We start from the raw sequence: 60,948 nt of genomic DNA, 5'->3' as shown, positions 1-60,948 counted from the left end.
GCAGTGTACGATAGCTGGTTCATTAGCAAAAGGGAAGAGGTGAGATGTTGGTGACCCGATGGTGCGAGTTATGCGAGGCAGAAGTAAAGTGCTATGTCCGTTTCAGTATTGAAATTTTGGGGGGGAAATAGCTTCAGTGTATCTCCCTGAGAAAATCTGTTTACCAAAACAGGCAAAATTCATAGACAGCTACCTGACTGTCAGTTGCCAATGCTGTGTAGTTTTCAGCTTATTAGCAACAGAATGAACAACAGATATTTCGGGAAGTCCAATTATTTGCTTTTTTGCTGACAGTTAGATGAGAAGATTGATACCGCTCTCGTTTCTGGCCAGTTCACCGAGCACAAAGCCTGGAAACAGGGTAAAAGGCTAGCATGGCTCTGTCCAAAGCTAACAAAATCAGCCTACCTGCACCTGTAAAACCACAACTTGTTGCTTTTACACTTCAGTTTTCATACAGAATAAACAAATTAGATATATCTTGTTAATTAGAGCGCTTTACAGGGGCTGGCAGGCACATTTTATTAGCAGGGCTAGCTTAGCCGGCCACAGTAGTGTGCTCTTTTTCCAGTGTTTGTGCTTAGCTAATTAAGCTAACCAGCCTTTGGTAGTATAGCTTTGTATTTAGCATACAGATAATACCTTAGATGAGAAGATTAATACCACTTGGCTCTGTCCAAAACTAACTAAATCTGCCTACCTGCGCCTGTAAAACCACAACTTGTTGCTTTTACACTTCAGTTTTTGTACAGAATAAACAAATGAGATATATCTTGTTTAATTAGTGAGCTTTCTAGGTGCTGGGCTAGCTTAGCTTGTTTTCCCCTTTTCCAGTGTTTGTGCCTAGTTAATTAAGCTAACCAGCTGTTGGTGGTAGCTTCATATTTATCATACCGTCATCGAGAGTGGTCTCAATCTTCTCATTTAACTCTAAAGAAAACAAAAAGAAAGTATTGCAATTGAAAACACATAATTTGACCCAGTAGCCTGACAGCTACCTTATTACTGCCAGTTTCCAAGCCTTGTTTTCTGTTTATTAGCAACAGTATGAACCAGAAAGAGACAATTTGGGAAATCCATTTATTTGCTTTCTTGCCAAGAGTTAGAGAGAAGATTGATACCAGTCTCATGTCTGTGCAAAAATATGACCCTACTGCCAGCAGTGAGCTTAGCGCTAATCCTGGAAACAGGGTAAACAGCTAGCTTAGCTCTGTCAAAAAAAAAAGTATATATATATATATATATATATACAGTACATATATATTTATATCATACGGACATGAATGGTATCAATATTCTTATCTAAACAAAAAGGCGTATATCCAACAGAACCACGACAGTTAAAAACACATACTTTCTGACCCAGTAGCCTGAAAACGACCTTATTTTCCGTGTCAGTCACCAACGCTGTCTTGTTTTCCATTCTTTAGCGACCGTATGAACGATAGAGAACTCATGTTAGAGGCCATTCGCGATCACCAGAAAACTACTTTAGTAAATCTTTTCTGTAGCATGTGAGTTTTTTGAAACGTGTCACTCAGTACACGACAGCTGTGGCGATAACGTCCTCCTCGAGTAAGAAGTGCCTTCCGACACAGACCGCAGAGTGTGAGACCTCACCAGAGCGTCGTCTTCGGGCTTTGAGTTTACCGTTGTGGATAGAATTTAGCTCTGTACCTCTGTAAAAAATATAGAAGAAGTCTTACGTTTTCTCTTAAATACTGCAGACACAGCTGTGAAAGGCCCGTGTCACATTAAAAATACTCATGACCCGAACTGAACCAGAGCCAGCTGAGAATAACATGTGTTACCTGTTGGTAGGCGGGTGTTAGCAGACACTTATCATCTCTTTGGTCCTCTTTTTGTTACACGTTGAGGAAAAGACACGATTTTCTTATATACAGGACAATCAGTTTAAGGCAGCAAAGCACCTGTTTTGTTCAGAAATCAAGTACAAGCACTGATTTTGTGTTGAAGTTATGTCAGTCACTTTATTTTGTATTTAAAGAACTCACATTTTATATTAATTTGAGCATCAAACGCCTATCTACCAACGCGCCTGCACACAGAGGTCATAGCGACAGTAGACAGTCGTTGACATCTGGCCACATTTCTGCCGTAGTCGTCTTGAGTCTCAGCTCAAGTGTGTTCGATACATATATGTATAATAGATCCACCACATCTGGACCGTTACAGCCGTACTGAGAAGACCGGAGGATGTTCTAGTTGACCGTGTTTATCATTTGCAGTTTCTGTTGTTTACCGTAGCAGCTCACTTGTTTTAGGTACGACGTGTCGTCATGATCTCTTCCGTTGTTAACTCTGACCGTGTTTGTATCCGCCATGTTTTGTGTTCCGTTACTGTCAGATTATGTGTTGATAGCACTTTGAATACATTGAGTGTAGGACTACAGTTTTCACTAAATGTACATATGTAATGTTTTTGATGATAAAAAAAAGTAATAAATTGAATGTTCTATCATGTACCAGCATCGTTTTGCTGCCGACAGGAACGCTGAATGCGAGGTAAGAAGGTTAATGTTCGGTTAAAGGAGTTGTTCCACATTTTGGGGAAATACGCTGGATCACTTTTTGCCAGGAGTTACAGAAGAAGACACGACAGTAGAGACAGTTTCTATGTCTCGTGACCATTGACAGTTAATTATGGCTCTCCCCATTCACTGTTAGTCCACGGGCATTGCCAAGATGGCTGCCCAGTAATTAGACTTGGCTTAAAGGGTGTGAAGCCAGACCAGTCGCAACTTAGCTTAGCTTGAGCACAAAGTCTGAATCGGGGAGAAAGCTGTGAGCCTCGCTCCTTCCAAAGGTAACAAAACCCACCGACCAACACCTTGAAAATTACGTGCAAAAAAACATGTCAGTGTTATGGGGAGTCATGGGCCGGACTAATTGTAGCGTGACTACCTCACGGTGTCGAGATGATTCCAGGAAGTGACTGCCGTTAGCCAAAATAACCCCTATAAAACCACAAATAGTCATTTTCACACTTTGGTTTTTGTGCAGATGAAACAAACAAGAAGTATTAATAGGTGAGCCACAGTGGTGTAACCTTCAGACAGTTACTCTGTTTCCAGCCTTCGCGTTAAGCTTAGCAAGCTAGCAATAGCTTCAATAGTATAGGGAGAACTTTGACCGACTGTCAAAGTTCTCCCTTAAAAATTAAATCACGCACTCGATGATACACGTTTTTTAAAATTTCACAGCAAATGATCCGTTTCCTAGAAAAGGTTTTTGGCCGGTGATGCTTTCTCTTTCCCCGTCATCACACTCCCACATCACAGGAAATCAACGAGGTAGTGGTTATGACACATTTTTTATTTATACCACATTTGCAGTCACACACATCAGTTTCAGTATCGCTGGTCACCCACACAGCATCACAGTCAAACGTACAAGTCGCAGCTTCTACTGTTTCGCCGGCAACAGCGAGACGAGAGAATGAAAACTTCCAAACTATATATTGTCCCTTTTAACGTTCCACATTTCTAGCTCGTCCACATTTGTCTCGTTTCTCAGCAGGATAGCCTGCTGCATATCCGTTACGGCCTCTGCCACTGCCTCCATTTCTATGGAGAAATGAATCAGATTACACATAAACAAACACACAAACCTTAAATATTGTTTTACAAAAAGCACGTAGGCAAGCTTGGACATTAAAGGGAAAAAAATGACAAGTGGAGAAAAAAAAAAATCAAACATCCATCAATAAACAGTAGACAGACGAAGTATGAGGAGCTAAAGCACAGGATTAGTTAATTAGAGTTTAGCTTTCATAATAAGAGCGTGCTGTAACTAGAACGAAGCCATCCTAGATAGAGAGCCCGCTGGGGGGGAGCAACAGTCTCAAGTGATGGTACAGTTCTGACTGGCTGCTTTTCTTTTCCGTTAGATGATTAGACACCATTGTCGAGCTTTGAATGGAAACCAGGAGGGATGAAAGTAAAAGGAGAGCAATTACACAGGCTTTTGTCAATCGTTTTACTCGGGGGTTAGGGGAGTGAAAAGAGCGATTATACAGGCCTTTGTCTGCTCTTCGTGCATGACGGTTACTGTCAAATATTGTTTTGCCCAAAACAAATATTTCCTCAACAGTAATTACGAAGAACATACTACATTTAATTAGCAGGAGCGGTGCTTGACTCGGAACAGCTTCCCGAGACTTTACACGAGCACCAGCCTGTCAACTCTTTTCCAAACACAGTATGAATATTAATGGGTGTCAGTGTGATCCCCGCTCGAATAAATAATCATCGTTCATTTTTGCTCGCATGTACACTAATCGGAGAAAAGCTGAGGGCAAGCAGACGGCTGTGACAGATAGAAATCCACATGAATCACATCTTATTTATGTCTGCTCATTTACGACGAAGCTGACGCTGGGGTTTCTGTGACCGCACGCTCTGCAGGTTGGCATAGACCGGGCAGTTTCTGATCGGCCTGGACTTCTTCCTGGGATACATGAAGAGGTTCTCGTAGAAGTTTGGCTGTGAATGTGTGGCAGATTTTGTTAGTAAATGAGGTGTTAGACAGGGAGGTGACAGACGATAATGGCATGACTGATAGCGAGGAGCAGCTCGGCAAAAAGTATTCAAATGTCCCTCTGAACAGGCTGAATATGAAATGGGCTTTTTTATGATGATATAAAATTACATTTTTACATCACACAGCTGATATTACAGCAAAGAGGGTGTTATATTGTATTCAATAAAGTTATATTAAGTAAAACTGTTAAAGGAGACGTATTATGCTCATTTTCAGGTTCATAACTTTATTTCAAATGCTCTGTTTTAGCTCCTGTCTCTTTAAGGCCCCCCCCCCTCCTGAATATCCAGACTGCTCTGATTGGTCAGCTCGCACATGCCTGAGCCAGCACAGCTAACAACAACAGAGCAGCTGTGCTAAATTAATGCTTGGGTGCCAAACTAGCCGCGTTAGGCGTTAAGTCACAGAATTTAAAGCGAGACTGTTGACGAGGCGTTTCAGGAGCAGCGTCTTCTGTGGGAAAAAGGAGCGTCTGTCGGTGCAGACTTTGACCTTTTATAAAACACTAAAGGAAAGCGGAAAGAATATGAAAAAACATAATAGGTCTCCTTTAAAACCGATGAGATAAAATGTATTTTCAGCCAATTTGTGGACATTTTGACAAGCTGCTCTCGCACATGATCCAAAAGCCGTGACACTGTCAGTCCTTGTGAAGCAGCATTAGTGAAGTCAGCAAGTATACATACAAAGTATCAGGGTACATGGTGAGAGATGAGCTGTACCAAACAAGATTAAGAGTAAAGTGTAACGGGTTTATAATGAAGTGCCTGTCTGAAGAGAAGGTAAGGGAGTGCCGTAAAAGTGTCAAGTGTAAAGACAAGAGTGGATATGATGAATGATGTGAGGCTCACCTGTCTCTGAGATGGGTGCAGTTTGACTCTGTACTCCTCTCTCTTGGTCTTCTTCCTGTGGTGATTATTGGACAAAAGAAACAAAACAACAAAAGAAATGTAAGTTTTTTTTTAAATCCGTGGACGACCTTGTACTTTTCAGATCATTTCTTATTTGTAAATTTCTTCTGGAAGCGCCAATAATCGAAGAAAAGAGTCACTTTTTTAGCCACCGCTATGTGCCTGTTGGTCAATACACCACTTTGGTCCAGACTGAAATGTCTCAACAACTGTTGGGTGGATTACAGTGACACACAAGCATGTAGATAATGTTTCCTTTAAAGGGCTCACAGGCTAAAAAGACCACCGCTCTAGCACCACCGTGAGGTTAAAACCTTTGTCTTTTTTGAGTGAAACATCCGTAACTATCTAACTATTGGACAGCTTGCCATCACATTTGGTACAGACATCCTAATGACACTAATAACGTCCTCACTTTTGATCTAGAGCCACCGGCAGGTCAACTTTTTCCCTTATCCATTGAAATATCTCAACATTTACCTCATGGAGTGTCCTGGTGCCCATGCTAACATGCTAAATTAAGATGGTGAACACCAGCAGAGCCACTCAAGTGACTGCAGGCTTTTGTTGATATTAAAGTGCTCAAAGATTTGAGCATTTTGTGTCAATAAACAGAGAGACCCATAATTCTCAATCAGGATTAGTTTTAGACTTTTGTTTGTTGAGTGAAAACACTGTGGGATCTTACCTGTGAATCACTACCAGTACGATGATGACTACGAGCAGAATAAGCCCGGCAGCTCCGGCCCCGGTGTAAATATACATCATGTACATGGACAGGCTGAATCCGCCTGAATACAAAATGAGGGAAAATATTTTTTTAAAAATAAACGGAAACAGCTGGAAAGAAAATGGTTTTCATTTCAGCTAAACAGCACACCGGTGCGGTTTTACTTGTGTTAGTGGTGAGTGACCGCTTGTTTCAGAGTGACTGTTAGTTCCTGACTCACACGTGAAACATCCCATCAAAGCACGCACACACCTACACACACAGCCTCCTAACAGCAAGCAGAGAGCTGCTGCAGGATGTGGTTGTTTTCAGCAGATGTCTGCTGAATTGTTTGAGAATAACGGATACAGCATTGTTTTATTGTATTCATTAGTTTTCATCAATCACTGTACCTCTCAGACATGTGTACATTCATAAATCATTTTTAGAAGGAGAGACACTTTATCACCTTGTCATAGACACTGTATACATGTGTATGTTCCCTACTGCGTGCTGTGTGTCTGTGTACCTGGAGGGGGCACGGTGAACAGCACCGTGGTGGTCCGCGCCCCTGCGTCCGTGCTGAAGGTGCAGCGGTAGAAGCCGCCATCTTCCCGCACCACGCCTGTCAGGTGCAGACTGACGTCCAGGCTGTCCGTGCAGCTGACCCTGCCCCTGTCGCTGTAGTCCTCCGCCACCAGGCCCCCTTCCACCTTCTTGCACACTCCGATGATGCCCCAGGGGTGGCCGTGCGGCATCTTCTCCAAAATGACCTGGTACACGGTGCCGTTGTGCTCGTGGTTACAGCTGATGGTGAAGTTGTTGTCCTCCTCCGCTACCAGCTCTGTGTCCGGCTGGATCGGCTCTGGGGTGGGGGGCTCTGTGCCGTTGTCTTCTTCCGGGGGCTCATCTGCAAACACAGGAAACGTCTCGTCAGAGGAAGAAAGAAATCTGAATGCGTGGTGGAAATTAAAGGCTGGTAATGTAAATCTCATGAGTTTCACTTTCTAACATCGATACTTTTCTTAGTCATTCAGCGGGGGCGCAGCAATCTAATAGCTCAAACTTTCCCACTCGTATCTTTTACCCAGATCTTCCACTTGAATGTTTCTCGTCCAGGGGCCTTGAGGGAAGGTCTGAACAGAGCAGTGGTAGAGCCCGATATCCTGGTGAGTGACGTTCCTCATGGAAATACTCCCATCCATAGGCGAGGTCCTGAGGAACTCTATCCTCTCCCGGTAATGGTGCGAAAAGGCCACTCCGTACTCTGGATGGAAAACAGCTACCGGATCCTTGTCTGGTATTTTGGTCCAGGACACCATGCTGAGGTTGCCGTTCCAGGGGCACAAACAGTCCAGAACCATTCCTTCCTCCAGGCGGACCGTGACAGCATCTTTCTGGACAGCAACTGGATAAAGTGCATTTTTTTAATCAGAATTTTGCCAAACAAATCAAACAAACCTAAGTTAGACACAAAAATAACCAGTTGTTTGTAGGATTAGAGTGGATCATTAATAGAATCATAAACTTCTGACTTCCGGTGAGGCACGAGGCAGGATGGCCACTAGGAATTCAGCTCTATAGGAATACACGACCAAGAGACAAGATTTGGGCCGACGGCACCAAGCTACCGACGCTGCTAACGAGGACATGGCTATGCTAATTAAGCAAGTTATGGCCGCGGAGATGGAAAACTTGCAAGAAACGGTAGCTAACAAGCTTAAAGAGTTGACCCGATAGAAAAACATATGGCAGAGGATGGAAAGATCTTGCGGTCACTTAAAGAACAAGCTGAAAACCACGCCAGAAAGTTCAACACGGTGTTCAACAAAATAGATACTATCAAAACCAGCCTGCGCAAGACCGAGAAAGACACAAATTCATGGATCACAGAGGTGAATATCCTACGAAGGAAGATACATGAACTTGAGGACAGGTCGAGGAGGAACAATGTGCGGCCAGTCAACTTATCGACTGGCACTGAAGGCGATGATCATAGAGGCTTGCTCCAGAGATGCATCCTAGATGGATTCCCTCTCTCAAGAATCTACATGACACACCGCTGGAGACTGATAGAGCACATCGGATATATTCTAACAACACCTCCCGACCGCGGACAATGATTTTCAGGCTCCAGGCCCAATCTTTACTCATACTCTCCAGGTGTTTAAATCAATGGAAATTGGAATGTAATTTGGAGAAATGTTTCTAATGCGTCAAAAAACCCAAACCATCGAGCATAAATTACACCAAGAATTAGACACCAAATGAAAACTGACACAGGACCCATTTTGCTCATTCTGCCCTCATGGAAGCTCTTTTGTGCATGTTGTGTGGGAGTGTCCTGGTATTTTGGTATTTTGGGGGAACGTCGTTGGGAATCTGCAAATACTGACTGAAGCCAAACTACCAATGGACCCCTTTGTACATGTGCTAAATGATGACGCTGACCTGGATATTGGTAGAAACTCTAGGAAGATTTGGCTTGCCGGCTTGACTGCAGCTAAGAAGATGGTAGCACAACACTGGAAATGTGAACTATCCTCCGCACGAATCAACAAGGCAAGACTAAATACTATCTCAGTGTGGAAAAACCTGATCAAGCATTGTTGGATGGAGCAGATGGGGAAGAAGGGAGAAATTATAAAAAATGTAGTTGCGACAAAGTATTTGTCATTGCATGTCTTGTATATAATATGCTGCCGTCGTAATAAAAAAAGAAATGACAAAAAAAAAAAAGAATCATAAACGTCTAAGATATTATATGTACACCTATGCGAAGAGGCAAAAAAGGCAATGTTTTCCCCCCCTTAATCTTCTCCACTTGAAGATTACCTCAGCTATTCACAGCTTTGAGGCCATCCCTCGGGTAATGGTAATTAGGCTAATTTGAGCCAGTACACAAAAACACAACTGACAATAGTTGGTGATCAAGCTTCCAAGTTTTCAAAGCCTTTTATCCGAGCTGAATGACAACTGATTTCGAGTCCGCTGATGCCTCCGGGAGAGCTCTGGCAGGTTTAGAATAATAATGTCTCGCAAAACTAACAAAAACAAGCTCTTCTACCATTTTTACCAAAAGTGAAGAAACTGAGAAATGAGTTTAAGATCATAAACTGATGAAGCTAGAGCAAAAATGCATACAGACAACAGAGAATTCAACTGTGAACAGTCTATATAAGTATTGTTATTTGACACACTTCCATTCATGACAAATAACTCTTCTAAAAACTTTAGAAATAAGTCTCAAGTCCATACCTTTAAGAAAAGGAAGAAAGATGAGTACCACGAAGTACCAGTGGTCCTTTTGTACAGCTTCCATCTTGCCCCACTGAGGGAGAATGAAAGCTGCATTGATGAGACGAGTGGAGAGGCACCCGAGCTGCACTTCCTGCTAGCTCTCTGGCTACAGACGCACTTGAGCTACTGGGGCCACACTTCATGGTAGCCCACTGTTAGCTCATTCCACACAGAGGGGCACTTTATCACCAGGGCTGGGAATGGGAGACAAGCTTATGGCATGATGCTGCATGGTGGGAGCCATACTGAAGTTTTCCAAATTGTACCGACGCTGCCCCTCAGCTGTCATAAATGGTTTTAATCTCTCATACAAGCATTTTTAAACTTCAGTTAGAGCTTTAGATAAATAACTAACTTTTGGATGGTTTCCATGGAGATATGTTGTAGATATTTATGGTACCCAGGGGATGAATCCTACTGACTTTGGTGATCACCTGACTCTCTCTCTAGCGCCAGAGATATTTTTTAATTAAAATATCTCAACTATAGATTCCCATTAAATTTGTTACTGACCTTCCTGGTCCCCAAATGTTGCTTTGAAACTATTATTGGTTCAAAATTCCTGTTTATCCATTGTGACCTCCATTAGTCAGCAGTGGTGGACTCAGGATATTTGAGGGGCAAGGGCGGAAAAAATCTAAAGGGCACCAGCTGTGTGTGGTGGGGTACCAACTGTCGGCGCATTCGTTTATTTGCTTCAAGAGAATCCAGAGAATCAGTGTCTTCTTAGTTCAATTATATATTTAAGCATTGGAGAATCAAAAGGCATGTACATGGATCTCTTCTGTTCAGAAAACCGCAGTCTGAAGACAGCTGTCTGTCAACAGGTGCTGCAGCCAACGTCCCAAAAGAGAATACCTGATCTTAGCATTACACAGAATAATATAGAAAATTATGCATCTATCTGATTGGTCAAAACTGATGGGGAGGTGCCATGGTTTAAACTTAGCTCTCCCTTCGTTGGTGCACAGGCTTAGTCCCAGCCTCTCGGCACACGAATCCACCAGTCACAGGAGACATCGCCCTGAGGAGGAGGAAGACCCTACTCTATCATGTTTTCTACATGTGTCTGCTGCACTTCCTCATATTTGTCATGACCTTTAAGTGTGCTTAGGAAATTACCTATTTAGGGATAAATTCCTCCCTGTACTGTCGTAGAGTTATCAATTTTAGGGATTGGTTCCTATATCTACTTCTGTTTTATCTTCACAAAACATGTTTTTGTGACCTGTGGATAACCCCTATGTGTGGGTGTTATTAATTGTCAAATGGAGCAAATAGACATCCTGTTATTGCATACAGATCAGCTTGATCTCTAGGACAGTTCATTTAATAATTTAATCACACTTCTCTTATTCGTTCACAGTAAGCAAATACTGATTAATAACACATAGCATGTTAATACTGATTCTTTAAAATATAAAAAACCCAACACAACCTGCAAAAAAGGCACTGGAAGGGCACCTTAGAGGGTACTTTATCATGTTTTATCGACCACAGTGGCATCCAAGAGGGCACATTCGCAGCGTTTTTTCGGCACCAAACCACCCTCTCACCCTTTGAGTCCACCAGTTTTAATGAGCACGTTAGCACGATAGCTTCTGGCTAAACTAGGATGCTGAACATTGATAACATTACACCTGCTATGTATCAACATCCTAGCTTTTGTTGAGCATGTTAGTATGCTGATGTTAGCCATATGATTTAGGTAGCTCAGGGGCACGGGGCACTCGCTCACCCAGGAAAAGGAAGATTAACTGGCTATCTATCTCTATTATAGACAAAATGATTGAATAAACTCACGTTTTTGTCCTGAGGTGTTATTTGCAACTCTGAGGAAAACGTAAACGCTCCAGTTGTCTTTGCAACAGTGACGCCAACAATAATAAAACTTGGAAATGCTAGTGGGGGGGAAGTTGTCTGATGCCACTTTAATTAAAGCCTCACATAGCTGCTAGCATGACTCTAGACTTGTTAGCAGTTGCACTTTTTCTTTTTACTTTTAGCACGTACCGTTGCATGCCATATGCATACAATTGCGACATTCTACCTCCTCATAAACTTCGACCCTCTGGCTCATACATCTGTCACAGTCCACTGCATGAAAATTAAAGTAAAAAGAAAAAGTATGTGCTTGGGAAGGCAGCTTCAATGAGCTGAGGATTGTGTGTCAGAACAGCCAGAAAAGCATGCAAATCTGGTATTTCTGGCATACAATTGACAAATCTTGTTTCCCATAAACACTTGGTTTTCAGTATCTGTGAGCAAGTTGTGTTGGTTATCACCAAGTAACCCACAGTGGTATAGGGTGGAATAGCAGTTTCTCACAACCTAACCACAATTGCGGTGTTTAAAGCCACAGGTGTTCACCCCCTGAGCAATTACATTGTTTAAAAAAGAAACAAAAAGAAAGGGAAAGTATGATTAGAATTGGTTTTAGTTTGGGTAAAATCAGACAATACAAGACCGAGCTAAAATTGCCACTTGGCACTTTAATATCAAAATAACTTCAAGTATAAAACATGATACAAAACAAACAAATAAAATAAATACAATCAGTTTTTTAGCAGCTGGGAGAGGTTTTCTAGGCACTTCAACAGGTAGGCACTCGTAGGCTCCTGTTTCTTCTCTGCATCTGTGGTTTATATGAAAAGAAAAAGCACAATTGTAAACAACGGGACATGAAAATCCTAATGATCAGATGTTCGGCGCCGTGACAGGTGCCGACGCACGCTCGTCATCAAAGTGAATAAATGCATACCCTTCTTAGAGATGGTATGTGCCTCCTCAATTTTCAATCGAACAGAGGGACACTTCAAAGTAGTCTTGGCCTTTGAGGGGAAATGAGAAAGACAGATTAGGAAGAAACCAGGAGGGTTTTCTTTTTTTTTCAATTCATTTAGGAGATAAAAAGGCTGATCATCTCCTCTGTGTGTGAGAGGACAATGAAGCTTTCAAACAGACTTATACGAGACAGAGTGAAGACACCCTGCGATTTAATTTGACATTTATCACCAGTGAACTCAAATACTAGCCGGTAAATTTACTGTCGCTGAAATAAAGTTTTAATGCGTGGATGCATGCGTGCGTGTTTGTACCCTTTGGTTGTTATGGAGCAACGCCCAAAGCGCAGAGGCTCCCATACACCGGCTCTCCGTGTCTTTACTGTCCAGACAGCATAGCAGCACCTTCATGGCATTGCCTGGAAGAAAGATATGCAGATAAACATCAGAGGTGTTCGGAAACTGTAAAAAAGCAATCAGTTATTTTTTTAAATTCAAAATGACAAGAAGGATTCTAGTTATCGAAACACAGATAATATATAAGCAAAGAAAAAAACTCTGAATAACACAAGACACTGATAGTTTCTGGTGCAAATAACCGATGAACCAAATCCGGAAAAACAGGTTTGCCAATGTTTTACCACACTGTAAATATCTGGGTCATTTCCTCATACCTCAACAACAACATCTGTTTTGCATTTTCACCTATTCTTGCAGACCTGAGACAGTGGCAATGCAATCACATTTCCCATGATCGCTCATTGAGATCGCACTGTATGCAAAACGCACAGGAAGCTTGATCTTTCCACAGGAAACAAGAGTAATGTCACAAGACAGGTTTCACCCACCTGGGCCCACCACTCTCCCACCTACAGCTCGCTCGGGTGGGTGAGGGGTCGTCTGAGACTTCCTCTGCTTTCATCATCTATGCGACTCAGAGCTAGCACTCTCTGTACACCTGCTGTATTTTCCTACCTTCTTACATTTTAAATTTAACTTTCTCTGAAGCTTAGTAGATACTAAACTTAAAGGTGAAATATGTTAAAAAAAAATTGTTGACCTTTCAACAGAATGTGAAGAAATAACAGTTATGACATTATGAGGCAAATGTATTGTGTTGCACCCAGTCTGGACCACTAGATGCACGGCTAACGGCAGCTACAGGAGTTACTCTTGTGATTTGCTGCCCCGAGAATGAATTCTACAGGTGACCAATTCCTACATATTGTACCTTTAAGCAGTACGCAGCCTCTCTATCATGAATAGTTTTTATTGTGTTAGCAAGAATTTGCACATTATCTTTAGCAGATGCAGAACAACATGGGCATCCCATTGCATTTTCTTTTTTTTTGGCCATCTGATGAATTTTAGTCCAATACTCACTCCTTGTTTGTCTCAAGTTTAGAGCTCCTGACAGAACATATCTGGGACTCTCAGCTTCCCAGATGACTGCCTTCACCAACCACTTTATTTTTACTCGCCTACCTCTGCTGTTTCATGCTCAGCAGACACAGACAGAGTACAGTCGGCTTGTCTGAGTTTGTAAGCAAGAAAAGGCTACAGTCTAATATGGAAGGATTTTCTGCTGGTCAGACAGTACTGGCAACACTTTAAGTTAAAGGAACAGTTCAACATTTTAGAAAATACTCTTATTTACTGGCGCACAGAGTTGTTAAATAGGAAGAGTGATACCACTCTCACATCTGGGCGTTAAGTGTGCAGCTGAAGAATGAAGGTGACCTGTTAGCTTAGCATAGAGACTAGATGCAAGCAGAAACAGCGAGCCTGCCTCTCTCCCTGCTTCCAGTCTTTATGCTAAGCTAACCAATGACCTCCTGGCCCCAGCTCCATATTCTTCTTTTATAACGGACAGCAAGAAAGCAAATGCATTTCACAAAATGTTGGAACTATTCCTTTAATATCAAACGCTTTATATATCTATAAACTATTTCATATTTAGGTGATTTTTGAAAAAAGACACCCAAACAGCCGTTCTTTTAAATGCAGTTTTTTACAGGCCTATAAACAGATCGAGCTCTTGGTAAAAGGAATAGCAGTTTGCAAGAGCTAACATGAGTTTTAGATGTATTTTAAAGCCATATTCTTACATTTTTGTTGATAAACATTGGAGCAAAACAAGCTTGCATTTTGAGTTATGGTGGGGTGAGAACAAGAAGATCATAGTCCCACAGTTCAAGAATATAGGACTATATAACCAACACAAAGTTACACAGTGCACCTTTAACTGCTCCCGTTTTTCCTTTCATACCGTTGGCAATGACGTGCGGCTTGTTGGCAGGGCAGAAGCAGAGGTTGTGGAGGGTGAGCAGAGCGTGGCGCCGGTGCTGTGCCAAGTCTGCCAGCAGCTCCAGAGCCCCGGCCACCCTAAGGATACTCTGCTGGCCGTCCTCCGCGAACGACAGATTGACCAGCAGCCTCAGCCACAGGCCCAGAAGACTCCCACCGCCGCTACCTGCAGACATGGCCTTAACGCCACCCGCTTTGGGCATCGGCACTGACGGGAAGGCTTGCAGGAAATTATTCTGAGAAGGAAGCAGACGAGAGTTTTAATCCAAAACTTTTACAGTCGTGAAGAGATCATTAAGAGCTGCTCCCCAGTTTAGCAGCGTGGTGTAAGTGTTAAGTGTGAGAGAAGCATGTCATTTATAGCCAGTGCTATGAATTTCTTTTTTAAACTGTAACACTGCATATCTTACAAAGTTTATTTATTTAACTTGTAAATTTGTTTTTCACAGCCAGTTAAAATGAACTCAAGAAAAGTATTGAACTGGCTCCTCTGGATAGGTTTATTTTAAAATATTCTTATTCAGGGAAAACACGATTCAAGATAAAATTCTTCATATCTAATTTTGATTAAACAAATCATCGCTAAGTCGCATATTAATGTCTTCAAGTGTTTGTTGTCCACATGTACATTGTGTACCAGGTTTGTACCTTTTGCAGGAGGCCTCTGCACTCGCGGGACATGGCGAGGTTAGCCAAGAGAGAGAAGGCGAGCTTCTGGATAGGGCTGTTGTCAGGGGCAACCCCTGAGGCCAGCTTCATGATAGAGTGCATCAGGGAGTTGCTAACGGCGCATTTCGATCCTGGTGCAACAGCAAGGCCTCCGCCACAAAGAGAACTACATGCTGAAAGGGGAAAAAACAAAACAACCACAGGTTCAGATTAACCTGATCTGATCAAATAGTCAAGACAGGCTTCACAAATATTGCAGCTGTGTGCGATCAATTAAGCATCTACACACGACATACACTGTGACTTGTGTACAGGAGTACGGTAATTAAATCAAGGCTGAAGGTCTATTTTAAACATTATTTTCCAGCCTTAACCCTGTGTCTTTAATGGTAAGAGCAATAATCAATGCCTGATGGAGAGCCCACGAGCTTGCTCCCTGTCCCTGAGGCAGCCAATCAAGGGTAGCGCTGATTGACATGCTTCCATATTGTGGGAGCAGCTAGTATTGACTTCCTACCTAATAATATACCATTTTAATGTTTGCATCAGGCAAATGTTTCTCCCTGAAAAACTAATATGCTAATGTACTAATCCATTCCGCTTTCTTATTGGGAAAATTCCCAAATCAAGGAATTTCCCTTCCACGTTTTCACTGCTACCTTGCACCCAGGCAGATCGACACATTGCATACACACAGACACACACGAGTGCGTCACTCACTCAACTAGTCATTGATCCCTGAATGCCAGGCAGCTGAGTTAAGGTGGGTCAAACACTGTCACCACAAAAGGCCTTGACCAAAGATAGTATAATATGAGGTAGAAAGAAGGGAAACATGGCAGGATAGAGGAAAGTAAGATGGCAAAAAATATTGTTTTTTGGTTCTATGCGGTAGATTTGAAGTTATCTGCTATTTGAGATGTTAGAACATAGATTTTTAGCCACAAAACAGTCCATATCAAGGGTCTGTGCCACAAAGCTATTATAAATTAGTTATTAAATACATTTCTCTACTTCTGGCTTTTTAATATCTTCAAATATGTGTCTGGATGAAATTTTCTCAACCCGCGACCCACCAATACAGGAAATTACATCTGCTCTGTTTTTCTTGCGGGGAACTCCAAAAACCTCGACGTCCCACCCACATTTTAAATGCTCCCTGTGCCCACGTTCTTATAAAAGCTCTGTATTGGACTGTAGTTTAGCGTACTGCTAGCAGCTATGGTAGCCACTTTTATCACTTGGAAAAGCCCAATACAAACACAGTAACAGTCAGCAAAATGCTCTTCTTCTTCTTGGCACTGGTTGCTTTTTTCTGTTTATCTTTAAGCCAGCTAGCTGTCCGCCGGCGGCAACCAGTAGCGGCAAAAATAAAGACTGACACGTCTGACTTCACGGCTGTCTGCACACTATACCAAAACATCTGTGCACGGCTGCATGCACAACCTGTGAAGACACTGAATGAAGACATTTGTCATCTTACAACAGTGTTCATAATGAATACAGAGTTCTGAATAAGTAGGTCTCACATGTAGAATTCAAGACATCGCTGAAAGTTTTTTCTAAAAATCTTTTTAACTGGCTTTTAATCTTCATTCACCATGAAAGCTCTCTGACTGATGATGAAAAGCACCATCTTCTGACTCTGTGAGGGAGGAAAATGATTTAGCCTCAGGCTATGGCTACAATTTATTCTACTACAAGGCCTTTCAGAAATGTAAACACAAATAGATAACATACAAGTAACTCAGAAAAAACCTCTCCCTTTTTGCGCCACAGTCACATCAGCATAACTGACATGACTAATTGCTGCAGCTGCAGATTACATACAAAATACAGAAATTAACGAGCTTAAGACAGAAAGCACTGACAAGACATGGTCTGACAGTGATTGATGTTACTTATCGGAGAACATGACAGCTTGTTGGTTATACTAATCCAGGGATGGTAACATACAGCAACAGGCGTATGCTGATGTTAGCCTGAGGTGATCTCAATACCTGTCAAGAAAGCTGCTCTATCACAGAATTGACAAGGGAGCTCTGCTTTATAATGGATCTCCTTCACTGATGTGAGTCAGGCGTTCCCACTGCTGCTACTAATCTCAATATTTTTTTTCCCATATAGGATTGATCGTTCCATAGAAATGTGGGGGGAAAAATCTTTTTTTTTACCGTCTGTCTGTCTGCAGAAGCAAGTTTCAGGGGCTGCTACAAAAATATCTGTGGAAATCTGTGTGGCACAGATGAATACAACAATCTGACTTGAACTAGCAGTGCAAACAAAGCCTTGGATGAAGGAGGAAGACTGGAGATGAAACATTCAGGAGAAATGTAGCAGTCTCAGGAGACAAAATGGTAGCCTGAGGGTGGATGGTGTAATACTAAGCCTGGCTGCATGCAGCCTGAACACAACCTGCTGTTCGGTTAACCTTTAGGGAAATACTGTGCCCGACTTCACTGATTTCTGGTGCTTCACAGCTTGAGCATATGAGGGGTCTAAAGCGAGTGAGTTTAGATCAGAGCACACGCACCCACTGAGGAACAGGTGCCAATCAAACAGAGACACACACACAAAGACAGAAACGCTCATAAGTGTTGCACATGAAACTTTCTTTCCTTCACTGATGAAACTGATTTCTATTGCACAACTACACGTGCATACACACACACACACACACACACACACACACACACACACACACACACACATCAAAGGAACCACGAGCCATTTATCAAAGTAAAATTTCCCCACTGTTTCCTCCCCATGAATCTTTCCTTTCCACTACTTAAAAAGCTTCTGCTGTTCTGATTCCCACATACACGATTCGTACATTTGCATGACGGAATACTAACACAGAGAGATGCTCTGTCCTTCCCCACATCGTCTCCTCCTGGTCTGAAACCAGTTGCCATACATACAGTGAGACAGCCATGCAGCCTGATCCCTGCATCCTGACACTGTGCCCATTGTGGCTGGCAGGCGAGCAGGCGTTGCTCTTATACAGTGATACACAATGTTGTTCAGTGGTCACTGGAGAAGACAATGGGCTCCTCAGTGCGAAGTGTGTGTGACTCAGTCAGATTGCTAACCGCAGACAAGGGCGATGGGCAGGCACGGGCCAGGCACAGTGCCTGCACAAACACATAAGACACACAGACAGGCGCGGACACACAAACAGACCTGTGGTGCAGTTGGCCGTATAGACGCACAGAAGCTCCAGCGCCGCCTCCATGGTGGGGTCGTCCAATAGGAGCCAAGGCCAGAGAGCATAGAGTGACTGTGTTAGGCGAGCATCTGTGGCCACCACCTACACATACACACAAATGCACTTGCATAAGAAAAGGCCCACATATAGGCATGTACATGGTTTATACAATAGCACCAACACAGATGGCAGCAATCAACACAAAATGCTTCAGTTTTTTTTCCCTAAATGCGCAGGAGAGGCACAGGGAGGAGAGTAAACACTGCAGCACAGCCTCCCTGCACATTTAGTCCAAGGTAACCACCAGTGACAGAAAGGCCACTTAGAAAATGAAAACCAGCTAATATACTCTATAAGTTATGCCATTACAGTGTTTAAGAAGCTAAACTTGCTGAGATGTTAGCAGGACCGTACGCATTTAGCTGAATCTCATTTACAGGCACAGCATTGGTACACCGAGGTTCCATTAAAAACCAATTAGCAGTGGGGAATTAAAAGGCAGTCGCAGAGGCTCACTTTGCATTCATCGTTGCGGTAAAGAGCACTCCGCAGGATCTCCACATTCAGCTTGACTTCCTTTAAATAGCCTTCTTCCTGGTAATATAGAAAGACAAAAACAAAGACCAAAATGTTGAAATGTTCAAGTTGAAAACTCCCCCATACTGCACTGATGTTCATAATATTTATCCAAAAACTCGTTCACACTGGATTCAGACTGTTATTTTATTCAATGGAAAAAACACAAGTGGCACAGAAACGCCAAGACTGGAAATTTCCAGCCAGTCTCTGCTCACCTTTTTGCGGTGAGAAGCCTTGCCGGGTCGGACCGACTCCAGGTGGAGCTGGGAGTGAGTTTGCTTCAGTTGCTCTACACAGCTGTCAATCAGACCAGCTGGAAATAAACAGAGTTCAGAATGGGACATCAAATTGTTAACTTCACATTTGATGATGAGTTATAAAAAGATATTCACCATAAATGTGTCACAAATTGAACAGGAACTTCTGTTGACCTTTCCAGTCAAGAATGAGGTTTTAAATTTTTAGGTTAATGTGTATAAGTTGTTCTATGTGTCTGATGGGGAACCACCAGACAACAAGCTGGTGATTTTTTTTTTAATTTCAAAGAGTACCTAAAAGGTGACTGACTCTGACTCCAGCCTGAGGTTTGGGGAATTACCTTTAGCTGCATGGTTTTGAGCTGTGGGGCTGCAGGCTAGCAGTGTCATCAGAGCTCTGGCTGTCAGCTTCTTTAAAGGGTCCTGAAGGGTCCTCGTCTCAAAACTCTGGCATCAGAAATCACAATGGAAACACATTATAAAAGACTTGTATGATAACAGACGTGTATCGTAACAGACGTGCTAGCAGTGTAAGCACCGACATTTCCCTGGGGCTCCAAGCTCACAGTCTATACCACAAGCTCCACTGCTACCTGGGCTAACTAGCTAAAGGTAGCTACTGTTCTCTGGTGAAATGCCCCCCAATTGGTTTGAGTAAGAATTCAATACGTGACCAATTCTTACATATTCACATTGAAATATAGGTTCCCTAACTAATTTTTCATTTTCACAATCGGCAGGCAGAGTGGCACTTTAACTCAGCTGGGATTCTGTTACCATTTTGCATCGCAAAAATGCTACAATAGATGTTTGCTTTTGGCCCAGACCCTGCCGTTAAGTTCCAGTTTTGGCCCTCCAAAGGAAAAAGTTTGGGCACCCTTGATCTATACTGACTACAACCTCCACGTACCTGCAGTAACAGTTCACACAGCTGGCTGGCTGAGGGACCGTTCACAATGTCAGACAAAGCAGAAGCATGTGCAGAGTGCGAGGTGGTGACCTCTACACCCTGACTCTTCGTCTCCTCTGTGAAAACTGTACGGAGAAACTGCAGAGCCACGGTGTGAAGATGAGGGTCTGCAAACTTCTCATTCACGCACACTGATAATGTTCCTGCAGACATAGAGGGAAAATAAGAAGAGTTGGAGCAGCTTTCTTTTAACGAATGATGCAGCAATACGCTCTGATTCATGGCGAGACAAAAAGGCAAATCCTTGACAGCAAGATATTTGTCCGTGACTGAGGAAGTATGCACCAGTGGAGGACATACTTATCATTTAAATGTATATGCAGACACCTAGATACCATAAACATACACACACATACATAAATACACACACAAACGCTCAGCATTCATCTTTTACTGGACTCATCAGATTTCCCTGCTGTGCCATTAATCACAAAGGAAGATGAGTGGGAGGAGTAGAGGTAGTGTAAGGACAGGATGCAATTATCCTATCCTAGCATCTGTTCAGGGAGCATAATGCACTCAGTAATGATACAATGAACATGTTAATATGATAGAATTTCTTTTTTTGAACCAGAATTAAAGCTGCACTATTAAAACCTAAACTACTTATCCTGGTTAGTTAGTGCGGGGGTTCTCAAAGTGAGGCCCGCAGGCCGACGGCAGCGTCAGAAGCATTCTGTGCGGCCTGCAATTGTTTAAATCATTCTGCTGCGTAAGTGTAAACCCACCGTGTCATCACCCATAGCTTTGTGGACGTCGCCATCTTGATTTTGTGGATACAAAAGTGACCATATTTGGAAAAGAGGGTGGAGCTGGGGAGAATATTATGATTGGATCTGAATGAGAACCCAACGACATACTGTGGTAGCACCCTAAAGCATACTCTGTTTTTTGTCTATTTTACTCTAAATGGGACTTTTATTTACAAAATGAACATGAACTGCACTGAAGAAGACTTGAAACTAGCTACTGAGACTATAAAATCATTAGAAAACTGCTTATTGAGGTAAAAAAAAAATCAAGTGAGAATTCAGGTCATTTTCTCATGAGCTATCATGAAATCGGACTTCGTTTTGAAAGCAGTGGATCCCCTGCTGACCATTAGAAAGAATGCAGGTTTAAGACACTTCAGCATTGGCTTCACTTTTCAGACTCTGTGAAAGCTCTGTACATATTTTAGTGCCACGTTGCAAGTGAATTATGTAGTTTCAACAATGCTAGAGAAGAAAAGGAGGTTTTAGCAAAAATGGATCAACTCTTGCATTGTTGGACCTGCTAATCTGCGTGAATTTGGTGCCATTATGACACCAATCACAAATTCTACATCGCTTTTAGAGCCAATTTAGTGAGTTACTGCAACCTGCATTACTCTAGTCACGATGATCTGTCTTTGTGATTAAGAAAAAAAATGATTTTACAGCCAAATTTCATCATGTTTCAAGGACTTCAGGGGACCATCTGAAATGGAACACTAAATGTTTCCAAAAAAGGCAATTATGTATTATAAATTGTGAGAAAAGATCCATAATAGATGATTATAGAAGGTATTCCGCAGCCTCAAACAGAACAATTAATTCACTAACAATTAATAATCACTTTTACTCACTTTGACACACACACACACACACACACACACACACACACACAGAACAGAGTATCTGTGTACCTGCAAATGTCCGCCAGCGTCTCCCCAGCGCAGCAGAGACAGATGGGTACGCCGCTGAGCTGTCCCTCCTCACCAGAGTAGCCAGGAGCATAAACACGTCTGCCCAGCACACACAAACCGCGTCCCGGGTACCTGCATCTGAAGAGGGAAAGAGTGAGTCACAAATTTTATGACACAAGACAGCCACAAAGCCACACACAGATCACACTGTAGCACACACTGCGGGATAGATGTAGGAACAGGACTTGCATTTGGAGCGTTGTTGTTGGTTGACATACGTGATAGTATATATGGAATATGGAAAACATTTAGAAATTTTCTTTGGACAATTATAACCAACTTTATATGCAAAAAAAAAGATTACTTCCACTTGAATTTAACATAAGGTTCAGACCTAATCCTTTGGTATCCAGTGTGAGCACCACCACCAGAGTAGTCAACAGCTGTTTCAGGAAGTCCATCTGGCCAATCAGCTCCTGGCTCACTGTGACACAGGACTGCAGCAGTTTGGAGAAGCTGGACAGGAACTGAAGTAGGACGACAAACTAGAGCCATGCACGCACATGCACACAGGAAGACAGATCAACCACACATACATGAAAACAGATCACACAAGGTTATTGAGCAGGTAAGGTTAGAGAAAAGACGGAAACGGATGTATATCAAGTTATTATTTTTTTTAAAAGCTAATTTGCCAAGCTGCAAAAACAATGGTGTGCTTTGAGTTGAAGCTTGTTGAGTATTCCACCCACATTGAAAATCTGGAGGAGCCCTCAGACAACCTAGCGCTGCACTGAAGCTGGCACTGTGCTCCACCAACCCACGTTTTTTTTTGTGTGTGTGGTAAGTCATAATAACCAGCAAAAAGTTGAAAAACTCTTCAGAACTGTCGATCACAGTGTTCCTCACCTGGCCCTTGATGTCCTCCCTCTCTCCTGGTAGGACGTTGGGTGTTTTCAGCTCAGTCAGACATTTCTCGATGGGCCCGATATTCACCAGACTGAGGAGGAAGAAAAGAAAGATGATGGGAAATGTGTGTTTTTGCAAGAAACAAGCTAGAGGGGATTAGGGCTACAATTAACATTAATTCCTTACTGAATAAAAAATAAGCATATTTATTTAGATAATCTTTAATCATGATAAAATATGAAAAAATATGTTGATTTTATGACTTTTATTTACACAGCAAAACCTCCCTGCAACCAGAAAATGTCTGATACTTCTACTGACACCTAAAGCAATAAATCAGTCAAAATGAAGAATGACTTCTCCATCATTCAACTATTCCTTTACTCAACTACAAACAAAACATTTTAGCACTGGACTTAATATAAAAATCAAGGAATTTATGCTGTTAACACCGTCTACTGTATGTACTGTAGCTGGGCAATATATCAAAATTATATTGTTATTGTGGTATGAGACTATATATATCGTCTTAGATTTATGATACTGTTGTGTTGTGATGTGGCATTAGTGTTGTCTTTTCCTGGTTTTAAAGGCTGCAACAAACCTTTCTCTCTCATTCTTAGTTTTATTCATAAGTAACACATTTGAGTTGGAGGGTGTGATCTTGGGCGATATGGCCTAAAAATTATACCGCAATTTTTTTAGGCTATATCTCCATATACGATATATATCTCCATATTTTTAAATCTCTGCAGCCTTCAAAACCAGGAAAAAACACCATTCATGCTATATCACGATTTAACGATATCCAAAATCTAAGAAGACATATAGTCTCATATCACGATAACGATATAATATCTTTGCCCAGCCCTAATGTGATCACACAGCATGTGACCTCTTACCCGGCCAGTCCTTGGAGGAGCTGGTTGTGGCGGAGGGCGGTGAGGGTGAAATCTGGCAGGATGGCCAGCAGGTTGGTCAGCAGGCCGCAGTGGGCTGTCATGAGGTCGGGGGTTACCATGACAACGGGTTCTGCTGCCGAGGGCTCGCCCTGTTGGGAGTCTTGGGAGGCAACTGAGTCGCTGGTGTCTGTGTCGCTCTGGCCTGCGAGACACATCAATAGACAGCTAATAGAGACACCTCCCCAATGGTTCACGCACTGTTTGAATCACGTCTGTCTGAGACTAGAAATGCTGCGACTGCGTGATCAAAAACATCAGACTGAGGTAAAATACCAGAGAACAATGTTGTACTTATTAAACTGTGTATGCAAGATAGAAATATAAATACACAAATGTGGGGAATGGTTTTAGTTTATAACCATCATTTACCACAATGAGGTTCTGAAGGAAAATAATGTGAAGGTTTACATGGTATGAAGAAGTGTTGCTATTACTCTGAATGCACGTGTGCACACACAGACACTCTATTTCTCTCTGCAGTACCTTGAGCCGTCAGTCTGCTGGCAGGGGTATCTTCTGTGATGTTCACTGGGGAGGGACCCTTCGGGGTGTGTAATCCTGAACCTCTTATCTGTAATGGACAAAATGAAGATGTGATAATGAAGCAGTTTATTTCCAACTTGTTCGTGTGTGCATGTCTGAGGGTGCAAGAGCATTGCTGACCACAGTGCTGGACGTGGAGAGGGAGCTGGAAGGTCTGCTGGAGTTGATGGTGGGTGCCGGCGGGTCGCTCCTCCAAAACCACAGAGAGTTCTCAGAATCTAGCCAAGCACATACACTTAATAACATAAACTTAGACTGGAAAAACACTGCTAGAATCCAATCACTTCAGACTCACACGAAAATGAAACCTACCCAGTGAATTGCTCTCCTGAGGTGCGCTGATGGCGTCAGCACGAGGTTGCAGGTGGAACGTGTACCTGCCTTGGTAACAGCTGGAGGCAGAGAGAGCCACATGCTGGAAGTACTGACAGTGGTAGAGCAGAGCCTGGAGTGCCGGGAGACCCACCAAAGACACACCAGACACCTCATCGTGGACACATGGGTGCTGGAAGAAGAGAGAGATAATTAGGGGAAGCCTTATTATATTTATCTTTTCATAAAAATCTGAAATTCTATTCCCTCAATGTTGTGGCAATTTTCCCCCGTGGCACTGAATATTGATATTGACAAGAGTCAATCAATTGGTTATGTGGTTTATTTAATTAACTTTCTTAATAATCAAAAGTTTTCTTTGAAAGGGTGTTATTATATCAGTGGTGGTGGTTTTCAAATGACAATAATAATGTTAAAAGCAATTATTTCTGTGACAATATATGGTCCAACAAGACTAGTTCATGACATGCCTGTTTATCCGTTTTATTTTAACATTTTTGACAGGCTGATAAGCTGTTTTTCTGGCAATTACAACTAGATCAGATTTAACAAGCAGCAGGCCATGCTTTTAAAAGATAAGAATAAATTATATTTATCTTTTTCACCTCTGACATACAGCTTCCTTCACGAGTCATGACAACCCAAATTAAGATGCTGTTGGTGTTTTGACAGAGACGTAAACTTAATTATTTTTTGGATGTGAGTGCTGGAGGCGTGCGCCCCAGTAGAGCTTGAATTCTAGCTACACCCATGGCCTGAACCCTGCAGGGCTGAACGAGAGGGGAGAGGAGAGAGCTGAGGGATGTGAGAGAGGAAGGGAGAGGGGATAGAAACAAAGAGAAACTAAAAGAGAGGGAGAGAGACAGAGAGAGAGAGAGAGAGAAAACAGTTCATGGTGTATAAAAGCATTTTAACTGGCTGGCAGAGCTGCTGACCTGCCAGTGGGAGTCCTTGGCCTCCTCTGCGTTGGCAGGCATGGGCATCACCAGTAAGTTCTGCAGGATAAATGCAGCCTGGACACACAAACCAAAAAAGGAGACGTGCCGGGTCAAGTTAGACTGCATCAGCAACAGTGCCATCTGCCTGTCTCTGGCTGGTAATACATTGAAGTCCAGCCACATTTCCTGACAATACATGAAATAAAAGCAAAACACGCCTTTCGCTTACAATTTCAGCACAAGACAACATATATTTTGACACAGGACTCCTCAGAGGATGTCATTTATTTCCAGTGTAGCAACACAGAAAGAACATTTCTGGGTGGTGCAGACAGTAGAGCAGAGTTGCAGTTCGAACATCGTACCTCTCTGCGGACCATGCTGCTTTCCTGCTGATCCAGGAGGATGTTGAGCAACGTGCCCCACAGCCCGCCGCTGATGTTCTGACAGCTGGCGCACAGAGCCTGGCACCCACTGGGCACCGAGGACAGAGCTGCGCCTAAGCCCAAACTGGCACACCTCACCTGACATGAGAGGGGAGACACAGATTTGGGAAAAAGAATGTGTGGCAGGTGTTTAAATATCCACAGACTATGGAATCTCCAAAAACTGTGATGCTGCTGATGTTTACAATGTACTTAAAGGGAATTTGGCTGTGCTGAGTAGCATTTACATGGATGATAGTGAAAACAGTGTACCTTGTCAAGGGAGACTCATAGACTGATATGTATGGGAGTTTATTTTTGGAGACAGACAGAATTTGGTGTGACTGGCTGTCATGTGCTTCTTTTTGTCTGTGAGTTGTTGCGCAACTCTTACGGGTTTCATTTTGTCCCAAAAGTCAAGCTTCCAGAAACTTCACTTTATGACAGGAGTTTATAAAGTGTAAGCTGAAGAATGAACAGTAAACAGCTAAACATTGAAGCCTGGAGTGTCATACACTATATAGTTTAAATATGTTGGAATGTATGTTTAACTTATTATGAGTTCAGCAGCCGTACCTCTTGATCTCTGTCGACCCAAAGTGGGATGAGCCAAGCTAAACCAAGCTGAGAGGCACTAGCCTCCTCTGCAGCTGCCTCATTCCCCAAAGACCACTGGGAAATGAAGTCCTGATGCAGACAAAATGGGAAGAAAAACATGCTTTTGGTTGCATTCCAAAATATTTCACCACAGCATCCTCACAGCGGTATAAACACAGTTGACACTTGCCTCGTCCTTGTTCTCTGCCATCATCTCATGGGACAGGTGAAGCAGAGAGATGACAGCATTCTTGGTCACACCTTTCCCCATGAAAGACAAAGAGTTGCCTCCCCACTCGACATAAAATGAGGAGATCACCTGTGTAGAGGACACAGATTATATTTGGAATTAAAGAGCACTGCAGCGTTTCCAATTCAGAGTTTCTCATCCTGCAAAGACACAGCCGACGCTGCACGTTATTAAAAAGGTGCACTATGTAGTTTTGGGATAAGAAATTTATATCAGAGGAGAAAGATCTTGATTTGAATCGACTGATTTTTGTTATGCTTAAACTAACCTAATACACAAAATCTCTTTGTTTTGATCTGAATTTAAACGACAACACAATTTCATACTGTTTTACTTTGTTTATATTTGGCGGACCCTGCCACCTTTCTAGCTTCAAACAGTATTCTGGGGACCTTATTTTCCTCTGAGAACAGCTTGTTTATTCAGTTATGGAAAAATAAAAAATTCTGAGTTTCTATTATTACTTCACTAATATTGTAAATATTAAAATGTTAAGTTTGAAAAGGTTTTAAAATGTCTTCTCCAAAACGACATAGTGCCCCTTTAAGTAAGTGGTGTTCTCACATGTTGCTGCAGGTTTCTGTTTGTTTGTTATTTTAACACCATGGCAAAAGAAAACTGAACAAAGACTGCTTGCTTCTGAGATGGTGATTACTGTATGCTTGTCATGCAACTCACTGCTTCTGAAGCTAAATACAGCTGAGACTAATTATTTTGCTTTGATGTGCCATCAGGATGTGGGACTGCACTGAAGAGCAGGTGAAGAGAGAGCAGCCCAAGGCCTGCTGAGCTTTAGGGCCCTACAGTGCCAGGAATATCAGGTGAGAGGTGGGTCAGAGGGATTGAGGAGACGGGGGTGAAAGACTTGGACAGGAATCAGTGAGACGGAAGTAGCCACTAGAGATCTTGAATGAAAAAGGAATTAACCTTCAGTCCTCATCTAATCTTAATTCATGTCCACATTAAACCAGACTAAACGAACAAGGATATCCAATTCTTGTGTAAACACTGAGTCTATTCCACAGGGGTCATTCATTCCCAATCAAAAATAAAAGTTTGGACACCTCTGTGCTGAGGACTGCTGCACAAGCTGGTCCACACTGTGTTAACGCTATTGTTTTATGGACTGTTGAACAACTGAACAGATGGAATAGGCAAGGTTGATTAATCTCATCAGCATCTTCACAGTGTGGCACGTCTAATCAATGAGATTTTTTTACCTATTGCAATTCATGTCCCGTAACCATATTCTGCTTAATTTTAATTAATTCCTCAGAAAGTACTGTGCTTTTCCTTTCATTCATTTCTGTAGGCAGTATCAGCTCTGAGTCTTGCGTATGCTCATGCAACACATGAACATATGTGCACAGAACTTCACACACATGCCACACAGACACACACCTCTAATAGCCCGCTGAGATACTTGGAGCAGAGAGAGGCTGGCTCCAGGTCAGGGCAGTGGGAGCTCCAGCCAGGCTGGGCAGTCAGGCTGACCATGCCCTGCAGTGTCCTCTCCAGGCTGGGAAGGCCATAGAAACGCGGGGCGTCAGACACCCGCAGGCTCTGAAGCAAGCGGACTGCCAGCTGGCTCTTGAAGGGTCCTGCTAATGCCAGACATAGCCTGGACAGACAGGAAAGGACAGAGTGAGAAAAAGTGAGGAACCAGACAGACAGGAGGGCAGAAAAGAAAGGAAAAAAAGAAATACAATGTTGACAATTAGCATACCAATTCTTTATCATCACCCGGTGGCGTTTTATATGTTTGACATTCATTTTCATGTTCTAAATGACTCAGCTAGCAGGATTTCCTTCAGAAATGAGCTACACATCCCTTATAGAGGGGGAAGAACACTTCAGTATCTTTTTTCCTCCTGATGACATTAATCAGTTTTGTAACCCTACAGGAAGTCTGAATAGAATTATATGAGCATGCACTCACTTTCCCAAACACTAACAGAGTAAAAACTGCAGTTCTTTAATTCATTTTTAATTAAGAAGTCATTAGGAAATAATGTGGAACATCACCAGCAGAAATATAGTCTTGGAAGGTCAACTGTGCCTTTGTGGCCCTGAGCTGTTGCTGCAGTTAATGCAGAATTGAGCTCTTCACTGTATGTTTGATAAGTAAATTTCCTACCTATTCTAGTATTATAATGCAGGAAATGAAATTATCTTTCAAAATGATATGCCTAGCGTCTGTCTTTTTACAGTCCTTAAGCGTCATCCAACCTGTCCGTGGTGTGCGCCAGCCGCAGGAGCAAGAGGTTAAAGAAGCTGGTGAGTTCTCTCTGGAGTCTCTGGCTGACGTGGCTCTTCAGTTCCTCCGACTCCCCCGAGCTCTGAGTTGAGGTCTGGGTCTCCACACCGAGCAGCAAATTAAGGAGGGACTCTGTCTCCTGGATGATTGGCAGATGAGTTGCTTTTTAAATTTTATGTAGTTGTTTTGGATGTGTCCCATTTTAAAGGAATTTCTGTGGAACTTTTGCGTTGTGCTTGTTCAGACGGATTATTAAAAGGGGCACTATATAGTTTTTGGAGAAAAAATTAAAACTCAGTATTTTAATATTAACAATGTATAATAATGAGGTAATAAAAGAAACTCAGAAATATTTATTTTTTCCATAACTGAATAAACAAGCTGTTCTGAGAGGGAAATAAGGTCCTCAGATCACTGTTTGAGGCTAGAAAGTTGGCAGGGTCCGCCAAATATAAACAAAGTAAAACAGTATGAAATTGTGTTGTCCTTTAAGGTCAGTTTGTTTATTCAGCCATGAAAACAAAGATGGTTTGTTTATTTAGTTTGTTTTGGCAAAAAATCAGTCAGTGAAGATCTTTCTCTTCTGATTAAAGTTTCTTCCCCAAAACTACATGATGCTCCTTTAACTTAAGTGGATTAAGGAGTATTAACAGTAAACCAAGATTTATCTGCCCACTTTTCTAAATTCAATTAAACTGACCCATGGAGGGAAAATGTAGAGGAAGCTGACGTGTATTCGCAAGCGCCTCCTTCTCAACACCGCCCATCTGGAGTGCCTAACATGCAGAATTTCTTATTGAGCAGTACACACGGAGTAGATAGTTTATGTGAGTGTAGAGAGCGACAGATGTTCCTGAAACAGCTCAGTAATTACAGAAAAGTCGGAGCAGAGCAGAGCTGCTCACCCCTACCAGGCATTCAATCTGAGTCTGCTTTAGCTGCCAGGGGAGGGCTTATTGTTTACACACGCATTAATGAGAAAGCCAAGGTGAGACTGATTAAATCCTAAAAGTAGATCTCCCCACTAAAACAGTGTGGTTATTCTTTTCCTCAGGCGAAAATATGACTCCAACTCTGTGTTGAGAGCTCAGGAAATAATCTGTGCTGCAGGTCTGAGGTGGAACGCTGTGATACTATTTTTCTGTCGTTACGAGAGAGCAATATGTTTGGCTTGTCTGACGGTGTGTGATTTATTCAAGCTTTGATTACAGGTATATAACCCTCTGTGTTGGAGAGGAGGGAGCCTAACCAGATTACTAGCGAACAGAGATGCACACACACATATTCTACAAGCGCATACACTCTCCAAAAAGCAAGCTACAGTAGAGTACACAGTAGTCCACGCTGTAACTCAACTATCCCTTTAAGCCAAAACCTTAAAGAACAACCGTAGTGAAATTTTACTTCAGCGCTTGTCAAGAAAGTGTAAATTATTTGTACCTGGTTGAGAAGGAGCTCCAGTATCCAGCGCAGGTCCTTGTCCTCAGGGTCAGATGCGGACTCGGTGTGTATCTGTTTGAAGTAGGCATTCAAAAATGCAACAATGCCCACTAGCAACCTCTCGTCCTCCACAGAGGCTGGACACACCTGGAGAAACCTGCAGGGAGGAAGAGACAGACACCGAAGAAGAGAAAGAAAACGTGCTTGAAAAGAAAGCGCTCAATACTCATTATTTTTCTAGTGAGTACAAAGACGATTGCACAGCAGAAATATCAATGCACGAACCTATGAAAGATATTAGACATATGCTGCTGCAGTAGAAGACAGGTGGTGATAAACTGATTGAATCAAAATAACTGACATACTTGAATGTACTTGGGTGGAGGTTTGCTCTTTCTTTCTTCATCATGACTGAAGCGTCACATGTGCATCATTTAAATGTTTAAAGGCCAAGCTTTAGGATAAGATTAGTGAGTGGAAGCAAAGATTTTTTTTAAGATAATAATTATAATAAAGAATAAACAAAATGATTGTCCTTCAACAAATAAAAACTTAAGGACGATGGCTGCCAAGCAGAAAAACAAAACAAACATGCTCAAACTTTTTTGTCAAAGATATCAAAAGTCCGTCATACTTCCTGAGGGAGGGCAGAAAAGGCATTCAACACTATTCATTCATGTGAATCCTTCAAAATATGACAAAAAGACAAAGCCACATTGTGCTCAGTGAGCCATTTGGTTCACAGCGACTACGGTTTTGTTCAACAGCAGCAGTAATACCAATGGATTACTGTATGGGAATGTCATTAAATCGTTCTGTTATTTGCTTAATTCATAAACCTTAACAAGACATATCTACGAACTGAGGTATTAGCATGTGTACATGACTCTGTACCTGGTCAATGCTGCCTGCCAACTAAGGGAGGAGAGGGTGTCTCTGCAGCTGTGGGTGGGGACATGAGGTAAGGCCAGTCTGTCAATCAGTAAATAGAGGCTGAGCCTGGAGAGGGCAGAGGTCACCGAGCTGTGTCCTGCCGCCGTGATGATGGCCCGGATGCAGTCCTGCAACGCGGCGGGAAGATGCACCACCTGCAGCGTCAGAACCTGTGCTTCTGACAGCTTTAAGTTGGGATGAAATCTGCAGGGAGCAAAATGCAAATGGTTAAGAGAAATATATTAGAAAATCAGATTGCATGACTATTGATGTGCTGACAAGAGTGTTGCATAAGTAGCATCTTCAGAAGCATACTAATGACTGCATTAACAAACATATTTGAACACCAATCTGGAGGGACGAGACATTTATGAGTCATCCAAAGAGATATTTTCTGAGATCTACTTGCAACTGAATCAAGCAGCAGCAGCAGCAGAGGAAGGCATCGTACTAGCAATATTCAAGAAAGTTGTCAAAATGATGTAAAAAAACAATATAGAGAAAAAAGATTTTTAACTTATAAAAAGACAACAATATCATCAGATCAGAAGTTACAAACTTTGATTAAGATACCACTCAGTTTTCACCGACTAATCCATCTTGAACAAGTACTCTTCTCCCAATCATAGCCCTGTATGAAATGTAGTTTCAGGTGGATTGATCCATCTACGGTGTGCTTTAAACTTCTTTGCTGTAATCAAGCTGGTTTAAACTGTGTGAGAGACAATCTCATCTGTCTGAATTAGGTCACATTAGAGGTAAATGAAGACAGATGAAACACAAGATGGCAAGCCTCAGAAACTAATTCTTTGCAGCAATTCTCCACCAGAGAGAACAATGAATAGGAGTGATATGGAGCAGGATGTTTCTTTACATTTTTAAACAAATATTTTGTGGCCAGTTTCCATATTGTGCTGCTCTAGTTTATGTATATATATATATATATATATATATATATATATATATATATATATATATATATATATATATATATATATATATATATATACATACACATACATATATATATATACACATATACATACACACACATACATACATACATATATATATTCTCTGTATGTGTATTATCGAAGAATATCAGCCAATATGTTGCAGTCTCAAGGTTTTTACTCTTTGATAGATATTTGCATCAGCCACAAAATGCAAGAACTCGGGGCTCTAATATATTGTATATGAACAAATAACTACAAACTGTTAGTCTGTTTTTCTACAGCGAAGCGTAGAACAAAGAAAGCTTTGTCTCAAATCTTACATTGAACGATAAAAATGAGACTCTAGTAAAAATCTAAGATGCTAAAACCCTGCTGCATGCTTAAGAGTACGATTCTTACTCGGTAACATCGGTACAGACGCCACGCAGCTCTTCCAGGAGGTTGTCTATCCCAGAATGCCACGCAGTGTTCCAGGCCACCTGAAGGGCTTGGCGAGCAGGTGCAAGGGTCAGGAGGTCGGAGGATGGAGGCAGGACACAGCAGTACGGACTGACGGCGTGATGGGTCGCTGCCTGGAATGGGATGTTGTATCTAGGGTTGCAATGGTATGACATTATCACAGCAATATAACCATCTCAAATAATATCACAATGTCATGGATAGCTTAATTATTATTTATTATTAATAATAATAATAATAATAATAATAATAATAATAATAATATAAGTTATATTGCCAGGTAAAGGAATGAAAACATCGTTTCTTTGGGTTAAACAAACACTTAATTGTAATTTCACAAACTATTATGACCTGACAGACATAAAACTTAACATAAACTTAAAATATATATGTTTTTAATTACACTAATACAGTAGAATTAAATACCATAGAAAAGCAAATGCACATGGTATGATAACCGCTAATTTTCATACCACGGTATACCCTAAAACTGGCATATTGCTGCAACCCTAGAGAGAAAATTGGTGAAATATTGCTTGTGAAGTGCTGTTGGTGAGAGAAAACAAAAAATGTTTACGGTTTACAAATCAGTTTACCTGCGTATTACCGACAGTGGTAGAGAGAACGATGCGAGGGTCATATCTGTGTTGGATTTGTCCGACCTGATACGACACAAACAAACAGGTAGTACAACAAAACATTGAACATTTATTCAAGAGGCGCGGAGAGCTCAAAGAGAGCAACAATAAGCTCACCATATTTCAATGCTGGCAATCTCATCGAACAGCAGTAAACTCATCAGGATGGCAATCTCACTTCCACTGCCTTTGTTCTCCTTCAGTATCAAGGATGCTTTAATGAAGACACGACATGAGCAAATTACATAAGAACCACACCCTACACTGCTTCACTCAACCTCATGAATACATTCATAAGAATTTTAAATTCCATTAGAGCGACAAACACTTAAAGACTCATTTCAAAATCAAAGTTTGGAAACCTCCAATGAGCCTGCCAGCCCACATCAGGCTTTGATTACATTATGATATTATAATAACTCTGGAATTTGGTGTCTGGGGTGGTTAAAACTAAGCTGTACAAACATCACATTTGTTAGCTATAAAAACTGGCATATATGTTGCATAAAACCACTCGATAAGGCTCAAAAACTATACTAAAGTATACTACTTCAAGTAAATCAAATCTATGAATATACAGTGATCACAATCATGATGTTAAAATCTAAATCAACTTCCTCCTAATTTACAATGAGTGACAGACAATTTAGCTACAAATTATGCAACAAAAATGTAAAACCACTGCAGACAAAGCCCTGAACAATGCACTGATGTTGAGCCGAGCTCCAAAGCAACAAGTTGCATCATACTAATGTGCCACTTACTGCAGTGTGACAACATGGTTAAAAGCTATGCATCGACGGATAACTTGTCATCTCTTTTTTGAGAACGCGCCCCCGGGCTACACAACACGACGCGTATAGCTGTTACTTAATGAGTTGTCTTGTGAACGTACCCCTGAGCAGTGTGAGGAGCAGGAGGTTGCGCTGTGCCAGGCTGTGCCTCAGAGACGGATCTGCATACACCAGCTTCCTCAGGATACATACACAAGGCTCCAGCAGGCAATCTAAGCTCTGGGGAGAACAGCAACATACGCACTCAGTGTTTAATTGCAGGGAAAACACAAACAAACACACACATATTCTCTTTCTTTCTCCTCCTGCTGATGCGTCTCTCACACAAAAAAGCTGTCTCTTAACTGTCTCGTCACATAAACTAAACCCAAATGCTGTGATTGCACAGGTCGCAGGCAATGCAGGGGAGGGACAAACGCAACCTGAAGGCTTCCCTCTTTAACACACTTGTTAACTGAGACAAGTTGTTCTCTGTGGCCGTGTTCCTTCACCGCCAAGTAGCCAGGCATGCTGGACGATTACCCCTGTTAGCAGCTTCTGATTCAAGGCCTGGGAATGATCAGCAGACTGCAGTAACTAGAGGGCAAAAATCACTGCTGACCAGGGCCTGTCCGACACTATTAATACAGGCCATTTCATCCTTCTATCATGCACGCCTCGGTGGGTTCCCTCCACATCCGCTGGCAACACATGCACTCACATGAGCACATTTAAACGAGGACAGTTAGACAAATGGGAGCACATGGAGCTGCATTTATGAGATGCAGGGTTTGTTTTATTTGGCTTTCAACAGCAATTCCTTGAGTACACATCTATTCATCACTTCGCCAAGCAGGTTTGTTTTTACCTTGTTGCCGTTTACACTCTCCATAATGAAAGAAATGACTTTGTCTGTTATTCCGAGATTCTTCAGCACTGCGTGCATTGTTGTGTCTGCAGGGAAGTGGGAGAACAATTCAATATACTTACAATAAACATTTGCATAATCCTCAAATATTTGCTTTCCCGTGCTTGTCTAAAACATATGGTGGTGGGAAGGCACCAACTCTGCTGCACTCAATTCAAATTGTAGTTTGCACAAGGGGAGAGCTCTCACTTATCACACAAAGTTTTTAAGCTCTTCTTTTTTTTCATTTTGTTATTAAGTGCAGAAATTTTCATCTCAAACTCTGTTTTGGACTTTCAACCTTCTTTTTGTGTGGTTTATTATTCAGGCACTTTACTGTGGAAGATTAAACTCAATGTCATTCTCAACAAATATAAGAGGGATGTGAATTGTTAGCAACTGCATTCTGCTGATTTGCAATTTCTTGCCGGGAACAATGAAAATTAGAGATTGACTGTTTTTTTATAGCATTATAGAGTGTGGAGGCTGCAAACTTAATTTTGTTGTACTTGTACAAAGACAATAAAAACTTTCGGTTCTATTCTATTAAAACCTGCCTCAAAGTGAGCATTTCGATCTGAAAGGTGATTATACCAGGGTCTGGGTGGATACTCGATTCTGATTGAGTGTCAATTAACTCCTAATTTACTGACATCTATGAAACTACAGAAGCAGTGAAACTGTCTGTTCACTGTTCTATATTAATGCACTAAAGTCTGTACCAGAGAGTGGTATTGGCATCAGCTGGCTGCAGACACATTGGGGTTAGAAATAAATTAAATTTAAAAAAAAATGAATATAGTGTCCTTCAGTGCATCATCCTTTAAACATAACAGGATGGCGCCTCTTACGCACAAGCTGAAAGAAGTAGCCTACACTGTCCCATCATCTCACATCTCATTCGCTATTCAACTCGCTATTTCAGGTCGGCAGCCGACAGTAAACATGGCCGAACATTTATTCCTGAGACAATGACATGGCTGGCTAGCTAGCCAGTCTTCTTGTTCAACATCCTTTTAAATTATATTTACTGTTCATCAACCGTACGCAGTTTTATTGACTTTGAATCTTGCTAGCATAACGTTAGCTTTCTGGCTAATAGCTTAGCTGAAGTGTTCAATGAGCTGAGTGGACTAGTTTATCTCCCATGGCTAAGGCGTATCTAATGTTCTTCCTATTTACTGGAGTAGTAATTGACGTTTGCTTAGAAATTAATGATCTTAATTTTTCTTTCTTTGGCATGATGAACATGACCATGGTATACGTAGGAAAATGCCCGCTGGCCTCCTTGTCAACCATTAATTCCCGATAATGGACAACACGTCCTGCATTATCCCTTACCTAATACACAGAAGCAGACTTAATGGTTGGTTTAAAAGTAGTAGCATGCTAGTGCCAAGATTCAGCATGGAAGTGGATTAAAATAATACAGTTGAGTTTATCAAAAAGTCTCTATATCAATGTTAGCATCTTTAACAGATAACTCACCTTGTAGCACTACTGACAGCTGCTCTGCTGCCGACCTTCTCAGGGAGATGTCAACAGTGTCTGAGGACAGGATGCAAAACAGCTTTTCCACAGACTCCACCTAGCCATCATTAAACACACATTAAATAAGTGCTAATATATCCTGTAAGTGTATTTAGGTGTGTGTTGTGAGTATGTGGATGTATACCTTAAGGACAGACTTGTTGCTGGTGTCCAGCGTGATGTCTAAAGGGTTTCTGAGGCAGTAGAGATTAGGGAGGGAGGAGATCACTTGTTGATCCAGGGTTGGTCTGGCTGTGTTGGCATCATCATCGCTGGTGAGGTGGGGCAGGATTTGTTGCACTGCTGCGATTCTCACACTGTTATTAATAAGCAGGAATTATGCAAACTTAAATGCAGACATTGAATTCATAATCACAGTTTTAATCACAGATTAAAAACTACATGAAAAAGCTCTATTCAGATGCTAAAGCAAGCCCTTTGTCTACTTTTTTTTTTAACATGACATCCAATTGGGGATTGGTCAGTGGAAAAACTGGCTGGCATGGCAGACAAATCAATTAGCTGTTGCCAAAATTGACCAGGGCTTGCTTCCTGGCCAGTGTCTGTGTTAATTTTCATCTCTATCAATATTCATAGACTGGGACTTGATAGCTGTTTTACACAGGCCTCACAGAGCATTTAGATGACTTGATGAGCACTTCAGCTAAAAGTAACAGAGGGTGGTAATATGTCTGTCACATCATGTGTTGAAGAGCAGAATATATTTAAAACTCTCAGGAGTTTACAAAAACTCTGAGACTTAACGTCGAACAGCTTCACACAGAAGACACATACCATCATCGACACAAACGCACATCTCTACTACGCGCACACATCTGGGCAGGCACAAAACAACCAAACGAGACACGAATACACAAACACTGACAAAAGAAAGACAAAGAGACTCACGTGGGCTGTTTGGTGAAAAGGAGTCGGAGCGCTGCTTTGAGCTTGGCGGTGCTTGGAAAAACATTGTCTCTCGCCACGTCCGACATGTCACTTATCAGCAGGACGCAGTTTCCCAGTGACTCCTCAGTGCTGGTGTAACCCTGCCACACACACAGAAACGCAAACACACACATAATTCTCAGACTGCCTTGGCAGACAATGGAGCGAACAACGGGGAATTCCAGCTAAGCAACAACAACAGTAAATAAAATATGCATCGCTTTGATTACGGGTGGTTTCATTTCATCTCTTGTTGACACGGCGGGCCCATCTCTGAATGGCCTCCTTGAATTAAATCACACTTGACAGCCTAGTCAAAATCTCATGTATATTCATGAAGAATTTCCAGGCTTTCTGTTGCCTGAAACTGAACAATTAATAAAGCTTGTTTTTTTTTCTCCACAAAAAGGAAACAATATAGCACAGAATATGTAAATGAGAGAATAACTACATTTTTTCTCACTGGCAGCTCAATATGCAGTCTTTTGTGGTCCAAAAGCGCTAAAATTGCACTTTTGATCATAGTGGTTTTGATTGCGGAGAACATACACTGCTTCCCGCCGCTCCATAAATATAATGTAATAAGTTTGAAACATGATGCGGCTTCATGAGCTCTGCAGTACAAATACAACACAGCCTATCCACACAGAGAGCACACCACCTGTAATATTGGCATGACCGGGTAAAGTGCCTCATTGAATCTGTCCCAGGTTGATGCTGTCATCATCAATCGTCCCTTGAGCAGGAATAGCAGAATATCCTTGGCAGCGACGTTCACCTATAGATCACAGGTAAACTGCTGAGTTCACAAAGGCACCGCTGATAAAACATTTACAAGCAAGTACTGTGAGTGACAGACTTTTAAACACATAAATCACATGACACGTGGGAACCCTGGCAGTTTATCATGACGGCTGCAACTAACGACTATATTAATTAGCAGTTAATCTGCCAATTATTTTGTTAGCCAATCAATGGTCCAAAAACCAAAAGCCTCTTCATTTAGTATCATAACTGACAAACAAAAGCGGCAAGTCCTTAAAATGAAAGGTGTAATATGTAAGATCTTAGTTAATTAACTAAAATTATCACCAAATGTGAAGAAATAACACTTTCGACATAATGACATCTATGTATTGTGTCGCAGAGGTATCTACTGATGCTAGCATGCTAACCAGCTAGCCCTGGCCTGTCCTGGTCCAAAGCTCCTGTTCTTGCAGTATAAACATCAACACTTCTCCAGTGCACCAAGCTCGGCTAACTGAGCTAACTAAATAACTACAGTTAGCAGCAGTTAGCGGTTACTCTACTGATATGCTGCCCCCTATTTGTTTTGAGTATGAATTCGATAAGTGGTCAATTCTTACATATCGTGCCTTCAAGAAGCAGCAAATGTTTGACTAAATCACTAAATCGATTATCAAAAAAGCTGACAATTAACTTTCTTCTAATCATTGCAGCTCTATCTTGAAGTAATGTACAATAGCTTTACAAACACAAACAATACACAGAAATCCTGTACTTTTACTCTCATGAGTATGTGTATTAATTACATTTATTTCTTCCACTCCAGACCTAAACCAACTAATTAAAAAAGTGGCCAGAATGACCTTGCTTCAGAGTAGAGCTCCAACGATTAATCCATGAATCAATGAATCGATTTGTTGTCAACTATGAAATGAATTTCAGATGTGAGGATGTCATCTCGGGCTTTGGTAAACACTAATCGCCATTTTTCACTATTTACTGACATTTTATAGACCAAATAACTAATCGATTTATCTAGAAAATAATCCACAGATTAATCGCCAATCACAATTATCATGGTCGCAGCCCCACTCCAACTCTTTAAATTGGTTCTAATACAGGGCTGGAACTAACAATTATATGTATTCGCAGTTAATCTTTTTCACGATACTTTCAAACTAATTGTTAAGTCCAAAGTTTTTGAAAAATGTCTCCAAATTGATTTTTTTATCCAACCAACAGTCCAAAGACAAAAGACTTTTCATTTATTCTCATAACTGACAAAGAAAAGCAGCAAATCTTTACATTTAAGAAGCCGGAACAAATAAAATGTTTTTGCTTAAAAAATGACAAAAACATTGTATTATTTAAACAGCAGCCAATATATTCCCTTTCATCGACTTATTGATTAATCATGTAATCATTGCAGCTCTATTCCAATATAAATACCAGAGGCACACACGTGTTTGTCTACCTTCTCTGCAGAATCCTGGAGTCCAAAAGCGCTGATTTCATAGAGCACCCTGTGGTGGAGAAGGAAGTTGACTCCACCGCAGGCTCCTGGTTCCAGTCGTGACACATTCTGGATGCCAAGGCAGTCCTAGGGGTGTATGTAATCACACCGAAGCACATCATAAATTATCGCTTTCCTCTCACTTGTGCTCGCATACAAGAGCTCCAATTCACTTTAAATGTAGCCATGTACTCTCGACGGTGGTTAGTAAAAAATGAAGAGGGAGAATGATTTCAAATGTCAAGTGGGTTTTTAACAGCAAACTGTCAAAGATCTGTGATTCATCCATCTTCAACCTACTTATTTACATATGGGTGCCCCACCAAACACAGCCACGTTACGGCTTCAGCGGCCATAATTTTACCCACACATTCTCATTTAAACACAGAGCATCTAGAAGGTGGCTCGCTCTGACCTTGATCAGGTTTAAAGAGTGTTCATATGTTTCCGTCCTGACAGGCAGTGAGGGATGGGACAGCAGCTTGAGGAGAAGTTTCTGGCTCTCTGTTTGGAGGAGGGGGCTGGGCTGATCAAACTTCCACCTGGTGAACCGAAAGCGATTTAAAATAGCGTCAAAATACTTCATCTTTAAATGCAGCAGAATAACTGACTTCACATTGAGATAAACTGTGAATTTATCTTACAGGTAGGAGCAGATGTTAACGCATTCCTTGACGATGGGTAAGTGTTGGTGAAACGGGAGGCCTTCTATTGCTTGGTCCGCCAGCTCCAGTAGATCCAACCAGTTCTTTTCTCCCTTGATGAAGAAATGAGTAGGTAGTTGAAAAGCAGGTTTAAAAGGCTTTTGTAACAGTTTTCAAAAAGGAATATTTAAGGTTGTATTTGTATGATCATATTGGTACTCTTTCGGTGATAGTGTAATGCGAGGTTGAATGACTTTAGAACAATTCAGTTAAAGGTGCACTATGTAGTTTTGGAGAATAAATTCAAACTCAGATGAGTTGATAATAAGGTCATAATACAGGCTCAGAAATATTTCTCAGAAATGATATTTCTTTTACATAACTGAATAAACAAGCTGTTCTCAGAGTAAAATATGGTCCCCAGAACACTGTATGAAGCTAGAAAGGTGGCAGGGTCCGCCAATTATAAACAGTAAATCAGTATGTAATTATGTTGTCCTGTAAAGACAGTTTGTTTATTCATTTTTTTCAGTCATTAAAATCAATCAATGAAGATATATATATATACGTGTTTGTAAAAAGACTGCCCTCTCACTGTAGACAGCAGAGTTAGTATTGGCTGTATTTATGCGACATGCAGCTTATACCTCAGCATGTGCTTCCTTGAGGAAGTTGCAAGTGGATTCCATCCAGAGGACAGCGCGAGTCACCCTCCTGAAGAGATCATGGCTGTCTGAGTTCACTTGCTCCAAGTAGGCCACTGCTGTCTCTTGCATGCTGGGTAATAAACCTCCGAATGACGTGTCCAAGCACAGGTGGAAAATAGCTGTTGCTGTACTTTCTGGGAGATTGTCACTGGCCTGTGTGAGGTAAGGAAGTCTTAATTTTCCAGTATTCCCGTAGTTGAAATAATCACAGAAAACTGTTAAGAAAGCACACACACACCTTTTCAGGAGGGAGGATGGTCTGTAGGAGTTTAATAGTGAATATGGCAGAGCCTGTGTAAGCCATTCTGTGATGAACCTGAGAGCTGCGGGGAATGTCTGCTGAACAGCTCTCATGGTAGCTCAGGATATCCCCCAGTTGTTCCATGCAGCCTTGCAGCTTCTCCTTCTAAAATACACACAGACAGAAATGTAGACAAAAGCACACATGCCACACAAACACACTAAGGCAAGTGCATGCACACACACGCACACAGACGCACAGCTACTGGCTGGGAGCCAAGAGAAAAATTGTTCGTTCCAGGGGTTAGGAATTGAATGTAATCAGATTTCAGGGTTATTTTGGGACGAGATACAGATCCACCCTATCTCAGTATGAATAAATTGGAACAATCTATTCTCAGCCACTTTGTTCTGGGAGTAGAAATTGAACAATAGAAGACGTACACCAGCAGGGGGCAGTAGATGCCCTGTGCATTGCCGTGGCTGGCATGAACAGTTCGGCCTGTTCCCATAGGAAAAACCTAGAGGTCTGGCACACAAAAGCTGCTCTCCACATAAAGATGACAAAACAGTTCTCAGACTGCAAGGCTCTGGGCATGTATTAAACAGCAGAGGGCCACTGGGGCCTGGGCTTGACAAGTGTATAAGTCCCCCTACATAGCAACATACCCTTTAAACAGTCAGGAGGATAACAAATGATTCTGCATGGTAAGAAAAAACAAAAAAAACACACTGGTTTAACTCAATACACCTAATAAATGAAGACATTCACTAACCCAACAATTTTATGCTTAGGTAAACCCAGGGGTTCAGACGAGAGGTGTGCACGCATGTGTGAGAAGCTCTTTGTAAGCAGCAGAAACCCTTTGTAACCTTATACAATTCATTCAGCTCAATCACATGCCTACAGTTCTCCTTGACAGTTGAGCACCGTATGCCTGTGTGTCTGTGGCAAATTGTCTGGTGGCCAACCCAGTTCCCCCCTTTTCTCAGTGAAGTGTATCCATTCATCTACATAAGAGGCTGTCATGAGTTGTGTTCTGACTTGCCAGCTCCATCCCCACCAGGCTGCGATCGTCCCAGACCAGCTCACAAACGCCGTCCCCGAGCAGGAGGACGGCGTCGCACAGCAGCTCCAGAACGCGACGGAACACGTGTGAACTCTCTGAGAAAGAGGAGAGGAAGAGAAGAGCAGCGCGGGCGCGAGGGGAGATTATTTTTGACGAGATCAAATGATAGAATACAGTCAAAGTAGTGAAACAGGTGAGGAGATGTTGGAAATCTCTGATCTTTACTCGAGCAAAAAACAGACGGTGGCACTTAATTAACATAATTTAAAATATCTTTTCTCCTATTTCCCTTCCCCTCACAAGACTACAGTCACTCCTACCTGTCTTAAGCAGTGGTATGGCATGGTCCATGGTGGCAACAGTGAACTGAGCCAAAGTGAGCTGCTGTAACTGCAGCTCCAGGACATCTTCTAAACCCACGTCAGGAAGTGCCAAGTGGGTCACATCTGCGGGCGACTGGGGCGTCTGCCTGGGGGCCTGGACTGCTGCTCCACCTCTGTGCGAGCTGCCACTGCATGGATCACAGACAAAGAGAGGAAGGCAACTGTAAATTCATGATCTGTGCATGGATCGCTCAAATACGGGGAGTGACGTGTGAGCTGTATAGGGAAGGATCCCAAAAATATCACGGGAATCAGAAACTGATTGTAGACCAGCCGCTAGAGGGCTCCTGCTGTAATTCATAAGAAGAAAAATCCTCCACAGTCTTTCTCACATTGTTTTATCTTCATGTTCGGGTTGCCAGTGTCACTCGCAATTTTGTTATCATCAAAGCCACAGAACATCCTACTGTGCATACATTTCTTAAAAAGTGTAAGACTCTCTTGTTACATGTAAGGTCTGATGAACAGAACTGACAACAATGCTTAACCTCAAACACTATAGACCATCAACACTAACATAACAGCATTTAAGAAGTGTAACAGAAGCCGAACTGAGTGAATCTCTGCTCTCATATGCAAAAGAACAAGACCTTAGACAGCCAGAACTGATAAAGAAATGCAGTTGTTTTTATCTATAATCTCGTTCAGCCTTTGTTTAAAATGCACAGTTACACAAGAATGCACACACCTGTTGGAAGCTGCGTCTCCGTCTTGGCCGTCTCCCCGAGCTCTCTGGCCCGTGCGCCCAATCACAGAGGGCCGAGGAGAGCACTCTGCGCCTGGGGATGAGGCCTGGGAGCGCTGGGTCCGTACCTCTTGAGAGTGGGAGAAGGACGAGTTCTGGGAAACTGGATCTGCACAACCACAAAAAAAAAAAACACTTTTGCACATTAGTTGCACGCAGAGCCTTTATGATACAGCAAAGAGAACATTAAATTGGTGCAAAGAAATTAATCAGGATGATTAGAATTTGAAAAAATTTTAAACTTGTGCTAAACAACACTTAAAATAGACAATGAGACAATACCGTTTATATTGATACAGTTTGATGTCGCGCTACATAAGTTGTTTCTTCTACCCCTCACTCACTCGCAAGTTCTCCTGCAATACTGAGGGAGACCACAGGCGCTATTCTATTGTAATCAGACTGTTAATTAGCCTACAGTGCGACATAGGCCTGTATGTTGCAAGTGCTATGCCGAAATTGGTCTGTTCAATGAATGAAATTACCGCAGTAGAGACCTTTGAGCCACCTGTTTGTGTGAGGTGAGGGTTTGTGTGCTTGTTTGTGCGTGAGCTGAATCAATAGTGCATTGCTAGTCTTCTTGGTAGTCTATAGTGTGAAAGTGAGACAGTGTCTGGATGCAGGCGACAGATGTGTTGATAAAAATTCAGAGTAAACAAAGTCTCTCTCTCTCTCTCTCTCTTTCTCTGTGTGCGTTCATACTTTGTGCAGCAAACAAAGATTTCCCGCAGAAGAGTTGCTGCTTGCTAAACTCAGAACATTAACACATCTCCACCCCCTTGTGCATGCGTGGGACAGCTGTATGGCCTTTCTTAGTTTGCGTTAAGATCAAAATTTGTGGTGCCGTGGGACAAAATGTCAAAGATTCGATATACTGCTGAGAAACTGAGTACTAAATATGTATAACAACCTGGTTGAGATAGTTTTAGGTTGTTTTTATGTGTTATGTTTGCTGATTTTTGCTCAAAAACAACCTTTGTTATCTTCAATGAATATCGCCTATCGCACCACAAGTAAATAAACATTCTGCTGAATTTCGCAGATTTTCAACCTGGATCACCACTGAAAACTGTAAAAGATAATACGTAAAGATATTTAAAAGAATATCTGCATTTTTTGAGTGTTACTTTCATTTGAAAGGTCATGGGAAATTACTTTTTAGACTCCCCCAAAGCAGAATTTATTCAACGGGCTTACTTGATATTCATGCAACAATTTTGGGGCCTGTTTTACAAAACCTTAAGCATCTGTAGCACCAATATTACCAGAGCTATATGTATAAAGTGGTAACATACAGCCCTGCTATTTGTTACATTTAATTTCATTGCCATGTTCATTTTATCTTGATCACAGTCTGTTTAAATAAAAGTGCTTGTGACATCTAAAATGTGGCTTTGACTTACAACTAAACATTCAGCCCACTTTGTAAAAAAAATGTGACAAATGCATTGCCTGAAATAACCAATATATGAATTTTTGGTCCATGTCGCCCAGCCATAAGGTCTTTACTTGTAAAATGTAAAACACAATTAAATGTATGTGGTATGCTTTAGGAATATGGTCATGTGAAGTATTTAATTAAAATTTTAGTGCCTCATTTCAATCATAGTAACCACATTTATTTAAAAAGGTACTTTATAATGAAGAAATATATGTATACCAACAGAATAAGCATGCAGAAGCTATTAATCACCAACTGAAATCCCTTCTATAAGCACTCAACAACACCTGTAAAAAGATCTGTGCATCAGCATAACCCATAAGGTGTGCTACCTTGCTTTGTAGAGTAGAAGCTTGGATCTTGATGAAAGCGCAGTCTCCTTCTCAGCCCCACGCAAAGCTGCCGCAGGCAGGAGAGAGCCTGCAAGTGGAGGTAGCTCGCTTCACCTTTACCCGAACCCAGCCTCAACAGGGACAGGAGGCTCTGAAAACATGAGGGGATGTGAGAGCAGTGTTGTTTTTGTGAAGCTGAGTTATGGAGCGGTTTTCTAAAGACATAAGTAACCACCAGCAATATCCAATTAGGATATTTCTGTAATTGGGCAAATATATTGATCTCTGCTCTGTTTGCAAACAGACAAAACAGAGCAGAAAGACTGTGTAAAAACAGGACCTACACTCAGACAGTGACAGAAAAGTTGTAATGTAGTTTGCTAAATAAAAAGGCCAAGTGGAATTGAATTATTGAAGCAGCAATTTGTTCCAAGTTCAGATTCCCTGCCTTCTGTAGCTAATGATGTCATGTCTTTAAAACCAAGTCTTTTAATTAAGCTTAATAGCTTTAGTAACTCAAATGAGGGCCGAGTAAAGCCACAAGAACAAAAGTACTTTGCCATTATGATTTCTTCTGGATGATGAGGCAGATGCTGGGTGACAGAATGCTAATACTGCCTTGAGACCGATGCAATGTAATGCAGCACTTTATTAACAACATGGCAATGTTCAGTCACAGTGGCTCATCAGGGCAGAATAATGTCTCCTCCAACACTCTTATGTCTGTCTATGCCAATGAAATAAAGAGCTCAGATAACAGATGTACTTTGTTGCAGACATGATACGGGTAGAGATACGTCTGAAAGTGCAGTCGACTTTTGTAAGACTTCGACCAATTTTCCAGAATCTCTGAGAATCACAGAAGAGAAGTGTAAAACACTCCACCGAAGACTTTCAACCCCTGCAAGCAGTGCATCATGACCAAACCACATCCTCACAGCAATCTAGTGCCTGCTCAAGCAATGTAAGCCTCCAGAGGCCTCTTCCAAGATCAGGGACACTGAATTATAAATTGCTGTTTTGTTCAAGGACACTATTTGACAGGTTATTATTTTGACAGTAGCTGGAGTGACCACCCCATAAATTCCATTATGAGTTGGTCACACTAGCCTCTCAAAACAATTCACGTCATTTAACTGACGTGAATAAACAAGAATACTTAATATTATGAACAGCAGTTGGCAGAGAACCAGCAGAAAATAAACAAGCCCGAGGCTCTTCAATGACATCTTTTATTTAGTCTCTTAGGACACATACTGATTCAAGCTGGGAGATATTTTAGGGTCAAGTCGCCATTTTTAAGTCAAGAATGTTAAAATGTTCCATCAAATGCAGGCTCAGGTCATTGACAGCCATTTCAGTGCCCTGCTTCAAGGTGTGGAAATAATTTATAAAGCGTACTATAGGCTCGTGTTGTTATTGACATATGAGTGATCAGTTTACTCTTAGGGCCCAGACATACCAAACCAACATCTAAGAACTAGCGATGAGAAAACCTGCCTAATTTCCTTGAACACACCACAAAAACTACAGCCGACGACCGACTAGCTCGTACATTCTGCGCATGCATGGCTCCGTTCCTCTTTTAGTGCACAGATTCATGTGGCTGAACAGCCGACCAGAACGATTTCTCTCACCATCGAGCTCAGCTGTCGATTCTACTTGCTCAGTTGGCCAAAAAGTTGCCAACAAGGTAGTGCCAACTGTGCGGGACACGGCTCTAAAACTAAGGCCATAGCTGCTCACTGACAACCCCCGACAGCTGACACCTGGTGTGTCAGGGCCTTTGTAGTCAAGCTAAAACCGTTAGAATAAATCCACGGTTTTCCTGAATATGCTTAGAAATGGCAGTCATTCTGAAATGTTCTGTTACCAGCATGGGATTATGGTTTGATTATATAATGATACCTTTACAATACTGGGCCTTTGCAGGAAGATCTCAGCGGGAAAGTCTTGCATAATGACATCACACAGAAGTTCACATGTGGTCCGGACCAAGTTGGGGTTGCTGCTCCTTAGAGAACTGATTAGAGTTAAAGCAGACGTGTTTGTTACCCAGTAATCACTGCTTTTTCTGGTTAACTTGTATATTAAGTAATTATTCGTTTATTTTACGCTGCATTTTAATTAGGCATTTATTAGCTGTTAGATACATGTGTTGTCTCTCACCTCTCATTGGATGAAAGTATGTGTCTGTCTGTGTTTGTCAAAGTCAGCCATGGAAACACTGAAAACTTCAGACATCTCACAGACTCATGCACTGCACAACACAAGAGGGATAAAACGTGTAAAACAAGTAATTTGTAGAAAAAAAATATGCACATCAAGTATTCAAAAATACTGGTACCTGCTATCTTCTGAGGTGGTGTGTCTCTATGGCTTGGCGTGCTTTTGTGGAAATAGCCCATATTGGGAACATGCTCTTCAGGTGGAACAACTGCAGGTGCTACGGCACAAACACCACATTTGTTAAAATATCATTTCACATACAGTAAGAATACAATCGAACAAAGCATAACCCTCTGCTGGATAACGTTATGAACATTCAGCAGTTTGTACAAGACAGAATCCAAACAAACAATTATTTGGCTTTCACTTGCAACACCTGTTGGAGTTGTAGTGCGCTGAACATGCGAGTAGACCGGCGCATGACTGGGGAGTAGCTCAGGTAGCTGGAACAGCTGGTCCAGGGTTCCATCGATGACAGCTCGCAGTCTGGGTTCCACATTAGGAGACAGTTGGGTGAGGAAGTCCACCGCCCCAACGTCTCTTAGCATCTGGGCTGCACTCGGATGCTTGGATGACAAGATAAATCGTCACGAAATGAATAATCTCAAGTTCAGTGTGATGTTGGGTGTAGCACTGTAAAAGTACTTCCATACAAAGTGAGGTTAAAGAAACTTTAGGCTGCCTCATTAAACTTTAACATTATATATATTGGCAAAGGCAAATATTGATCCTACTTCAATTTACTGGTGAAAGTGTGGTTAACCTTGTTAAAGAAAGGAGCTGAATAACATATAAGCTTATATTTTTGCCTGGTCCTCTTCAGCCACTGTCATCCAGAGGACTTGTCTAGCAATGCACCTACAATCTCGCTATGTATCTACCTTTGATAACGTTGAGAGCAACCCAAGGACCTCTTCCTGCATCGGCACCTCGGGGAAATTGAACCACTCCAGGAGATGCACAAACAGCATCTTTTCTTGGACGATGTCAGAGACGGAAATCAGGGAATGGTCCAGCTTGCATATGATGCTCTTCAAAGCTCGAACTCTTATCTCCACCAAAGAGTGGCCTGAGGTTGTTTTTTTTACAGAGAAAGACAAGTGTTAAGTTGAGGAAAGATACAGCAAAGTTAGCGACGCTTTGTTTTTAGCCTGTCAGCGGCTAGCTTAGTTAGCTGCCAACAGGTGGAAGTTTGGACAAGTTTTACTGAGGTAACTTAGCTAACATTAGCGTTGTAATTAAGTCCAACTCTGCATAATAAAGGCAGAGTACCGTTATACCTGCAGACGTCCGACTACAGATGGTTTCTATTGTTAGCTAATGTTAGCATGCAAGCGGCTAATACAAGTTGCAGAGTTTTGTTGAGTTCAGGTGAAGTCAGCCTCCTACACCACATTTCCTTAGCTAGAAAGTTAGCCTACCTATTTTCTTTATAAGCGGAGATAACTCCATGTTCAGTGTGTTGCGTCTCTCGTCATAAAAAACAGGTTAAAAGGCTTCATCGACGGTCGAGTCTGGTCAGTGTAGTGAGTGTCTGTCTGTCAGTGTCATGTCAACAGCGTCTGCCCCGGGTTTGTTTTCAACGGCCGCGCCAGCGTCACTCCACTTCCTGTGGAGGACCAGGGTGCGTTCACGGGGCGCAAGTGCGTCGGATAAACTTAGACTCTGGAAGGTTAAAGGTGCACTATGTAGTTTTTGGGAGGAAAGAGAAAAAATCTCCATTGACTGCTGTTTTTATGCCTAAACAACCTACAGAAATCTTCATTTTCGTGACTAACTAATCAAACTGACCTTAAAGGAAAACACAATTTACTTACTTTGTTCATATGTGGCGGACCCTGCCACCTGTCCAGCTTCAAACAGTGTTCTGGGGACCTTGTTTTCCTCTGAGAACAGCTTGTTTATTCAGTTACAGAAAATGAAACATTTCTGAGTTTGTATTATTACCTCATTAATATTGTAAATATTAAAATTCTGTTTGAATCTCTTCTCTGAAACTACATAGTGCCCCTTTAATGATGTACTTCGACAAAACATTCACATAGTGTAAATACAATAATGTGAGACCCTAAAGGAAAATACTAATAATTAATCATATTAATAGAAGTGAAGCATTTTTTATAGAAAATCTGCTAATGAGTACTTAAAAATCAATATGCAGTACTAAAAGTAAGAAGAAACCACCAGTTATATTCAAGAGTCAAGATTCAAAGCATTTATTGTCACATGCACAGTTAAAGAAACACATTTCCCTTTACTATGAAATTCTTGCTTTGCCTTTCTACTCAAAGTGCAGATTTACAATGAATAACTTATCACTAAAACGTTAAGAATATCAAAAAGTACCGAAATATTAGAAACAATAGGAATCATAAGATAGAAATATATACAGAAGATGTACGATGTGCAATATGCAAACATGCAAAGTACAAATATAGGGTATCAGTGCAATGTATGTTCATGCAAATATGCGTGCTGTCACTGACAATCTGTGCACAAACTATAGACATACAGCTGGTGGTTGCGGTTGTGCAGTATGGAGTGTGTGTGTACCCGTGTGTACCTGTGTGTCTGGGGGCTGGGGGTGGGGGGGCAAGTACAAGGGGGATGTTGAGGCAGGGGCAGCTGGTTCAATCTGTTGATCAGTCTGATGGCTTTTGGATAGAAACTGTCTCTCAGTCTGGAGGTCCTGCATTTCATACTTGTGTAACCTCCTGCCAGAGAGCAGAAGTGTGAAAAGCCTGTGTTGTGGGTGGGTGGAGTCCTTGATGATGGAGATGGCTCTTCTGTAGCTATATTAGCTGTATATTGGTGATGCACGATATATATCGAACTAAATTATCAGCCTGATATTGAGAATTTTATATTTTGGGCTATTTATCATATCAGTGAAATTATAGTCGATAATACAAAGTAATTGAACATCAATCCCAAAACTCGAGGTGTATTACTTTGTATTAGTTTGTTATTTTTATGCCTTTATGCCTCCAATTGTAACACTGGCAGTCCTTAACCTTTTTATGGCGAGGACTTCAGAGTAAGATCAGATATGATCAGATAATGTCTGTGGGTGAGGCTTTCTGTGGGTTTGTCTCACGTCTCTCTCATCTGATCTTTTGAAATGTTACGCAAACACGCTGAAGCAATATTTCTCGCCAGGATCATCAGTGTTCCGAGGCATGTTTCAAAAATCACCGAAGGCTTCATGCATTGTTTAAATATTGAATGAAGTTTTGACAGCAGCCACATTATCCTGTCATTAAATTAATCTCCTCAAACACCGACGTTCTCAAAAATCAAAGCTGATGAGAATCGCCTCTTAACACGAGTGCAGGCATACATCCTTTTTTTCCTGTGTGTAAGTTAATCCGCTCGCACGAGATCTCACACTTGAGATGTGAGGTGGATGTGATCAGCAGACAGGGTGATAATTAACAAACTTAGGAAATGATAATTTGATATGATAATAATATAATCGCACAGCTTTTGAGAATTCCGGAGGGATTTAAGCCCATAATTAATTTGGCTGCGTAAAGTCTACTGTCACCTTCGAAGGGTTTGAGGGGGTGAAAGAAAAAAATGACAATTTGTGCTTTCATTATCCATGACTGTTATATTTCAGCACATGCAGGTACATTTTTACAAGTCGTTTCAGGCAAACATCAAACATAGCTCGTTCCAGAGCTTCATATCGAAATTACTACACACTGAGCCAAATATTCAAATCAGAGCTGCTGCGTTCATTCACACTTATTGGAAACATGATTTTTACACACATCCCTGTAATTTTCTGCAACATGTTTGTTATGTTTGGACACCTATGCGTTGCATCTTGACCAGAATTCAAAATGATGTTTTGTCGAGCTTGTCTGTTCAACATGAGTCATATTGATGGACCTGCCACGGGGTCCATTGACCTGAGGAGGATAAAAAATGCATTCCAGTTCCTCCTAGCCTCTGATACAATATATAGGACTGACTTTGACATCTCTGCAGATATACAATGAGAATACAGAGCAAGAGGCACCCAAACAGCCGAGGAAGTCTGCTAGTGGAAAAATACATCGCCCTAGGTCAGACTAGGAGCTCTCAATAGCTGTTGAGTCGACTCCAAAGAGTACATCACATCATTTCTGTCTGACAACCACTGTGTGTCTTGGATCATTTGTTACATCGGCGACAGACAGGAAGCAAAACTCCACTTTAAATAAATGAAATAATGTGGTGAGGTGTATGTCATTCAGCCCAGTGTTTTTGACCGTCAGACATAAGGTATGCTTTCCTCCCAGATGGCTATTCAGCTGTTTCTGTCAATTCTCCCTCAAAAACGACAGTCACCCCTTCATTCATATATACATGATCAACACTCTTCTCACTCACAAAAGTCGGCGACATATTAAGTTTGAAGATATATTTTGTGTTTTGTACTTTCAACCTCTAATTGCCTGTGTTTTCAAATGCATTCATTTTACAGCAGACTAAATTACTCATATGCCAGAAACCGCCTCAGGCTGTTAATGAACGTAAGAATGATTTCTGAGTGGAAATCATGCCAATTGCAATACTTTGAAGCCAGATTTACTCTTGAAGCATCTCCGTATCTGGACGCCCAACATAAGCTGATCATGAGTCAGCATGCCCCTGACCATATTGGCCAACCTGGGCCGAAGTCTCGGAGTGCTACACAGCTGATACATTTCATTTTGCAGATAACTGGTGGAGACATAGTATATGTAGCTACAGCATAAGTATACATGCATAGTTTTCCACAGACAAGCTTACAGCATGGAGTAAAATCACAGCAAATTAGGGACTGTATGAAAATTATTGGGGTGAAGGTAACCTTATATATCATAAAAAAAATAATGAAGTCCCTGTTTATTGCTGTTTTCTTTGGACCCTTCCTTTGACAATATTTAAATATATAGTAATAAGCAACAAGTGCAACAACTTGTGTTAGTATTAAAGGTGCGATATGTAAGAATTAGGGGACAGCATATCACCTGAGTAACCGCTTACTGTTAGTAACTGAAGCTACTGTTTGCTAGTTAGCTCAGTTAGCCGTGCAGCTAGTGGTCTGAACTGGGAGCTGGGAGCACTGGGGACGTGTTGGTGTTTACACCTCTGATGACTAGCTGCATGGCTAACTGAGCTAAATAGGTAATGGCAACTACACTTAGCAGCAATTAATGGTTACTCTGGTGATATGCTGCCCCCTATTGGTTTGGAGTATGAATTCAACTCTAACACATTGCAACTTCAGTAACTGTTTCTTATATAAAAGTTGCAATAAATTTCCTACACAGAACTGAATAATATAAAAATAAATTACACAGTGTAACAAAAAACAGTTATGATGCAGATCAATGTGGAGGAAGAAGGACTCACATTTAATCTCTAGGAGAAACAAAAGTACATTACCCTCTTCTTTCCCCAGCCTCATCTTTCCCTCGTACAATCCTCTCAAAGTCTTTCAAAGAATGTACTGACATTTAAAGTCTTTAAAAGTGACTGTAAATAGAAAAGTGTAAAGGCCGAGCCGTGTCTATTGCCAAATGTTTCAGAAGGGCTGCTGGGCAAAAAGGATCTGTTGTTGCCCTTACGCATAAAACAAGGTCAAATCAGCTAATTAATCATATCGTTACCGTAATTGTCCAAAAATCAGCACCCCATATGGTAACGAAATTTAAGAAGTGGCTTTAAGAATTAATAAACCGATATCAAGGGCTATAACGGAGCCGAAGAACATAAGCAGGATTAGACAATTAATTCATTGTTTTAAGCAGGCAGCCGTTTGGACCGAGCTCAGGTTTCTATAGCTGAGTCATTACATTGTACGTGGATGCAGCTGGTGTAACAGTAATTAATGCACTATCTTTGAAGACCACTTAAGTGAGGAGGGAAAGAGGGATATGACGGACTGATTCAGCCGTGGGCCATTTGTTTGATTTTTTAAAAGTGCCGTTTTTATATCTTTTAATCAGATGAGAAAAATCTTCATTGACTGACAAACTAAATAAACAAACTCTCTTTGTTTTCATGACTGTACAAAATGAATAAACAAACTGACCTTAAAGGACAATTTCATACTGTTTAACTTTGTTTATGTTTGGCGGACCCTGCCACCTTTCTAGCTTCAAACAGTGTTCTGGGGACCTTATTTTCCTCTGAGAACAGCTTGTTTATTCAATTATGGAAAGAAAATATATATTTCTGTTTGTATTATTACCTCATTAATGTTTTAAATATTAAAATGTCTTCCCCAAAACTACTTAGTGCCCCTTTAAATAATGCAACAACAAAAAAAGGAAAGAAATCACAGTGAGACACAGAAACAATGAGGCAGAGGTGTGGCCATCATCCCCACAATAAATGCTCAGACTGTATTTTGAGGCTGTGTTATTCCACAGTCATTCCTGAAACGAAACCCAAGTGGTCCCACTGGTCCTGTCACTGTTTGACATGCCTGCTGTACCCGTCTTCCGCTCCGCTGCAAGTGTTGAGGATATGAGGGTGGGCACAGAGGGGGCCCCCCGACAATCCCCCATCGGCGAAGGAGTCAAGTCGGAGGACTGAGTCAAACTGAAGCGAGACATATTGTGCAAATAATTTATGGCTGATGCCGCGTTCATTTGAAATTAAGATGGAGCCGAGGCGTCTCATTAAGCAGTTTGGCCCTCTCCACGTGTACAATGTTCCATCCTGACTCACTGAGGTTCAGCGCTTTTGAGTCGCGCTTATACATAATTTCACATTTTTTTGGGGAAGTATTGATCTTAAGAGATGCTCCAGACGCCCTCGTATGTCTTGCTCTGTGGTGCTCTGCAGCATCATGCACAAACTATCAGAGTAAGAGTTAATTTAAATCTAAACAGCCAGCTATTAGGAACTATTTGAGCTGTTTACCCTGGCGTGACACAACAGGCTACATGACAAGCTGAATATTTACTTGTTTTTACTGTCTGACAATATCAACAAGACTAAAGTTTGTTTGTCAGGTCTAATTTCGCTTGTAGAAACATTGCATCCTTGCCTCCCAGTGTCCTTGGTGCTATATCTAAGAGCTGCCACCCCCTCCTCCCTTCCCCCCTCCGCCAGCCCTCCCCTCCTGTGCCAGCACATCAAGTGAAGGCAGCCTGATCAACCCTAATAGGGCCTGGTAATTAGAGTCTTTGCATAGAGCCTGTCTGCACACAGCTGCCCTAAGCAGGTTGGCGAAGGACTGCCATACACTTGACAGTGTGGAAAAAAACAATGTAATGTTCAGTATATGGACCAAATTAGCCTGGCAGTGGTAAACACAATCTACTTTCAAACAATACTGACACTAATTAGGCAACCAATGTATCATTTCAGAGTTCGAGTTGTAGCCGCTGTATCAGATACACGAGAACACTCGGAGAGAGAACTTGATGTTTCCGGAATACAAATTAGAAAGACCTCCCCGCATAAAGGCTAAAGCGCAGTCGGCTTCAGGGGGGAGAAAAGAGTAGCGGTTGATATTTCTACAGTTATCTGATAGCTGTAGTGAAAAATGGGAATACTGATTATTCCACTGAGGGGAAGTTATACACTGTATTTGGTGTAGACTGCATGAAAACAAGCAGAAAACAATTTTTAAAAAGTGAATTCTTTGCTATAACCCAGAGCTACAAATTACAACACAAAAAAAAGTTTCAGTCATTAATTAGCTCGAAGTGTTTATCTTCATAAGCAGCTGCTGTATTCAATCAAAGACTGCTGTACAGAACTTGGTTGAACGAAACAAACAAAATATTTGATATGTGTGATTTCACTGTCACGTTTCTGCACAAAAGAGTGGATTACATCTTAGAGATTTAGGCAATTAAGAAAACAAAAATCACTCTTTTTGGCAAAAAAAAGTCCAAATAAGTTGGCTCTTGCATTTTAAAAACACTCCGTGGTTATTAATATTATTTCAGGGACTGCATGTCTAATAATTTCATGTGGCACAGGGAGATGATTCATGCCTCTGCAATGAGCGGACTGAACTGGCAACTGCTCCCTTTTTGCAAGTTTCTCTAGTTTTCTTGTTCAGTCTCTGTCTATTTTTATGGATTTCTTGTGAAATGACCGGTGTGTTGAGACAGCGAGACATTTTTACATCCACGTCAGCCATCGATTTACACAAGTTGCCTTTATTTCTTTCGTTCTAGGGCTGCCAATATGGCTAAGTGCATAATCCAAATCACAAGAAGCTGCAGTTTTTATTTGATAATGATAAACTGACAAAACGGCAGTATAATGGAAGTCCACTCAACACATCCTCATTTAGTTGTTTGGTAGAAATCCCATCAAATTTCACATCATCATGATTAATACTCTTTTTTTTTTTTTAGTGAAGATGAAAAAAGTTCATTAAAGGTGCATTGTGTAGTTTTGGGGAAGAAAACATAGACCAGAAGAGACAGATCTTCATTGACTGATTTTCTTTTATGCCTAAACAAACTAAATAAACAAACTCTCTTTGTTTTCATGACTGAATAAACAAACTGACCTTAAAGGACAACACAGTTTCATACTGTTTTACTTTGTTTATATTCGGCGGACCCTGCCAACTTTCTAGCTTCAAACAGTGTTCTGGGGACCTTATTCATCTGAGAACAGCTTGTTTATTCAGTTATGGAAAAAATAAATATGTCTGAGTTTATATTATTACCTCATTAATGTTTTAAATATTAATATTCTGAGTTTGAACAACATAGAGCCCCTTTAATTCCACTAATCATGAATCATATGGCAATATCTGTTTTTCTTTTTTCTTTTACCACACCGTGCAGCCCTGTTTGGTTTAGTTTTAGCAGAAGTTCACACACAATGCAGGTTTTTTCTTTTTCTTTTTCACAATACCTTGCTCCATAAGTGGGTGCTGCCCAGCTCAACCACATCCTTCTTCTTTTGGCAACTGGGCAGCTGCATTTGTGGCAGCAATAGTGAAATGCTGGGCTATTTACACATGTTTCACTGCCCTAAAATCTTGTGCTTTGGATGATCAAATCCTGTTTTGTAACCTTAATTTGTCAAATAAAAAAAATAAAATAACACATTTCCAACAAATCATGTCTCCAAATGATCAAAAAAAAAAAAAAAGCCATATACTAGATTTATTTTATTTTATTTTTTAAAATATATATATATAATTATTGTTTTCATCTTGTGACATGATGCCCATCATTCCTCAGTGTTTGTGTCGCCTCTGCCTCCGGGATGTGAAAACTTGCTGTGGCTGCTGTGTGCGTCTGATTCGCTGCATCTCAATCTGCTCCCACAATTCAACAGGCAACAAAGGAAGAAAGGAAGAGGCCGTGAGCTACAAACTGTTAGCTAACCCAGCCACAAAGATGTCACCTTATTGTGTCATACCAGTCGGCAATGCAAACCCGCACATTTAGAGAGGAACCAGATCCGGCCATTTAAACGCTTTGTACTTTTTCGTCTGGGCGCAGGAGGCGACCGAAGGGAAGCTGACGGTGATGTTTTCGGCAGCGAAACGCTAACAAAGCTAGCTGATTGGCTTAGGTGGTAAGCTAACATTTAGCCAGGCTAACATTAGCCAGCTGTCGTTAAAGGGGCGAACCTTTCATGAACGACAAATGCCAACAACTCTGGGTTAATTCGCCTGGTAAGACGAGCAGAAGTGACCGGGTAAGAGACAATATAATGTTCATTTTTTAATTTATTTTTTTGTATATTCTGCTAGGTTTACTTTGAAAGTACAAACTAACTGGCTTGTTAGGCTAGTTGATGTTAGCATACAAGCAAACCAGCCTGTGTTGAGTTAATTGGCAGTTTGTGTCGCACAAAGTCACGCTTCTTTCTCACGGTCGCACTGTTTAAAGTGTCACCAACTGAATCGTAGTTTGAGCACACAGTTTGACAATATTGCCATTAAAGACACAAACAAGCGCAAAGTAGCTAAAGCTAAAGGCATGCTGTTGTGTCCGTAGGCCCTGCCAGGTCAGGACAAACCATGCTAACGCTGGCTTTATTCAAACACACTGCTTGTTGTACTACGTGGGTGCATGTTATGTGTCGTTATAAAAAAAAAAACATGTCAAATATACATGTGAAACTTTTCATTCTGAGCTGACTTTTGTTTTTCACAGCATCAAATGAAAGGTGGTGGAAGTGGAACTTGACCCATCCAACTGAGTCACCATTTTCCTGCACATAATGGTGAGTAATCAGATTGCAGCTGTCTTGATTATAAAGCAGCTTCATTCAGGGGCTTTAAGTGGTACATGTCTCTAGATACTGTTTGAGTCTTGGTTTGCCGGAGCTGTCATGGCTATAAATATATATATTATTTTTTTTGTTGACAGATGGACAGGCAGTGATTGTTATTCATTTTCATTAAATGGCCTTAATACGGTGTGGTCAGTGAATGTTTGTACGGTGACACATTTTTTCGATTGTTCACTTTGCATTTACGATGAAATAATGTCCGTGAGGTATAAGTGCTAGCTTTCAATCATGAAGCTGTTTTGGAGAAGCTGACATCTAAATTGGGGAAGCAGTGTGAGAACTGAGGGCAGTTTCATCCGTGGTCTGTAGTAAACAGTGCAGCAGGGAAGTCGTCCTAAACAACCGGAACGACCGAGGAGTTTAAAGAGAAGCACGCTCAACGGCAGCAGCGGAGGGGAAATACAGAGCAGTGTTGATGTCTGCGGATCATAGACTTTGTGCAGTTAGTTTAACCATTAAAAAGGGCTTGCAGTTAGATATTAAACACAATGTTTTTTGTTATATGTACGTTGTCAGGTTAAAAATGCCCTGCTTCACATGGGACAGTGTTTACAGAAGGGCCACAGTTTGTACACAGCGTGGATGTAAGAGCCGATTACAGTGAACCTGACCTCCATAATTGTTGTTTCATTTCAAAACCATTTGTGCTGGCAGTACGTAGTTTAGAGCCGACACTATTACTCAGTCTGCATTAAGCAATCTATTTGAATAATTGATTAATCTACTTAATAGTGTTTTCAAGCCAACTTGCCAAACATTTTGAAGTTCTAGGTTCCCTCTGCTGTTAGGATTTGCTGCTTTTCCTCGTCTTTTGTGATAGTAAACTGAATATCTTTCACTTTTAGACTGTGTCAGAAGACAAGACATTTAATAACATGGCAATGAGCCTCCGGAAATTATAATAAGTTTTAATATTTCTTACATTTTATAGTTCAAATGATTAATTGAGAAATTACACCACTTTACTGTAATGCCGTCTTTAAACAAGGAAAGAACAGCACTTATGCTGTGTTATGATATAACGATATAGGCTGATAAAAGAAAGAAAATATATAGTCTCATATCACGACGATGATAAAATGTGAATATATTGCCTGGCCCTAAGTTGTAGCATTAACAGGGTTAATACATCAACAAATATTCACTGTTTTAACACCAGGGGATTGCACTAATTGGCTGTAATGTTCTATACTGTTGTTAAGAAGCTCATTTTTTATCTGACAAATTATACTAATATAAATGAAATCATTTTTTATAATATTTGTTTGCAAATCCTTTTCAATTATTCCAACAGATGCTTGTGTTTTTTTGGTTTCGCTTGTTTTGGCTGTGTGTTTATGATCACTCTCCTGCTGCATTGTTTACTATGAACCACGTATAAAAATGGCCACCAGCTCCTACGCTGCTCCCCCAATATAGATGAGCACCTTCAACAGCTCTATTAAATTAAATCTTTTCACTGTGACGTGTGTGTTACTTTCTGAAGTATTGGAAGAACAAACATAGAATATCTATAATCTTGTTTTTTGTTTTTCTTCCTGCAGGGTTCGATAGCTCCACTGTATGCATGACTTGTTTCGTGTGGCCTGATGGGAGGACGCTGTGGATAGTACTTTCATCAGGATACCAGGAGAGCCATCCCATGCCCCCACTTTGGAGGGCCTGTCAGAATGAAGAAGATAAGCCTTAAGACCATCCGCAAGTCCCTCAGCATAAAGGGCAAAGAGGAGGGTGACTTTGTCATGCTCCAGCAGCCCTCGGTGACTACAGAATTTTCGAAGGAAGAGTCACTTTTCGGGGGCTGCTACACCAAAGAGCTTTCTGGCTGTGACCTTGGTGGTGAGGAGGACAAAGGGGGCCAGAATAAGGGCCGCTCAAAGAGTGAGAGCCTGATGGGATCGCTAAAAAGGAGGCTGTCTGCCAAGCAGAAGGCGAAAGTGAAAGGCAGCTCCTCCGCCATCGGCTCAGTGGATGACGACGACACGTTCTCGTCCTCGTCTGTGCCCATAACCTTCAATGAGGTGAAAGCCCAGAGACCCCTTAGATCTTCATCCCTACGGAGTCATCATTATAGCCCCTCACCGTGGCCTCTGCGGTCAGTCAACTCTGATGATGCATGCATCAAGATGGAGGTAAAAGTTAAAGCCATGGTTCACTCTCCCAGCCCGAGTCCCAACTTGAATGGTGTCCGGAAAGAATTTCACGATTTCCAGATGGAAGGGCTCTTTCAGGACCAAGCAGAATCCTTAAAGAATCTTCAGCAGCCACAAAACGGCGAGCTGCATCTAAATATTGATGAAAATGACGTGCCTGTGGTGCTGGGGTTGACTCCCCAGGACTACATCCAGTACACAATGCCTTTAGATGAGGGAATGTACCCAGAAGGGTCCCACTCCTTCTGCCTGGACAGCTCCTCTCCTATGGAGGTGGTGACTGAAGCGGACAGCAGGTCCCTCCACACAGACCAGGGACAGGAGGAACATGAACTGGTTAGTGGGATGCCTCCAGATCTCTTCATGGAAACCTCAGTTAACAGTCTTCTCATCGGATCTGCTGGTGTGATGCGCCAAAGTTCTAGAGTAGAGATCCCACCTCCCCTCTCTCCGCTCCTGCCGCCCATAACAAGTAACGGACATCTTCCCAGGACTTTTTCAGGGTTCAGCTCTTCAGACAGCCAGGTTGCTGAGAGGGTAAGACACCACCTCAACTTTGACCCAAATTCAGCTCCTGGGGTTAGTCGGGTGTACGACTCGGTCCAGACCAGCGGGCCCATGGTCGTCACCAGTCTGACAGAGGAGCTGAAGAAGCTGGCGAGGCAGGGCTGGTACTGGGGGCCAATCACACGCTGGGAGGCAGAGGAAAAGCTGGTCAACTTGGCCGACGGCTCCTTCCTGGTCAGAGACAGCTCAGA

The 60,948-nt window shown here is 41.6% G+C and overlaps 3 protein-coding genes across 3 annotated transcripts in view; 1 reads left to right on the top strand and 2 right to left on the bottom strand.

Annotated features, from left to right (window-relative positions):
- Positions 1 to 3,351: 3,351 nt before the first annotated feature.
- cd226 (CD226 molecule) lies at positions 3,352 to 7,583 on the bottom strand. Its single transcript, XM_073488760.1, has 5 exons — positions 7,271 to 7,583; positions 6,713 to 7,093; positions 6,163 to 6,265; positions 5,415 to 5,469; positions 3,352 to 4,505 (listed from the first exon to the last, which is right to left on the bottom strand). Exons 1-5 carry the CDS (start codon positions 7,545 to 7,547, stop codon positions 4,377 to 4,379), a joined length of 945 nt encoding a protein of 314 aa, XP_073344861.1. The 5' UTR covers positions 7,548 to 7,583; the 3' UTR covers positions 3,352 to 4,376.
- A 4,372-nt stretch (positions 7,584 to 11,955) lies between these two features.
- Positions 11,956 to 49,302, bottom strand: rttn (rotatin). Its single transcript, XM_073488759.1, has 49 exons — positions 49,193 to 49,302; positions 48,653 to 48,840; positions 48,148 to 48,337; positions 47,890 to 47,988; positions 47,712 to 47,802; positions 47,451 to 47,565; positions 45,543 to 45,693; positions 43,713 to 43,878; positions 42,962 to 43,152; positions 42,621 to 42,736; positions 41,570 to 41,737; positions 41,272 to 41,484; positions 40,625 to 40,737; positions 40,396 to 40,522; positions 39,942 to 40,067; positions 38,382 to 38,498; positions 37,682 to 37,821; positions 36,918 to 37,089; positions 36,731 to 36,830; positions 35,204 to 35,289; positions 34,458 to 34,575; positions 33,680 to 33,776; positions 33,521 to 33,586; positions 32,865 to 33,056; positions 31,471 to 31,713; positions 30,577 to 30,733; positions 29,109 to 29,275; positions 28,281 to 28,500; positions 26,820 to 26,948; positions 26,609 to 26,719; positions 25,973 to 26,131; positions 25,605 to 25,682; positions 24,649 to 24,841; positions 24,457 to 24,554; positions 24,277 to 24,364; positions 23,734 to 23,935; positions 22,832 to 22,922; positions 22,317 to 22,467; positions 21,923 to 22,060; positions 20,197 to 20,399; positions 19,628 to 19,733; positions 19,245 to 19,342; positions 18,967 to 19,044; positions 18,426 to 18,552; positions 15,222 to 15,415; positions 14,536 to 14,809; positions 12,582 to 12,685; positions 12,245 to 12,314; positions 11,956 to 12,118 (listed from the first exon to the last, which is right to left on the bottom strand). Exons 1-49 carry the CDS (start codon positions 49,221 to 49,223, stop codon positions 12,039 to 12,041), a joined length of 6,732 nt encoding a protein of 2,243 aa, XP_073344860.1. The 5' UTR covers positions 49,224 to 49,302; the 3' UTR covers positions 11,956 to 12,038.
- Positions 49,303 to 57,117: 7,815 nt separating this feature from the next.
- Positions 57,118 to 60,948, top strand: part of socs6a (suppressor of cytokine signaling 6a) — a 7,667-nt gene continuing 3,836 nt past the window's right edge. The window contains exons 1-3 of the mRNA XM_073488573.1: positions 57,118 to 57,437; positions 57,899 to 57,968; positions 59,582 to 60,948. The exon at positions 59,582 to 60,948 is cut by the window's right edge and continues 3,836 nt beyond it. Coding sequence (XP_073344674.1) covers positions 59,708 to 60,948 — 1,241 coding nt within the window. The 5' untranslated portion in view covers positions 57,118 to 57,437; positions 57,899 to 57,968; positions 59,582 to 59,707. The remainder of the gene's footprint in view (positions 57,438 to 57,898; positions 57,969 to 59,581) is intronic.

This window comes from Pagrus major, chromosome 19, assembly GCF_040436345.1.
Source record: "Pagrus major chromosome 19, Pma_NU_1.0".
Classification (NCBI taxonomy): Eukaryota; Metazoa; Chordata; class Actinopteri; order Spariformes; family Sparidae; genus Pagrus; species Pagrus major.
The sequence above is the reverse complement of the archived record's forward strand: the minus strand, read 5'-3'. Positions and strand labels throughout refer to the sequence as shown.

Excerpts from the sequence above, each read along its gene's own strand:
- cd226 (XM_073488760.1), bottom strand. The coding sequence starts at position 7,547 with ATGGTTCTGGACTGTTTGTGCCCCTGGAACGGCAACCTCAGCATGGTG. Across the intron at positions 6,266-6,712 it reads GTTCACCGTGCCCCCTCCAG|GCGGATTCAGCCTGTCCATG; the intron begins GTACACAGACAC and ends TTTTGTATTCAG. Across the intron at positions 5,470-6,162 it reads GTACTGGTAGTGATTCACAG|GAAGAAGACCAAGAGAGAGG; the intron begins GTAAGATCCCAC and ends TAATCACCACAG.
- rttn (XM_073488759.1), bottom strand. The coding sequence starts at position 49,223 with ATGGAGTTATCTCCGCTTATAAAGAAAATAG. Across the intron at positions 43,153-43,712 it reads GGAGACGCAGCTTCCAACAG|TGGCAGCTCGCACAGAGGTG; the intron begins GTGTGTGCATTC and ends TGATCCATGCAG. Across the intron at positions 28,501-29,108 it reads CTGGCGCACACCACGGACAG|GCTATGTCTGGCATTAGCAG; the intron begins GTTGGATGACGC and ends CTGTCTGTCCAG.